Source organism: Schistocerca piceifrons, chromosome X (assembly GCF_021461385.2).
Source record: "Schistocerca piceifrons isolate TAMUIC-IGC-003096 chromosome X, iqSchPice1.1, whole genome shotgun sequence".
In the NCBI taxonomy this organism is placed as follows: domain Eukaryota; kingdom Metazoa; phylum Arthropoda; class Insecta; order Orthoptera; family Acrididae; genus Schistocerca; species Schistocerca piceifrons.
This window is the reverse complement of record NC_060149.1, coordinates 234,047,626-234,119,714: the sequence shown is the minus strand read 5'-3', so window position 1 is coordinate 234,119,714 and position 72,089 is coordinate 234,047,626.

The window sequence follows — 72,089 nt, the reverse complement described above, 5'->3', positions numbered from 1 at the left end:
GCTAAGGCAGAATATTCAAAATTTCTGCGTGTGTGCATTTATCGGAGATAGAACTGGAAGAAACACATTGATGATCTGCTGAAACGGTTAGATTCAGCTACTTATGCTATTACGGTTATTGCAAATTTTTGTGATAAACAAATCAGTAAATTAGCTTAATATGCCTATTTTTATTCACTGCTTTAATGTGGCATCATATTTTCTGATTTTTCATCATTAAGAGAAAAAGTATTCATTGCACAAAAGCATGTGATCAGAATAACAGTTGGAGTCCACACTAGATCATCTTCCAGACATTTATTTAGTAACTCTGGATATTCGCAGTACCTTCGCAATACATACATTCACTTACGAAATTTCTTATTAATAATCCATCCCAGTTAAAAAATAATAGCGAAGTGTATAGCTACAGCACTAGAAGAAAGTATGATCTTCACTATTCAGGGTTAAATTTGACTTCGGGAAAGAGAGGGTTAAATTATGCTGCCATAAAAATCTTTGGTTCTATGCCAAGTAGCGTTAAAAGTCTGGCAGACAGCCAAACAACTTTTAATAGCAAATTAAAAGAATTCCTGAATGACAATACCTTCTAGTCAATAGACGAATTTTTAGATATGAAGTAGTAACTGTAAATATATATATATATATATATATATATATATATATATATATATATATAAAACATTGTGTATCGGAAATTTATGTTACACTGACACATTCCACATCATTACGAAATGTCGTATTCGTGATCTATGGAACAAGTATTAATCTAATGTATGTAGACAAAGCGAATCTCTCCAAAATAACACGATACACGAAACGAATATTTTGTACTTCGTATTATTTTAGAACAGAACATCAGCAAGTTCAATAATGAAGTGTCCCTTAATTTCGTGTTACCTCATTAAGTAATTATTTTAAATCCTGAAAGTTTCAGCTTGAGAACCAGAAGCACTTATCTTATTAGTCCTCGCTCTGATTAACATTTCGTGTGTCTAAATCGATATTCTTTCCCACTGATCACTGTGACAGGCTTACAGATTTCAATGTGAGCGTCTTTGTGCTGTCAGTCACAGTTCTGACTTCTTGAAGTTGCTGCTGGAATTTCAAGATAGCGCTCCCATCATAGTTGTCACTTACATATTGGATATTTGCTGAAGACGTTGTGAACTAATGCTACCGTTGGGCCATTTAACTGGAATCCGGAAAGAGCGGACTTCAACTCTCGAAGCAGCAATCCAAATTTATAATCTTTGTGATTTATTCAAGTCATTGAGGTACATGCTGACATGGTTCCTCCAAGGTGTTTTTTTTCGGATTTTCTTTCCGATTCCTGCCCTACCAACTGGTATTCTCATTATATTGATGCAGATGAGACATTAAATTCTCTGCTTTATTGTTTTAAAGATCCATCTCAGTGAAATCACTGTTCGAAATTACGTAATCTCTGACGAATGCTCCATTCCAGCTACGTCTAGGAGAAGGCGACAATCATAATAATATCTATAAATTAAGGAATCTTTGAGACGGTCGGAACAATTACCGTCGCACTGAGAAAGATGTCTCAGCTATTCCTCTTTTTAGTAGCCCATACGTTTAGTAGTCTCTAATAACCGCATGAACAGATTGCATCAGTTACTTTCTTCATCGGTTATACAGTAATATCATTCAGGTAATTTATGCGAATGGTGATGGAGGCCGTGAGCTATTACAAATAACGTTCAGGAAAAGGCGGCACACTAGCAGCTTCGAATGAGAGGCAAAGGTAATGATAGAACACAGGTGTTTGTTAACCACCATCCCATCTTCAGAGCTTAAGCCTGAAGGTAACAGCACATATGCATCCGATAAATGAGTTTTCGAAAAATATTTGCCACCTGCCAATATGGATAGTAGTTCTCCCAATAATTGAGGGTGTAGGAGTCATACTTTATTCTACATTTACTTTAGGTTTAAAATCACCAAACACTCCGTGTGAGCTATTATATTTCTGTGCAGTCGAGTTGGAACTTAAAGGCTCGAGGACCCTCAAGGCCTCGAAAAGATCCATTCCTTCTTTCACAGCAGATTCCACAACAGTGAGCAAGAGTCGTCCTGCGAAACTTCAGTTTGACTGCTGACAGTTTAAGAAATAAATATGCTTCAAAGTACCAACACTGTGAAAAATTCTTGACATTCAAAGTACAAAATGTGAAATGAAATGTCTAAAGCGATTAAACTGACATAATATTGAACAGCGAAACCAAACGTGATGACGTTTGGCTTAGAAATATTTGCAACTGACTCTGATGTAATTACATGCATGTTGATTCTGAGAGAGACCTATTTGTACAGGGTATCCGTGGTAAAAATTATTTTAATCAAAACAGAATGTCTCTTGCATAAAACCAGTTACTGCTACGCAAGTGACGACTTCCGCTCTCCATACTGATAAGATTTATATGTTGAGTAGCACGACGTCCACCCCAAAAGAAACTGAATAGTAATTTGTGGTGAGTACTACGAACATTTTGCAATGTTTACTCTAGTCAGGATAACACTTGGTGTCTAGGGAGTTCGTATGTGTTGGGAATCAACTGGTTTCCGTGCGCATCAGTTAGGCGCCTCAATACAAAATTCACTATCGATACGGGTGTGCTTGTGTCAACGATTACACGACATAAAATTACTTAAATAAAAAATAAAATTTTAATACAACACGTTTTTAAATCGGACTAAAAAGTATATGGCTCAAAATGGTCCAAATGGCTCTGAGCACTATGGGACTCAACATCTGAGGTCATCAGTCCCCTAGAACTTAGAGCTACTTAAACCTAACTAACATCACACACATCCGTGCCCGAGGCAGGATTCGAACCTGCGACCGTAGCGGTCGAACGGTTCCGGACTGAAGCGCCTAGAACCGCTCGGTCACAAAGGCCGGCTAAAAAGTATAGAATAACTTCTCCTAGCCCCATACATATTCCTAACCCTATACAGATAACATATATGTGAATTGCTCGCAACTCACTATAGGAAACAAACGAATTAATAGCTACTAGGTTATGCTTGTATGAAACAGTAGGTAGATGGACATCGCGGCCTAATCCACAGAAGTAATTTCGTGTGGCAGAACTGCCACGAATCACTTGTAGATTTGCTGTTCTGTGGAATATTTGTCTAATATGCCACATACAGTAAAGTTTCTCACGAAGAATTAATGTTGACGGACCACTCAGTTCGCTCAAAACAACGGGCACTTGACATGAACCTCGGGCTTGACAGCTGTCAGTACCCTCGAAAGCATAAAGGCGGGGCTCACTTTCCTCCTACGTCGCAACGGCCGTCTAACATTTTTAAGTTTTCCTTGTGCGTCATGCAGACAGCGCAATAATATACCGCCTCAGCGTCCTTTCACAACACCATTGTCAGAATGGGCATAACGCAGTAAGTCAACATCGTGCACACTTCGGCTCGCTTATGAGCTCTGCTACATCCATGTACTAATTTTTATTTACATGACAAACCCTATTTTCAGGGCTATATTTTATTTTGGACTAATGGATCTATGCAAATATTTGTAAAAACGACTATGATACATCATTCCATATTAATGTAATACTACCGCCTTCTGAAGAAGACAGGTTTAAATCTGTCGAAACCTAGGTAAAGATTACTTTATCCATTGCAACTGGTCGGCTGTTTTTAGTCTTATTACGTTTTTATTAGGTTCCTTCTTATCTGACTCTCTGTTCGGTACAAATTTTGCAGTTGATTTTAAAATAACTTTCCGATGAGATGGAGACTCGAAATTTTAAACGTAGCGATGAACTCCATGAGAGTGCATCAGCGTTGGTGTAAGAAGCACCTACCTGCATTAGGGGAGGGCGAGGGGGTGAAAACGGTGTAACAAAATGGCTTAATACAGAGCACCGACTGTTCAGTCCGAGTTCCTGCACGGTGATTACGGTTAGCAGATTGCATCACAGCCGCTACAGGTGCAATGTACGTAAATTACCTGCTGCAGAAGGATTTTGTGGCAATTCATTCGATTTATAGGCATATCTCTGTCATCCCCCAAGAAATTTCCACCAAAGTGGGTACACGTATCACTTGTAACCTGCGAAAAAAAATATTGTGACAGTGAGACCCCAATAGCATCCCTGCAGCCGAGGGTAAAGATCAGAGCTCTTCTCTCCGCCTCAACGGGCCTCGGAATGCCCAAAGGTATCGACCGCTCGCAGTGTCACTGGATGCGGATATGGAGGGGCATGTGGTCAACACATCGCTCTGCCGGCCGTTGTCAGATTTCGTGACCGGAGCCGTTACTTCTCGATAAAGTAGCTCGTCAGTTGGCCCCACAAGGGCTGGGGCCAGGAGATAAAGAGGGATGATATGAAAGCATAACTTAAAGACCCCTGCAGCAGTTTCCACCAAATTAACTGGCTCGCTTGTCTCTTAGTTTGTCTGTTCGGTAAAAATCTTGCGCTTGATTTTAGGTTAAGTTCCACATAAGCTATAGACTAGAAGCTTTCAACATAGCTCAGAACTGGATGTCAATGCAATATGAACTCGCTTTCTTGTCTGGTTTGTGACGGGGGCACTTTGCGTACCACTGCCATTTTCCCCTTTTCCCGTTCCAGTCCTGAATGTTTAACGGGAAGGACGGTTGCTCGCCTGGTGATAAGGAAAGTTTTCGTAAGCATTGTGAAATCTCAGGCGCTGACCACCAAAAATGAAATGGTCACCTGGCTTCCCAGATCAGTAACACTGAGAGACATGTTGTGTTGCTGTAGGCGTACGAGTCCCAACCATCTTTGGTTGTTAATATGGGAGAGGGGACCCAACAGCAAGGTCATCGATCCCATCGGGTTAGAGAAGGATGGCGGAGGAAATCGGCCACGCCCTTTCAAGGGGACCGTCCCGGAATTTGCCTGTAGAGGATTAAGGAAATCACGGAAAACCTCTATCAGGATGGCCGGATGGGGGTTTGAACCGTCGTTCTCCCGAATTCAAGTCCAGTGCGCTAACCACTGCGCTACCTCACTCGCTCCATCCATCTTTATCTCACTGAATTATGGTGCGATGGTGCCAACAGTGGGGCTGTTGTAGAAACTGCAGGACTTCAGCATTAATTGCAGTTTTGCTTTTCCTCCCACACACATCCCGCGATTTGACTACGACGAGAAGGGCATATAAATTAATACAGAGTCTCATCGACAATCATCTTTCCCACGCGCCATTTGCGAATTGAACAGGAGAGGGGGAAAATATAGCCGTACCACAAGTATCCTTCGTCGCGCATTGTGAGGTGACTTAATAAGCGTAAATATCGATGTAGTTGTATGTTGATTATCTGCTTATATTCAGTTTAAATTTGGGGCAGAATAATATCTTTTTTTATCATATTTTGCCGGGGATAGTGAGTTGTTTAACATCCAGTGATGAAGAAATCTCTGAGACTGCGAAATATAACGGCACTGTGTCTTTACATACAGAATTAAAAGTGTGGCTCTGAGCACTATGCGACTCAACTGCTGAGGTCATCAGTCACCTAGAACTTAGAACTAATTAAACCTAACTAACCTAAGGACATAACACATCCATGCCCGAGGCAGGATTCGAACCTGCGACCGTAGCGGTCGCTCGGCTCCAGACTGTAGCGCCCAGAACCGCACGGCCACTCCGGCCGGCAATTAAAAGTGTAATTATGTGTCGGCTAGCACTGCAAAATTCTTATTTTAATGATGTATTATTGATGCGTGCAACCACTGCAGCAAATGCCCGTCCCTGGTCGCTGAGTAGTCAGCGCGACGGAATGTCATACCTAACGGCCCAGGTTCGATTCCCGGCTGGGTCGGACATTTTCTCCGCTCAGGGACTGAGTGTTGTGTTGTCCTTGTCATCATCATCCCCACCGACACGCAAGTCGCCGAAGTGGCATCAACTCGAAAGACTTGCACCAGGCGAACAGTCTACCCGACGGGAGGCCCTAGCCACACGGCATTTCCATTTTTACAGCAGCAAATGTGCTATGCGTCTGGGAAGTAACGTAATTCCTTATATTAAATTCAAAAAGATGAATTGTTAACAACTTTTGATTTTTAATTAATGATGTAATCACCCTCATCACCAACAACGTTTGCCATCTAGTATGAAAATTTGTAATGCCGGATCGGTAAATATAAATTGGTTTTTGAGCGAAATATCTGGAGATGACATTTTGGACATCAACCACACTATCGCATTTTTTGCCACCTAGAAAGTCTTTTAGTGATCAGAATAAATGGAAATCTGATGGTGCAATATCGAGCGAGTATGGTGGATGAGGCAATACCTCCCACCCCAATTCATAATATTTTTCAGCGTTCGTTTTGCGCGGTATGGTATTACATTATCGTGTTGCAGAATAACGCCTTTTCTGTTGACAATCACTGGACAATTTTCAATTAAAGATTGATTTACTCGATCTAATTGTCCAAAGTAAAGTTCTACCTTCACAGGTCTCAGCATTTAAGAATAAACGACCCCGCGAATACTCCACCAAATATATAATAACGCCTTTTGGGATGTAAACTTGGCTTAGCTTTACTTCGTGGGGGTTCATTCGGAGGCAGGCACTGCCTTTTGCGTTTTGGATTATCATAGAGGACGAATTTTTCATTTATAGTGATCAAGCGATCAAAAAACGCTTCTATAGTGTGCCGCAGAAGTAATAAGTTTCATGTGGTGAATCGTCTAGTTTTATTTGTCTTTACCAATCTGCTGCAAAAGTTCTTGGATGCTCGATTAAGGTTGGTTAACATTCTTTGACACTTCCTCGTTTTCCAGAATGAATTTTCACTCTGCAGCTCAGTTTGCGCTGATATGAAAGTTCCTGACAGATTAAAACTGTGTGCCGGACCGAGACTCGATCTCGGGACTTTTGCCTTTCGCGGGCACTTCTGTGAAGTTTGGAAGGTAGTAGGTGAGGTACTGGTGGAAGAACAAGTGTGAGGAGGGGTCGTGAGCCGTCCTTGGGTAGTTCAGACGGTAGAGATGCAGAGGTCCCGAGTTTGAGTCTGTGTCAGGCACACAGTATTAATCTGCCAGGATGTTTCAGTTCCTAGATTTTCTGACGCAGATTTGCTTCCACTTACGCCCTTAACATATCATTGTCTAAATCTGTTGGCCTTACTGATCGATACGAGCCGGAAAGATCAAAATTATTGGATTTGAGCTTTGGCATTTATGAACATCTAATCCACTTGGATAAACACTTTTTTGGGAGATACTGTTGCAGTGCTACGCTTGCGAAACTCAAAACGCTTATGATGACAGATGTGTACCTCTTCTTATAAATGACTGGCCATTTCACTACCATATCTCGCAAAAAATTGAGGTTTTATTAATTACAAGCAAACAAGTTACTCTAACCTTAAAATGTCTTTGGCATGATTTTAAAGTACATAATGGACTCATGACAAACGAATGCCGCATAAGCAGAAACGACATTACTTTCCAGCCTCCCTAAAATTTCAGATGCAGGAGGCTGTAGAGAACTGGCAGGGCTTTCACTGTTATTATTGTTCGTATGCATATTAAAATTGTTTGTTTTTGGAAGAAAGATGCTATCATAACAGGGGTTTGGTGCGCGGAGGTGAGACTAGGGAGTGTGCAGCAACACGGATGGTGACGTGCCATTGGGCCCAAAAATGTAGCGGTGCAGTGGTGCTGCACGTTGGGCGTCAAAATGCAGAGGGTCTGTGATGAAATGACCGCTACAAGGGAATAGAAGAGCTGTTTTCACGATTCTGGGGCTCTCCCACCCTAGGACGATGTGCGTGCCTTTGATGACTTGGAGACAGGGGTGGCGTGGAAAGCTACAGGCAAACAATAGAACATAAACAGCTCTTTATTAATCCATTAAACCTGAACAGTCACTCTCATCCGCCCTCTTCTCCAGTGCAGTTCTACATCTACTGTACATGACTACTCTGCAATTGACGTTTGTGCCTTGCAGAGGCTTTCTCTACGTTCCCACTGAAGAACAGACCGCGAGAAAAATGATCACTTAAATCTTCCCGTGTGAGCTCTCATTTCTCTTATTTTATTGCAATAATCATTTCTCCCCATGTAAGTAGGCGTTAGCAAAATATTTTCGCGTAAGGGGAGGACGTTGGAGATTGAAATAACGTGAAAAGACCTAGCTGCAACAAAAAACACCTTCCTTTTAATGACTGACATCAATGATTGACATCACAACCCGCGAATAATATCTGTGGCACTCTCTCCCCTATTTCGGGATTATACAACGTAAGTTGACCTTCTTCGAACTTTTTCGATGTCCTCCGTCAGTCCTATCTACTAAGGTTCCGATACTGATGGCAGTACTCTAGCAGAGAACGGACAAGCGTACAGTAGACAGTCTCTTTAGTACACCTCTTGGATCTTCTAAGTATTCTGCAAATAAAACGCTGTCGTTGGTTTCCCTTTCTGACAGGTTATCTATGTTGACCATTCCAGTTTAAGTTGTTCGTATGGCTCTGAGCACTATGGGACTTAACTTCTGAGGTCATCAGTCCCCTAGAACTTAGAAGTACTTAAACCTAACTAACCTAAGGACATCACACACATCCATGCCCAAGGCAGGATTCGAACCTGCGACTGTAACGGTCGCACGGTTCCAAACTGAAGCGCCTAGAACCGCTCGGCCACTCCGTCCGGCTAAGTTGTTCGTAATCGTAATTCTTAGGTATATAATTTATTTGACAGCCTTTAGATTTGTGTGATTTATCGTGTATCCGAAATTTATCAAATTCCTTTTAGTACTAATGTTGATGATCTCACACTTTTCATTATTTGGGGTCAATTGCCACTTTTCGCACCATGCGTATACTTGTCTAAACCATTTTGCAATTGTTCTGATCTTGTGATGACTTTACTGGACGGTAAATAACAGCATCATCTGCAAACAAACTAACAAGGGAACACGCCGGCCGGAGTGGCCGTGCGGTTCTAGGCGCTACAGTTTGGAACCGCGTGACCGCTACGGTCGCAGGTTCGAATCCTGCCTCGGGCATGGATGTGTGTGATGTCCTTAGTTTAGTTAGGTTTAAATAGTTCTAAGTTCTAGGGGACTGATGACCACAGCAGTTAAGTCCCATAGTGCTCAGAGCCATTTTAACAAGGGAACAATCCAATCCAACATGTCGAAACTTGCCCTGAAACTTTTTATACAGGAAGAATACACCGAAAGAAACACTACGTCAAAATTATAGTTGCTAAGACACACTGCAAGTATTTTTTTTTAATTTGAAAATTGCCTGATTTTTAGTTTGCCAGGTGTGGGAGAAAGTTACAACCTTACCAGAGCTGTAGCAGAGAGCACATGCACAACATAGCAGGTGCATACCCTTAGATGATGACGCATTGGTAAAGAGGTATGTGGAATCCGCTGAATGTTTTCAACATCTCAAAGATAAAATATGAAGAACTGTCATGCAATCGAACTCGCCTATTTCTCCTGAATATGTACTTACATGTTACTTGCTAGTTAATTTCTTTGACATTCATTCGAGTGATGTCGGCATTTCATTAGAAATTTGGAAACATTAGAAGAAACAGGAAATAACTCTGATGATTCTGAGACTTATAGTTCGAAGGATGATTATAGTACTAATCAAAGTACAGAACAAAAATACAATACATTCCTAGCCCAAAGAAAACATACCAGTAATATCTTTCATTGACAAAGGAAAGCAGTACGGCTCCCGATGGCGGGAGAAACGCTTAAAAATAAGTAGTGTACAAAGTTAGTTTCCTTTCGTGAAATCTGAAAGTGAATTGTATAAATGGAAGAAAGATTTACACGATCTATGAAATATGCGCCAAAATGAGAAACTGTTACTCGTGGAGATCTAAGAGACTCTGTCACCTGAATTGGAAGTGAGTAGTTAAACAGATTCAGGAAATTATACGAAAAAGGAAGTCTTAACTTTCGAAGCTTATTTCAAGTAAACGTGTAGAGAAGATGTAATTAATAGGTAATACTACATCGAAATTCGTAACTAACGGGAAGACGAGGTTTCTTGCTATTCCATAAAGTACTGTGTATAAAGCCAGTAAGTCAGGTTTCGTGCAAGAACTGCGTGCAAACCGCACTTTATTATTTTGAGTGAAAAAAAGACATAGTCGTTTTTCTGCCAATGAATGCCGTGACACATTCGTATCTACATCTACATCTGCATCTACATAGACACTCAGCAAGCCACCATAAGGTGCGTGGCGGAGTTTACCCTGTACCACTACTAGTTATTTCCTTTCCTGTTCCACTAACAAATAGAGCGAGGAAAAAACGACTGCCTGTATGCTTCCGTATGAGCCCTAATTACTCCTATCTTATGATCGTGGTCTATACGCGTCATGTATGTGAGCGACAGTAGAATCGTTCCGCACTCAGTTTCAAACGTTGATTCTCTAAATTTTCTCAATAGAATTTCTCGAAAAGAACGTCGCCTTGCCTCCAAGGATTCCCATTTGAGTTCCCGAAGCATTTCCGTAACAATTACGCGTTGTTCGAACCTACCGGTAACAAATCTAGCAGCGCACCTTTGAACTACTTCGATTTCTTCCTTTAATCCCACATAATACGGATCCCAAACACTCAAGCAGCACTCAAGAATAGGTCGCACCAGCGTCCTATATGCGGTCTCTTTTACAGGTCAACCATTCTTTCCTAAAATTCTCCCAAGAAACCGAAATCGACCATTCGACTTTCCTATGACAGTTCCCACATGCTCGTGCTATTTCATATCGCTTTGAAACGTTGCACCCAGATATTTAAACGAGTTGACTGTGTCAAGCAGATATTTATATATATCAGAATGTAATGTTCGGATACAGTAGTAACACTGTATCCGAACATTACAGGTTTGTTCTTCTTACTCATCCGCATTAACTTACATTTTTCCACATTTAGGGCTAGCTGCCATTCATCGTACCAACTGAAAATTTTGTCTAAGTCGTCTTGTATCTTCCTACAGTCGCACAATTTCGACACCTTACCGTACACCACGGCATCATCAACAAACAACCGCGAATTGCTGCCCACCCAGTCCGCCAAATCATGTATGTACATACAGAACAACAGCGGGCCTATCGCACTTTCCTGGGGCACTCCTGACGACTTCCTTGTCTCTGATGAACACTCGCCGTCGAGGACAACATGCTGGGTTCTATTGTTTAAGAAGTCATCAAGCCACTCACATAACTGCGACCTTATTCGATATGCTCGTACCTTTGTTGAGAGCCCGCAATGGGGCACCGTATCAAATGTTGTCAGGAAATCTAGAAATATGGAATCTGCCTGCTGCCCTTCATTCATAGTTCGCGGTATATCATGTGAGAAAAGCGCAAGCTGAGTTTCACACGAGCGATGCTTTCTAAAACCAAGCTGATTCGCGATTCGTGGACATAAGCTTCTCAGTCTCAAGAAAATTTATTATATTCTGAGTATATGTTCAACGATTCTGCAGCAGACAGAAGATAGAGACTTTGGTAATTTTGCCGGTCCATTCTGTTACCCTTCGTGCACACTAGCGTTACCCGCAACTTTTTTCAGTCACATGGGACTTTATGCTGGGTAAGAGATTCACGATAAATGCGAGCTAGGTAAGGGACCAGTGCCGTAGAATACTCTTTGTAAAATCGAACTGGAATTCCATCTGGACCTGATGATTTTTTTTCTATCAAATTTTTCAGTTGTTTCTCTACGCACGGGGTGCTTATTATTATGTCGTCCATACCAGTGCCAGTGATAAGTATGAGTGGATTAATGTTGGTTCAGCTCTACATATGTCTTCTGGAATCTCAAGGCAAATTGGTACTAAAAATTAAAAAAGGACTGTTTAGTGGCAAAGATTTTGTAATCGACATAGGAAAAATGTGGAAAAGTGGGAGAGAATAAGGTTCTATATCACATCCGAAACGTCTTCTTACCAGTTGCACAAAATAATTCATTGCATTTTTTGAACTTTCAGTGTACCGTAAACCCTTAAATTTTGCTGTGTATTTCTTTTGGTGTGCTCTTCCTGCGTGAAAAATTTCAGGGTAGGTTTCGATATGTCGGACTGGAACAATTCCTTGTAATACGGCTTCTCTGATTGTCTGGTAATCGTTTATCTAGATTAAAAATATTAGAGGGCCTATAATACGTCAGTGGGGAACGTCAGATACCACCCCCCCCCCCTTCCTCCCAGTTTAAAAAATCTACTTTACCCTATCCGAGACAACAATGTTTTTGACCATACGCCTCGCATTTGCCACACACAATGTAGATTCCTCCCTTTTATAATATTATTTTCGAAGACAGAAGAAATCAGAACATACACACGTTTTCACATTGTTAAAGTATCGTTACTTGTTGTGAACATCCTGTAACAGTATGGCCTAGGCTACATTTTCTTAAAGTATTTTCTCATCAGGTAGAAAAATGTCTTTTCCTATCTGTTGTGTTATGCATCACAGGCTTGGAGTATAGATTTCGCGTTTGGCTCATAAGAGAGTGCTAAGATTAACCTGTGTCACTGGACGCCATCTCACTTTCGAACTCCTCTGGAAGTAACCAAATGCCTCATCGCATACGAAGGGTAGCAGCACAAGCAAGGGTGACAGCACAGAGAAGTTGTAAATATCAGATTTATACTATATATGACTTCATAAATTCGGTAATACATCTGATTTTATTACAATGGGCGTTTCTCCCTGTGTAGGTGGGAGATTGAAATTTCATTAAAAGATATCGCCCCAACAGAAAAAAGCATGATTAGCTCTCCAATTAAGGAATAATATCCTCTGTACTCTAGCCATCGCTTCCATCTACCAGGCAGCACATCATTGATATCAAATTGAGGGGCTAATTAATTAAATTAATCATGAGAGTCGTTTTGCATGGCGAGAAATTTTTCTTTTTCAGCACTCAGGTTACATCCACCAGGTAGTACAAACGGAAATCCCCGGAGGAAAGGCGATGTTCTTTTCAAGGAACACTATTGAGAGCCGACATTTGAAGCTGACCGCAGAAGGATTCTACCATCAGCAACATGCGTTTCACTAAGGACCGTGCTATTCAAAACCGATCACAATGACTACGTTACAGTCACCCCGGATAAAGAGCAGTCTTGGTTTTAGAGGCACACGCAAGAGTCACGGATAGTGTTGTGCTTTCTGGTAAAAATACTGTCTGCAATTTGGAGTCAAGTCAATCCATTCAACCACATACTTGCGTTGGATCATACGGAGATGTCTTTTAATGATTATAGCCACTGGTGAATCGTATTCATGCCACTCCCATATCTCGAAACGAGCCATCTTTTTCGAACTTATCTGCTAAGATTCCCATACAGCAAAACTTCAGCATGATTTTTAGACAGACCTTCTTCATCTTGTAAGTGTTCCTTAGTCTCTGGCCCGTCCTACCTCCAGCTTTGTCGATGTGATTGCTCCAGTTTAAGTCAGAACTAAATGGAAGACAGAGAATGCTTTATCTAAGACCTTCTGCATGCCATGGAGAAACAGAAAGAGCTGAGTTAATGCGACAGGACCATGTTTTGACCGCTTGGTGGAAATGGGAACGTTTTGTCATAGCTCCACGAACTGTGTATGATGTGTAAGGCCAGCGCCAAACGAATCTTTCTCCTGCAAGACGAGGTAGTGGAAAAGACAGTATGAGCAGTTATGGGAAGTGGAAGAAGGATGAGGATTTTGCTACTGCATTGCGGTACGTCTCCAAACTACAGACACTACTACAATCTTAAGGAGATCTACATTCCTCAGGGTGCATTCATGTCTGACACCCAATCATTCTCTCTGTCATCGTTATTTTGTACCATCGAACAGAGAAAAACTATGAACTATAAAAACTCCGCTAACATCATCTAATAGAGAACTTGATAAGATATTAGCACATCCCTGTCTTCCAATATATCAAGAAACAAATAACATCGACACACTGACATTGACCATATGTGGTGATCCCATTAAATATACATGAGTAGGTGCCCAGTGATCGAAGTCCCTTCCACAGACCACCTGTACTGTAGGAGGATCAAATCCCACAGACTATCAATCACAATAGAGGGTATCTGTGTTGCTCTTTCATTAGCAGTTTGATGATTTGTTTTATTTTTTCTGCTGTAAAATATACAAGCAGTGCATGACTACAACTTTGTAAACTGCCATACATTTTGTTTTTCCACCACGATTTGGAGGTCTGTGTCAGGTGCTAAATTAACATTAACATATCTTGATCCATTGGCTCTCACAGAAAGCTGGACATCACATGGTGTAAACTATGCTGCTGCTCCGACAATACACAGGATGATTAAAATAAAAGACAGAGATGGTGTTTCATATTGACAAAAATGCAGAAGACATTGTGATATATGGAAACTAGAAGAGTTTGCAGCATTGTGGGAAGTTTCCAAACAGCTACCCAAAGATGATTGATGACATCTGCAATTAAACTCATCATTCACAGCGATGGTAGCAGATGTCTTGGTGTCCCATTTCAACTGATTCCTCATACTGTAGTCGTGTATGCGATCACTGTTTCATGTAGGCCATCGCCAGAAAGTGTTGTTCCCACCAAGACTCTATCACCATCTCAAACAAGCGGCATCAGTCAGCCAGTATGTGGTAATCAACAGCGTACGAGTGGTTTGATGGGATGTAAAAGACACCATCAATATTGGACAATGCACCGTAATAAACACCAAAGTTGATAGTGCAAACAATTTTACGGGTTTTTCTGTAGTTTCAACACCGACCAATGACATACACCCCTCCACTATTTTGCGAATACAATATAGTAGATTGTGAATGTAGATAGATGACTGTGAAGTACGTCTATTCATGGTCAACTCTCGAACATATATACCAAAGTATACCAGACAACGTCCTATAACGATCTACACTTTTCTAACACTTCGATCTTAGTGCGTAATTTACGATAACGATTTCCCATCTATGTGCATATGGAAGTCACAGAGCATGCTCGCATTTTTAGGATAAAGTTGGAGATTGAAAGATCTCCCTGCATTGTCTTTGACCAACACCCCTTGCAGCACTGTCACCGATTTAATATGCAGCTGATCAGAAGTAGGAGGGTCCTATACAAGCTACATTACACGTCTCGTGAAGTAACAGAATGAACCGAGTCCGTAACTGCTGTTCAGCCAAGACTATTCCATACCAATCTTACTCACGGCGCTCCAAACGGACCGTGTTTGAAACATTTTACGTAAATTAACTGTGCTATAAATTCTAAAGTATTGTTCTGGTGTTTGGTGTTAATACCAAGAAGCTATCGGAAAGAGAGAAATGGGCGTGGAAAATAAACATACATTCCAAAGGCTAAACGGTTCTGCACTTAAATACGCTATACTGCTAGAGCAGTGCGGAATCCGACCTGTTAAGCTGGGTTTACACTAGCAAGTCGCTTGCAGAAATTATTGCTGCAAGTTACTGTGATCCACTTGTAGCTGTGTTTACACTACAACGCAAGAATTAAGCAAGATTCTTCCGCAAGTTATTTGGCAAGAAACTTGCGTCAACAAGTTGCTGATACTGTTTACATATGCTTTCAGTACCACTACGAGTGTCTGCCGAAGTATAAAATGACAAGTAGGCGTGTGAGATATGCTGCAGCTCTTGTAATTGTAATGAAAAACGTGAAAAAGAAAAAGAGAAGTATTTGGGTTAGAGAGTGGATAATGAGAAGATAGCAATATGGTGCCTATATAACCTTTTGCAGGAACTTAGTATCGAGAGCATGGATACTTTTGAAAACTTTTGCAGAATGTCCTCAAATGATCTGGAGTGTTTGTTGACGTTAATAACACCCGTCATATCAAAACGAGACACAAAGTTCCGTACTGCTGTTTCAGCAAAGGAGCGTTTGCTTGTCACTCTACGATTTATAGCTACAGGTGAGCTACGATTAAAATAGGCCTTTTCATTTATTTGTGTGAAACATACAACCAAAAAAAGTTTAAATTTTGAAATCTTTTCTTTGTAGGAGACTCATTCAAGTCCCTGATGTACTTGTTTCGTATTCCGGTCAGCACGATTTCTCTGATCGTACCGGACGTATGTAGAGCCATTTTTGACGTATTGAAAAGGGAAAATTACTTGAAGGTATGTGAAAACACAACAATGAAATTAAATTTTTATTGAAATAAAGTGCATTTTACAGAATAATATACTTATAATTTTTTTTCTAATGCTCATAAAATGGAAAGTGACTAGCTAATTAAATAGAACATGTAATAATTACACATCATCTGTTTCTAGACTCCTAAAACAACAAGCGAGTGGATGCAGGTGGCAAAGGGGTTTGAAGAGAACTGGAACTTTCCACACTGCATTGGGGCATTGGATGGGAAGCATATTGTGATGCAAGCTCCAAAAGTAAGTTGTTATACATGGATGCAGGCTGCAATGGAAGCGTTTCGGATGGTGGTGTATTCAGTACCTGTTTCTTATCTTCAGCCTTGGACCAAGGACATCTTGACATTCCTCTGCCCAAACCACTCCCTGGCAGAGAAAAGGACACCACCTATGTAATCATTGCAGACGATGCATTTCCAATGAGGTCATATTTAATGAAGCCCTATCCATTCCATAACCAACCTGGTCCGAACAGAGTGTTTAATTACAGGTTATCGAGGGCCAGAAGAGTTGTGGAAAATTTTTTTGGACACATTGCACAACGGTTTAGGATATTGAGGCGTCCATTGTTACTAGATCCTGTAAAAACTGTAACAATAGTTTCAGCTATATGTGCCCTACACAATTTCTTAATGGACAGGAAAGATGGCAATTATGCAAACTGAAGTAATTTTGATGTAGAGGATGTACAGAATGGTGAGGTAATAGGAACCTCATGGAGGAATGAAGAGCAAGAAACACAAAATTTAATCCCCATTCAAACAGGACAATGTAACAGAAATTCTAATGATACTAGAGTAATTCATGAAGAATTCGTGAATTACTTTGTATCGCCATTAAGTGAAGTAGCTTGACAGTACAAATACATTTAAAATGTAAACTGTACACTTGGAAAATATATTTGCTGCTTGCGACTTATCATTTACAGCCTTACCATTAAGTTCAATAGTGATGTTCTCCTTTTCTATGGCTGGCTGTCCCAGCACTCATTTCACTACATTCCATGTGGCCCTAAGCATGTTTTCGAAATTACTGATTTCTGACATTACATACATGTTCCTGGACTTTATAGCAAAGTTTCTCAGTAATTTTGCGTATTTTTTTGTAAATCCAATTTACTGCAGGACCAGTTGAGCACTTATTTACTTAATGTTAAATTGCAAAGATTGGCTGCATTTAAAAGAAGTATAAAGCCTATCAATATCTGCCAAGAAGCCTCTTAGTAAGTAGTGAAATTCAGTTTAAGATCAGAAGAATTGGAGCTTGCGCTACTTGACAAAAGTTGTGCATAATTTTGTTCCACATGGCCATAATGTAGGGGAACTCAATGTACTTACAGCTTCACAGAAGACAGAACACCATGTGTATGGTATGCTGTGGTGCAGTAGGATATTCTATGAAATCAACTATTAATGAATAATATATTTACAATTTAACAAACAATTATGATGAACAAACAAGGAATCAGTCTATATTTTGGTTTCTTTACAGAACTTATCTTACCTTTGTGTAATACCTTTAAACTGTGAACTGTGTGTCTTATATGCTTATTCCATTCCAACCCTTAACACATTTTTAGAAACAGGAAAATATTCATTCATATTCCATTTACATTATGGCACTCTTGTCTTGTATAAAATCTCACATTTGGGGAACTGTATACTATTTTATTCATAGAAATTGTAGATGTAGTCAGTGACAGTACAAAGTAACATAATGGCACTGGCCCAACTGCATTTAAGTTATTTGAGGAATCAATATGTAAACAGGTTCCTCCAACATTACTACAAATTGGATCTTCCCGGCCTTTTAGTAAAGAAATTCAGCTGGGTAATGTCAGCAGGATTGGTATTCATAATACTTGGCAATTTATGTTCACTATTTTGTTCTGGATGGTAGCAATATGTAGGCAATCTTTTTTATTGGAGGGTAACATGGGAAATGGCAGCAAATATGTCCGATAGACTGTATTTGACATGCAACCAAACATTTCAATTTTGAAATAAACTATAGTCTGCACAATACAATTTACACAAGGAGCTGTGGAGGCGAAGAAAGGATCACAACCTACCTTTGAGTTTCTTTACAAAAATTCTTTCCTTAATTGCAGTTTTGAAAATAACTATTCTGCATATAACTTTCACTAGGAGATCCAGGTCAAGTTAGGAATTGAAACCCACTTTGTTTCTTTACAAAAATCCTTCCTTCGTTGCAATTTTGAAATATTTTGCACAGTACAGTTTCCACAAAGAGTTGTGTAGGCCAAGAAACTAAGCACAACCTATCATTCAATTTCTTTATGAATTGTCTTTCGTTTGTTATTAATATAACCTTACATTTGTGGCTAATTATTTTGGCACAGAATTGGAATACAACAACTTCTCATACAATCAGTGTTAGTGTACCATATTTAAGTTTCTAGCTGAGAATCATACAGATTTAATAAGCATTTACTGTTCCTATATGTCAAACATTTAAAAAATCAATTTCTGAAGATTTTATTTGTAAGACCTTAACAAAAGCCCACAATGTACACATTCCAGTGAGCCTAAATTCACCAATCATTACAGGTTTACTGAGCCATTTTTTTAAGGTTGGAAAGATTATTGAACAAACACTACATTCTGAAAATAAAATAACGTTTTATTTCGGTATCATACAGATATTCTATTATCATTAATCTATGTTTATAAAATCTGTAACATTAAGTATGCATTGACTGGCAGCACTTGTCTCTCTCACTGGCGAAACTGGAGCGGAATGTATTTCTGCACTGTCAATCTCACTTATTTCAATGATGTTTTTCAGAATCATTATTTTCAGTTTGTTTACTTTTTTTCATTCTTTAGTGACCGCAGCTCACTAGCTACGTAATCTCCAAAGGTTTGGAAAGCATCAGTTTCCTGGCCCAGAATTTTTTCTGCCTTTTCAATGAGCCCATTACCACTTCCTTTACTCTCCTTTCTTTTGCGTTACTTCCCCTCATTAACAACAGGCACATCATCTCCTGTAACTATTTCTTCTTCCTGCAAAAAGTAACAAGATTGAATTTAACAGCAGATCAAGGAATACAAGAGGCAAGCAAATGGAACATAACTAAGTTTCCATACAGTGTTGCTAGACTTCATTGGAAGCATATTGCTCACACTACAACCAAAAGACAGTTAAGGTTATTAGAATTTAAGTTCACAATGTAAAATGTGACTAATACATATTAATTATACTATTTTGTACTATCTGTGTTAATGTTATGCGAGAACAACTAACGTGTATTAAGTAAAACAGTCAGCAATCAAAAGATTGTTTTGAACACCACAGGGCTTTACAAGCCCTGGTTCTGTTGGTGGTGGTATTATGAAAATAATTTGTTTACATTCCCGAAAATTGGATCTACTCAATACTATGCCTAATGATCTTACTGCAAATGTATAATTCCACATGGCAATCATATTTGCAGAGACTGACATAGTTAGTTAGTTTCATGTTATGTGGATCATTTAGCATGATAAATTGTAATGATGTGGAAGGAGTCATTTTACATAGCAAATTAATTTATGAACATGTCTACATGCTGAACATTTATAACGTGTATATATTTTTTTATATCCATAAAAGTCTATAGCGTACAAACTAGTTAGTACCCACCACCTACTGCACATCACAGTAAAAGAAATTCTTCTACGGAAAAGGAGTTGTCAAAGAGAAACTTTTTCAGTTTGCTCTAAATTTTTTACTTTGCTATCTGCCAGACACTTCATATCACTGTGTAAGTAGTCAAAACTTTTAGTTGCAGCATGGTGCACTCCTTTTTGCGCTTAAGACAACTTTAGAGCAATGAACGTAATTTCATTAAGGCATAAATATACTGTGAAGCAGTAGTCAGAATGCCCAATACCTTAAACAGGTGTCTACAGGATGATTGTGGGTGAGCATCACATATTATTCTTATAGCACACTTTTGGACAATGAAGGCTTTCTTACTATGAGTTGCCCCCAGAACACTGTTCCATATAACACTCTATGAAAATATGTAAACTTACTGATTTGTCTCTCCCCAATGATTCTAAGTTCAAATGTCGATGAACTGAGTTGTTCTAGGAATCCAAAATGTGCTTTTATCAGTTTAAATTTTCATCAATATGGACACCTAAGAATTTTGAAGTTTCCAACCAATTCATTATTTCCTCACCATCTATTAACTTATCACTAGTGTAGTACACATCTGGATGTGCAGGACTGATGTTTTTTTCTTTTTAAATTGAGGGTGGGACCATTTGCAGAAAATCAGGCAATGATACTTTTAAGAACACTGTTTAGCAATTCTTTTGTTGAAGAATGCTTGGATTGATCACAGTACTAGTGTCATCAACAAAAAGAGCTAATTCTGCTTCTTGGATATTAGCTGGAAGGTCATTCACCTATATGAGGAACAATAATGCTGGAAGGAGATAAGTGTTGTGCTGAAGGAATCAGTAGAGAAATACTACACAGATACTTAATTATTGGGCTCTGAACAGTGATATTATGATAGACAACCATTATTGTTACAGGAAGCCTTTAAAAACTAAGAACCCACCCATATCATCATTTCCACAAATATTGAGGCAACAGACTGTGGTGTAAAAACAAGGTTCTGAAACATCTCAAGGGGGATAAATAAATTATGAGAGTACACTGTCACAGTATTTAGCAGTTAATTCTTTAACATAATACAGATAGGTGATAAAAGTCATAAAATTGAAATCTCACAATGAAGAGTAGCCTACCCCACTATTACTTCCCAACAAGGAGCTACAGTAAACAAACAAGGAATCCCAGCTTAACTTCACAGCTACTTACCTTTGTTGATAGCGAAGATATTCTGTTAGAGGTTGTGGCAACACTACTATCTAGAAATTTCATTGCAGAAAAATACGGCCACCGAGAATCCGAAACTATGCCAGGAGAGCCGCTTTTTATTTTCTGCAGTTTCCTAACTTCTTGAGAAAATTGGTTCTTCAAGTTCTGCCACTTTTTTTGTACCTCTTTCACTGATGTGTTGAATATTGGCGAGATTTCATTCAATGAGCACATCTTTTTCACTCTATCCTTAAAGTCCCGGTTATGTACGTCCCAAATTTTGGGGTAGCTCTCCACGGCTTCAATAAAATTTTCTGTGTCCTGCTTCGTCCATTCTCGTTTCTCCTCCTTTTTTGAAATTTGTTGCCATATAATACGTGAGATGGCTGCATAAAATTAAGTCACCACATTAAGTAAACTGTTAAATATGAGTGTTATGCAGACGACATACTTCCTACTTGCAGGAAATACAAATAAATCCTAAAAGCTGCAAGCTACTTGCGTATACCTCCTGCGTGGTGTTCACACTGGAAGCGGAGAATGTGCAGCAAGTCACTTCCGCAATAAATTGCTACGGTCGCAAGTCGACTTGGCGATAAGTTTACACTCGCAACTCGCTCGGCAAGTTCCTCCGCGCAAGTAAATTGCTGCAATATGTTGCTAGTGTAAACCCAACATTAGTTATGTGAAATGCAACGCTGTCAATATTGCAATGTAAGAAATATAGTTCCAGCACATGACATACATTCCCCTGCAAGTTTCTCTGCGATCAACTACAGTAAGAAACCGTAAAACTACTACCTTGTACACCAAAGAAAACATCGATTCTTTGTAACACAAACATTACATGGATTTCCAGAGGTGTATGTCGCCTGATGTTTCGGAATTTCAAGGCTGATTACGGTTCCGGAATTATGTTATGTTCACAACAGTCCCATAAAATGATCGTCGGCAGCCGAAAGTTCATACGAAGGAACAGAGACGTCTTACAAGGATATGAACACCACAGTCAGTAGCCAGAGGAGATGCAACAGTCGTATCACAGTTTTACCACAGCCACTGCTAACCTTCCTCTTGTACATAGAAGTCATGGTCCGATGTTAGGTTGTATTGCTTATGTGCAGTATAAAATTGTCATTTCACCTTGACGCCACGTCCCTAGAACGCCTCTTCTTTCAACTATTAAGGCGTGTATATGTAAAATCTGTGTACCCTCCTGCTCCAGAGCACGCAATTTTATTGAGTTTGCTCAGTACTCATTTAATGGTATTTTTCTCTAATTTAATCTATTCTCATTCAGTTTCCGTGATTTTATAGGTTTTCGCAGTCTTACATACTTCATCTTATTTCCCTCAGCTGTTACGTATATCACATCATTTTTTCGTGATTATACCAGGTTTTCTGCGGATTTTACCGATTTTATGTCATTTTTCATATTTTTTTCCGCAGTTTTCCATGTGTATATGGTCATATTGCTGACATACCCAGGTGCTGCTTGATTTTCTACGAGAATATTTGCGCATCTTATACACCAACTTACTACAAAATCATAAGACTTACGCTCTTCCCGATGATTCATATGCATGTATTTTGGGTAAGACGAACATGAAAAGTATAATAACAACCGCTTCGTACCTATATGAATCTAAAGATTAGATTTATGTCCAGAATGTGACGGAGGAATGGAGTACTTTGCATACATCTTCGTCTAGAGGAGGTTGTTGAAACAGGTTTTCCATCGATGGACAAGATTCATCACACATGCGTTGCAAGCCCTCTGCTTACAGTGGTATGGAGACGTTTGCTGTTAACGACTACAGGGAAAATAGTGACCTAAATCACACACAGAACATGCAATTATATACAAGTCGATCGCAAGTTACACCACACAACTGATACATCCCGAGAGAACGACGGAAGAAAATGATTAAATGCGTGATAAGTGACGTACAGAAACATCTCCCTGTCTCTAGAACGCATCATCAATCTACCATTGAATCATGCCTCGTTACAACTCCTCTAAACCGATCACTTCATCTACTTTCTATCATCATTTAACGTAGATCCATGTCAGTTTAGAGGCAGACGATTCTCTTCTCCCGTAAAGCATCAAAGGCAGCAGTCAAGCCGCGCGGGGTAGCCTCGCGGGGTAGCCGCACGGTCCGGGCGGCTCCCCCCGTCGGAGGTTCGACTCTTCTCTCGGCATGGGTGTGTGTGTTGTTCTTAGCGTAAGTTAGTTTAAGTTGGGTTAAGTAGTGCGTAAGCTTAGGGACCGATGACCTCAGCAGTTTGGTCCCATAAGACCTTACGACAAATTTCCAAAAATTTCCAACAGCAGTCAACTTGCACGTATCACTATTACCTCAATAGAAATACAGTAGAATGTTGTTAAAAAACTATACAGTAACTGTTCTGTAAGGTGTTTATTAGCTTACACTGCATGGTTGTGATTGGTAGAGTGTACAGGGAAGCACGTTGTAATTGATGAATGTTAGGGTTTAGAACGCCTAAACAGTTTTGCACACGGTCAAACACGCGACCCATTCTGTAGTTGCATATTGCAACTGGTAATACAACGCTCTTTAGCTGAGGACGCTATAAACATTTTTAAGGTGGTGCCCATAACTTTGTGATAAAAAAAAAATGGTTCAAATGGTTCTGAGCACTATGGGACTTAATATCTGTGGTCATCAGTCCCCTAGAACTTAGAACTACTTAAACCTAACTAACCTAAGGACATCACACACATCCATGCCCGAGGCAGGATTCGAACCTGCGACCGTAGCAGTCGCGCGGCTCCGGACTGAGCGCCTAGAACCGCTAGACCACCGCGGCCGGCCTTTGTGATCCAACATATAGAAATTTATTACTCTGTATTTGGTGAAATCCACATTAAACACCCTTTTCCAGCCGTCTTATCACTGATGAGCGTAAACCAACTGCTGAAAAAGAAAAATTACTCGTCACGCAAAGTGACTCATGACCAATTTAATTAATTAGCCTGTCAATTCGAAATCAATGACGTACTGCCTGGCAGGTGGAAACGATGGGTAGAATAATGAGGATATTTTTGTGTGAGAAATGCGAGGTGTATGATCAATAACATCGTTGTCTCGGATAGGGTAAAGTGAATTTTTTAAACTGGGTGTGGGGGAGTTAACGTCGGGGTGGAGCTTGTTAGAATTACTGTATACATCCAGGCTGCAGCTGTTTCTTTCGCAGTGCAGTGCGGCTGCTGGCTGCGGCTGGTGGCAGAGCTGGTTACGAGGAGTCGGCATCCGCAAGTACTAGGCGCTCAGTCCGGAACCGCGCGACTGCTACGGTCGCAGGTTCGAATCCTGCCTCGGGCTTGGATGTGTGTGATGTCCTTAGGTTAGTTAGGTTTAAGTAGTTCTAAGTTCTAGGGGACTGATGACCACAGCAGTTAAGTCCCATAGTGCTCAGAGCCATTTGAACCATTTGAACCAGCCATCCGCAAGTAACGGATTAGCTCAACCTGTGACGGGCAGTTATGTACAAAAAATGCGCCCATCTGTCTGATCTAGCCTGTGGCAGCAGAGGCTAGCGAGGTAACCAGTGTGTTGGGTCAGCAGGAATAGAAGCGGACGTGTGTGTTGTGTGAGAGAAGATTCAAAGTGATGGGTATTTGTGCTGGACGTGTTGATAACATCCGAATTCCTACCACTCCAGTCATCCCCGGATGCCCTCCATGGCCTGGGATGGTGCACTCTGTCATACACGTGCGTCACGACTTCGGCTGCGGCCGTGTCGGTAGTTGTCACTGACCTCTAAGCGTTGGCGCTGGTGGTGTATGAGGGGATTAGAGCGTTGCATTTGAACATCGGAACATGAGCACGCGGGATGTGCAAGTCTTTCAGCGATCTCTGACATCTACCGATGACAACTACTGCTATGGACTGGTTCGTGGTTTAAGTGTGTCGTGTTTAGTGCTTCTCAATGTATTGCAGCGGTATTTGTTGTTGTTGTTACTATCTTATCGCACGACACATCCTTTCCTCCTTCTTCCTTCGTCCTGGTGTAACTGAGAAAACCAGTCAACTTAGGAATTCTATAGAACTTTTAAAAAAGAAAGATCTGAAGTGGTCAGCAGCTCTATAACCGTGATGATCTAAATTCACGTCCAAATTTGACATTCCAACTATCATTTTATACACAGCACTTCAAATCGTGACATCTGATAATAACAGGTTTGGATTATTTAATAAAATTTCTCGTCAAAAACATAACACTACTGTTTATGCATGCAAACGACTGTGCAGTATCGACCTTTTTATTTCGAGTAGTTTTAAACTGTGCGTGTGTGTGTGTGTGTGTGTGTGTGTGTGTGTGTGTGTGTTTGAAGCAAATTGCTTAAGCACCTATATTAACGATTTAACTAATATTTCCTGTGGCACAGTTTGTAAGCAACATTTGTGACATCTTCAAGATATGATATGCTGCAGTAGATTTAATAACCTCCTGAAGCAGTTCGTGAAATGTACTACAAGAAAGTGCGCTAGGAAGGCTGGGGCGGTTTAGAGTCCATGGTGGAATGAAGAAATATAATTTTTTAAATATCCCATGCTAGTACCTATGTCATCTGCAAAGCATAGTCCGCAGATCGTGGTCGTGCGGTAGTGTTCTCGCTTCCCACGGCCGGGTTCCCGGGTTCGATTCCCGGCGGGGTCAGGGATTTTCTCTGCCTCGTGATGACTGGGTGTTGTGTGCTGTCCTTAGGTTAGTTAGGTTTAAGTAGTTCTAAGTTCTAGGGGACTGATGACCATAGATGTTACGTCCCATAGTGCTCAGAGCCATTTGCACAGCATACTTTCTCTCTCTCTCTCTCTTTGTATACAACATTTAGTTCCGATCTCTTTTAAAGTGTATTTTGAGTCAGCCTGCTACTAGTTATGTGACACCGTCAATGTGTGTGTGTGAGAGAGAAATAGTTACTGCTTCTGCCTTATATACCCTACATCAAGATCATGTTCTCAGAAACTAATTATCTACACTCCTGGAAATTGAAATAAGAACACCGTGAATTCATTGTCCCAGGAAGGGGAAACTTTATTGACATATTCCTGGAGTCAGATACATCACATGATCACACTGACAGAACCACAGGCACATAGACACAGGCAACAGAGCATGCACAATGTCGGCACTAGTACAGTGTATATCCACCTTTCGCAGCAATGCAGGCTGCTGTTCTCCCATGGAGACGATCGTAGAGATGCTGGATGTAGTCCTGTGGAACGGCTTGCCATGCCATTTCCACCTGGCGCCTCAGTTGGACCAGCGTTCGTGTTGGACGTGCAGACCGCGTGAGACGACGCTTCATCCAGTCCCAAACATGCTCAATGGGGGACAGATCCGGAGATCTTGCTGGCCAGGGTAGTTGACTTACACCTTCTAGAGCACGTTGGGTGGCACGGGATACATGCGGACGTGCATTGTCCTGTTGGAACAGCAAGTTCCCTTGCCGGTCTAGGAATGGTAGAACGATGGGTTCGATGACGGTTTGGATGTACCGTGCACTATTCAGTGCCCCTCGACGATCACCAGTGGTGTACGGCCAGTGTAGGAGATCGCTCCCCACACCATGATGCCGGGTGTTGGCCCTGTATGCCTCGGTCGTATGCAATCCTGATTGTGGCGCTCACCTGCACGGCGCCAAACACGCATACGACCATCATTGGCACCAAGGCAGAAGCGACTCTCATCGTTGAAGACGACACGTCTCCATTCGTCCCTCCATTCACGCCTGTCGCGACACCACTGGAGGCGGGCTGCACGATGTTGGGGCGTGAGCGGAAGACGGCCTAACGGTGTGCAGGACCGTAGCCCAGCTTCATGGAGACGGTTGCGAATGGTCCTCGCCGATACCCCAGGAGCAACAGTGTCCCTAATTTGCTGGGAAGTGGCGGTGCGGTCCCCTACGGCACTGTGTAGGATCCTACGGTCTTTGCGTGCATCCGTGCGTCGCTGCGGTCCGGTCCCAGGTCGACGGGCACGTGCACCTTCCGCCGACCACTGGCGACAACATCGATGTACTGTGGAGACCTCACGCCCCACGTGTTGAGCAATTCGGCGGTACGTCCACCCGGCCTCCCGCATGCCCACTATACGCCCTCGCTCAAAGTCCGTCAACTGCACATACGGTTCACGTCCACGCTGTCGCGGCATGCTACCAGTGTTAAAGACTGCGATGGAGCTCCGTATGCCACGGCAAACTGGCTGACACTGACGGCGGCGGTGCACAAATGCTGCGCAGCTAGCGCCATTCGACGGCCAACACCGCGGTTCCTGGTGTGTCCGCTGTGCCGTGCGTGTGATCATTGCTTGTACAGCCCTCTCGCAGTGTCCGGAGCAAGTATGGTGGGTCTGACACACCGGTGTCAATGTGTTCTTTTTTCCATTTCCAGGAGTGTATATTGTCACAGGCTTTGCCAATCAAACTGTTGATCTCTGCCAAAGATAAAATAATCCCACTTTAGTGACTACACGTACCTATGAACCTAGTATCCAGTCGTAGGGTTGCAAAATCCTTCCCCAAAGTAGTCAAACTTGCACTACATAAAATTTCCTCGCAAGACTGAAACGAAAAGACATACAACTGTATGGTATATGTAACTGTTGTAAATTACTTCTCCTGTAGTGAGATGCGTCGAGGCAAAACACTAAATCGCACACGCCTGAGATATAAACACGTCCCTATATAAAAGAATCTTGGTGAACAGATGAGTGAATAATGTGAAACTAAAACAATGTTACAAACACGTTCTCTTTTCATTATGAACTAATGTAATAATGATGAGTGTTATGGCTATGATAATACTCTCTAAGACACAAAAACGATGATGCATCACGAAGGAATCATCCGAATGGAAAAATGGCAATTTCAGGCAAACTGAATTAGTTATTCAAGACAAAGAACAACAGAAATTGAGCAAGTTAATATTGCGTTTGTCTACCTCTGACCCTTGTGCAAGTAGTTATTCAGTTTGGCATTGGTTGATAGTATTGTTAGATGTCCTCCTGAGCCTAATTCAGTCCAATTGGTGCGTTAGATCGTCAAATACCAGAGCTGGTTGGAGGACCCTGCCCACAATGCTCGAAACGTTCTCAACTGGGGAGAGATCGGGCGACCTTGCTCGCCATGTAGGATTAGGCAAGCATAAAGACAAGCAATAGAAACTCTCGCCGTGTGCGAAAGGGACTTATCTTGCTGAAATGTAAACCAAGGATAACTTGCCATGAAGGGCAACAAAACGGCACGTAGAATATCGTCGAAGTACCGTTGTGCTCTAAGGGTGCCGCGGATCACAGCCGAAGGGATCCTGCTGTGGAATGAAATGGCACCCCAGACCATCATCGGTCTTGGTTCTTGGGCCGTACCGGCCGGCGTGGCCGAACGGTTCTAGGTGCTTCAGTCTGGAATCGAGGGGCCGCTACGGTCGCAGGTTTGAATCCTGCCTCGGGCATGGATGTGTGTGATGTCCTTAGGTTAGTTAGGTTTAAGTAGTTCTAAGTTCTAGGGGACTGATGACCTCAGATGTTAAGTCCCATAGTGCCCTTAGTTAGGTTTAAGTAGTTCTAAGTTCTAGGGGACTGATGTCTTCAGATGTTAAGTGCTATAGTGTCCAGAGCCATTTGAACCATTTTGTTGGGCCGTACAACGGGTGACAGCCAGGTCGGTATCCCACCGCTGTCCAGGCGTCTCCAGACATCTTCGCTGGTCTTTAGGGCTCAGTTTGAAGCGGGAATAATCACTGAAGACAATTCTACTACAGTCAGTGTAATGCCAGGACGAATGTGTCCGACACCACAGCAGGCGTTGTTTTTATTGTAGAGAGGTCTACGGTAGTTGGCGCAAAGTGTGCTGTGAGCTCAGACCCCTTTCTATGAGCCGCCTATTAATGGTCCTTATGGTCACTGAAGCACCAGTTGCACGTCGGATCGATGATATTGATGAATCTGGGGCTCTGAGTGCCTCTTTGACGATTGCTCGATCCTCACGTTCTGTCGGCTCTAGGTCGACCACTTCCTTCTTGACGCTGTATTCGGCCACGGTTCACCCATTCTGGTGGCATCACACATGCATCATCGGTAGTCAAAGTTTACAGTTTTGCATTTTCCGTCGATCCCCGATGAATATCAGTTTTGTCCAAATTGCGTAGGTGAATCGTCGTGAGCCGTTACTTTCTTTTTTTCTTTTTTTTCCTTTAGAGAATATTTTGTTTCAGATGTCGTAGGAATAACTATCCAGAGCGATCTTATGTGGAATGACCACATAAAACAAATAGTGGCAAAAGCAAATACCAGGCTGAGATTCATAGGAAAAATCTTAATGAAATGTAAGCCCTTCATGAGAAAAATGGCTTACAAGGTACTTCTTCGACCGATTGTAGAGTATTGTTCGACAATCTGGGACCATTACCAGCCTGGAATAATAGAAGGGGTAGAGGAAACCCAACAAAGACCGGTGAGTTTCGTCATGGGATCGTTTGGTCGGCGAGAGAGCGTTACAGAGATGATCAGCAAACTTCAGTGGCAGACACAACGATAGAAGCGTTGCGCATCATGGAGAGGTTTACTACTTAAATTTCAGAGATTATTTTCTGGAAAGAGTTTGACCAGACATTACTTCCTTCCACATACATCTCGCGACGCGACCACGACTAGAAAATTTGTGAAATTACAGCTAATACAGAGGCTTACCGATAATCATTCTTCCCATACGCCATTCGTGAGTGGAACAGGGAAGGGGGGATCAGTAAGTGGTACCAGAAATACGCCCTGCCACATACCGACAGGTGGCTTGCGGAGTACTGATGTGGATGTAGACGTTATGACTATTATGCCATATTTGTGAAAAAATCGCAAGTCATATTCAGAATCAGAAACAGGCTAGGTTTCAGAGCTTGTTTCCCAGATACAGTTTATAGCAGACCCTAATATGCTTTTACTCAGCTGACTGCCAGAAAGCATAATTTAATCATCGCTAGCACTTGGTTTAGGAAACATGAACGAAAGTTATACACACGGAAGAGACCTGGACAGACGGAAAGTTTCAGAATTGATTATATGATGGTAAGACAGATACTTAGGAACAAGATTTTAAACTGCAATACGTTTCCGGGGGCAGATGTGTACTTTGACCACAATTTACTGGTTATCAACTGTAGATGAAACTAAGGAAATTTCGAAACAGTAAGAAATTAAGAAGATGGGATCTGGATAAGTTGAAAGCAGAGGTTGTTGAGAGTTTGAGAGGTAGCATTAGGAAATGATTGACAAGAATAAGGGAAAGGAATATGAATGTAGTGGAAGATGAATGGGTAGCTTTGAAAGATGAAATAGTGAATGCAGCTGATGATAGCAAAGAACTTGGAAGAGGAGTTGAACGGAATGGATAGTGTCTTGAAAGGTGGAAAGAAGATGAACAACAACAAAAGCAAAACAAGGATTAGTTCTGTTGTTTGGGCAGCAAAATAATAATAGTCGAAGTAGAGAGGACATAAAATGTATACTACCATTGGCAAGAAAAGCGTTTCTGAAGACGAGATATTTGTTAGCCTCGATTATAAATTTAAGCGTCAGAAAGTCTTTTCTGAAGCCATTTGTCGGGAGTGTACCTTTGTACGGAAGTGAAATGTGGACGATAAACGTGTCAGACAAGAACCTTGCGAAATATTGTGCTACAGAAGAATGTTAAAGATTAGATGGGTAGACCATGTAACTAATTAGGAGGTATTAAATAGAACTGAACAGAAAAGGAATTTGTAGCACAACTTGACTAGAAGCAGAGATCGGTTGATACGACACATTCTGATACATCAACTTAGTATTGGGGGTGAAGTGTGGGATGAAAAATCGTAAAGGGAGACCAAGAGGTGAATACGGTAAGCAGATTCAGAAGGATGTAAGTTGCAGTAGTTATTCGGAGATGAAGTGGCTTGTACATGATAGAACAGTATGGAGAGCTGCATTAAACCAGTCTTCAGACTGAAGACCACAACAACAGCTGATTATTCAGTTTCCCCATAATACATCATATTTATCCCACACAAAATGTGCCACACACTATGAAATGTAATCCACATAAAACATATTTAAACGTGAATTAAAAAGTACAAAAGTACAATTTGTCTCACAAACTGATGTAAACAATGCTTAGCTCCATTTTTGTCTTCTGTATCATGTACTGATGTGGGATTTAGACAGGGCCAATTGCCTACATCCAGGCACTCGCTGACACTGCAAGTCCAGCACTTCCAATGAGCATTGTCTCAGGAACATCGGGCAGGACGCTGGGACAATAAAGAGCAGTTACCACTAGAGACGGCCACATGGAAAAATTAGTGGCAGCAGCAGCTTTTGGGAACGCCCTTAACGGCACATCGTGGCAGCATCCCCGTGGAAACGCTGCCGCTGCAATACACTGTGCTGCAGGTCTGCACCACCTAGCACAGAATGCACTGAGCGTGATGGTAAGTGTGGTCCTCCAAGCAATTCTCAGCGAAGTACTAGTGCTGAATTGCTAGCTACTACTGTACATATAGTGTCGCAGCTGGCTGTAGTTGCGTTCATCAGTCCGAAGTCTGGATCCGGTTTGATGCAGCCCTTCTCACTAGTCTATCCTATGCAGGCCCCTTCATCTCAGCATAACTAGTATAACACACATCCGTTTGAACCTGCTTACTGCAATCAATATTCCGTCTCCCTCCACAATTTTTATCCCGCATACTTCCCTCCATTAACTGCTACTTGACGCTTCAGGTTGTTTCCTATGTGCCGATCTCTTCTTTTAGTCAAGTTGTGTCATACATTTCTTTTTCCCTATTTCGATTCAGTATCTCGTGATTAGATACCTGATTTGCCCGTTTGACACTCAGTATTCTCCTGTAGAACTATGTTTCAGACGTTTCTATTCCCTGCTTGCCTCAACTGTTCATCGTCTACGTTTCACATCTGCACAAGGCTACATTCTAGAAACATAGATTAGAAAAGACTTCTTAACACTTAAATTTGTATTAGATGTTATCAAATTTCTCCTTTCAGAAATGGTTTTCTTACTATTGCCAGTCTGCATTTTATATGCTCTTTACTTCGCTCATCTCTCATTATTTTGCTGGTTAAATACCAAAATAAACGACAGCTTTTAGTTTCTAATTACCTGTTCTAATTCCTTCAGCATAGACTGATTTAATTCTAATACACACAACAACCTCGTTTTACTTCTGTTGATGTCCATTTTATTACAGCCTAGAAAGCACTAAGCATTTCATTCAAATGTTCTTGCAAGTACTTTGACGTCTCTAACTGCATCACAGTGTCATCAGTAAACCCTAGTTTTATTTCTTCTCCCCGCACTTCAAACCTATTTCCTAATTTCTCAAAGATTCCTTGGTTTCTATCACAGCTTATGCTTCATGTACAGGCTGAATGACATCAGGGACAGGTTACAGTCCTATCTCAATCCTGTCTCAGCTACTGGCCCCATTCATACGTGTAGATTCTTATAACTGCACTCTGGTTTCTGCACAAGTTGTAGATAACCTTTCTCTCTCTGTATATTGCCCTTACTACCCTCAGAATTTCAAAAAGTGTATTTCATCCAACATTGGTAAAAGCTTTTTCTAAATATATAAACGATATATTCGTAGGATTGACTTTCGTCATTCTATCTTGTAAGCGAAGTTGTAGGAAAAGTATTCTGTTGTGTGCATCTGTATTTATCTAAAACCCAAACTGACCTTCTCTGAAGTCGGCTACTACCAAATTTTTCAATTCTCTTGAGAATAATTCGTTTCAGTATCTTGCGATCAAGACTTATGAAACTAAACGTTTGGTAATGTTCACACCTGTCTTCTTTCGAATTGGAATTATTATAGTCTTCTTAAAGTCTGAGAATATTTCTCCTGCCTGGTATATCTCACATATAAAGTAGAACAGTTTTGTCATACTCTGTGCGGCCAACAAACACAATAATAGGACTGATAACCTTAGCAGTTAAGTCCCATAAGATTTCACACACACACCCAATAATAATGAGGAGATATCGTTTGCTCAAGGGGCCTTCGTTCGACTTAGGTCTTTCAGTGTTCTGTCAAATTCATACTGCTATATCATATCTCCCATATCATTTTAACCTATGTCTACTTCCGGTTTCTTAATATTGTCATAAAGTTTGTTTTATTTCTGTAGAGCCTCTATATATTCCTTCCATCTCCCAGCCTTCCCTTATTTGCTTAATACTCACTAGACATAGGCGATCTCCTACTGAACTTGTTCAAAGAGCCATATCATTCTACAAAGCGAGTGATCAGTGACTCATAAAAAAGGAGTGGTAGTGTTCAAGATACAAAATGTCCCTCCAGTGACGTTAGTGAGCAAGACAAAAGATTCTAGGGCAGGCTGCTCCAATAGTTTATCATGCAACATGCTGGACTAGTCATTAAGGCATAAACCATGCTGCAGAAGTTGCTGTTGTTAGCAACTTTTGTTAGCAATGAAAAGAATAGAAAGCAAAGAAAGGTCAGTTCTTTAGAACATTCCCTGAATACAGAAAACGTTTTGCTATCTTTAATCTCTGTTTTTGGTTTTGAATAGACAGTGGGCAAGGATCTGTCATGTGAGCCCATTCGACACTTTCACGCGAGAGATGGTGCTCTGTGGAGCGAAAGCACGCGGCAGTTCACTTGGGATTGAGCGAGCTGCTAGGAACTGACTCATCATTCCCAACTGTAAATGGTATAAGGCCATCGATTGAACGGAGATATGTTGAAAAATAGAGTTGTGTAGAGAAAAGAGTGGGGAATAATATGGTGTAGTAGAATCCTAAATAAAACCAACCTGTTTTCAGAAAAAAGTGTTACATTACTTATTGAATGTCCCTCGTATAATCGGGACAGGGAGTGTGTGAGAGGATTCTGTAAGGAAAGATCAAGAAGTCATAGTACACTGATCACTCTATTGAGGAACTGAAAACAATAGAAGTGCTAAAGCTGAATGTACCAACGCAGCATGAGACTGAGGATTGCTGGTAACGTATATAGAGGCTTAATAGAATTCTATGAAAGTACTGAAGAAACTGATTTCTTAAATAGGACATATAGGGAGAGTAAGGTGTTTTATGAAGGGGGACACATGGGAGACCGTGGAAACTATGATTGGAATACTGTAACTGTATCAGGCCAAGGTCAAAGATTTAGAGGAAGGGGCAATATTAATTATAGGGATAACGGACACTTTAGAGGAAAACAGTTGGTTGAGAACAGTTATTATAATGATAATATACAATATGTGTAATGGGCAAAGGAAACAAATTTTGAAGGTAATTACGATCGTAGTAGAAGAGAATCAAGAAACAATGGGAGAAGTGGCGTGTATGAGTCAAAAGGGAACTAGAGACCACATCAACAGTGGTCTTGCAGTAGATCAACCAGAACCAAAGAAAGAATTTATCTACCAAACTAATTATGGTTGGCAAGGTCAGAAAAGGAATGGGATAGGTCAAGTGCTGTTAAAAAATACTGGATATGAGTGGAGAAGAAATAAACCTCTTATATAGGTAGAAGCATGACATGGAGACAAAGTGGCGTTACGGACTTAGAGCTATAGTATCAAGATGAGGTGAACGAGAACAGGAGCTCAAGGTTTGCATCATCCAGAAGCTAAAACAGATACATGTATTCCAAGAGTTTGAATGAAGTGGAAGATTCTGTGAAATCTGTGGTAATGAATGGGAAAAAACCAGGCCAGCAGATGAAAATGGCAGATTTTGTGTATACTACAGTTTAATGTTTAAACAGGGAGGAAAAGTTTCGGTAAATGAGGTAGCTGTTGTTTGACAAAGATAATGGATTAAAGGAGGAAACTAATACTGGGTATAATGGGTCTTATAGGAAACTAAAGTGTGGGTATCAATCTAAGTGTATTGGGGAGTTCTCAGCTCCCATAAAGGGAGACGTTATTGAAGAAAAAATGAAATTGCACACGGAAGGCGAGGACTTAAGAAATAAGAACTGAGGTGAGAATGTTCTTTATAGAAAACTGGATAAATAACATTGAGTGGAAGTCAAAACGGGAGATGCAGCAGCTTAAAGACAAGGAAAGTGAAAACAGTAGGATTACTAAAATGTAAACTTTCACGGCCGGAAATATCATGTCCCTTATAATTATCCGGGCTGTTATGCCGTGGTCGGTTGATGAATTCTGAGGTGATTCCCAACGTTTCGTCTCCGACTGCGGGAGACATCTTCAAGGGGGTCCGTAGCTTGATGGAAGGTCCAACACACACACTGGCTCGCTACTGACTGCCGCTAAATTCCGTCTCCGCGCGCCCCCGCGCCGCGGCGTGACGTCACGTGTTTTGAAAACGTCAGTGCAATTGGCTCCTGTCCGTCGCCGTCGATCGCCGTTGCCATCACCCAGTAGTGGACGAGTGGTACGCATCTTCTTTAACACCGGCATCCATATACCGTTTAATTTGACGCCCTCCTCCTTTCGGTTGAAATTATTTGGGTGTTTAGCGATTTCGATTGCCTCCCTGTAGAGCCTTTCGTAGTATCCGCTCGTGGCCGCTAGTACTTGCGTCTCCTCGAAACGAATATTGTGGTTCCCTGGCTGGAAAGCATGCTCCGCAACAGCTGATCGTTCCGTTTCTCCTCTTCTACAATTTCCCTTGTGCTCTTCCAAACGTTTAGAAACAGTTCTTTTGGTGGTACCCACATAAACGTCACCACAGCTGCATGGGATCCTATACACTCCAGATTTTTCCAATGGTTTGCGAGCGTCCTTGGCAGGCCTAAGGTATTCCTGTATCTTTCTGGTGGGCTTGTAAATTACGGTAATATTCCGCTTCGTCAAGATCCTCCCTATTCTTTCCGTTACATTTTTAACAAACGGCAGGAAAACCTTAGATTTTGCAGTAGCCTGTACGTCAGTATGATTTCTGCGTGGCTGCCTCAACGCACGTTTTATTTCGGCGGACGAATATCCGTTCTTCGTTAGTGCATTGTGGAGATGTTCCATCTCAGCGTCGAGTAACTCACGTTCACAAATATTTCTAGCTCTGTCCGCTAACGTCTTGATAACACCCGCCGGCCGAAGTGGCCGTGCGGTTAAAGGCGCTGCAGTCTGGAACCGCAAGATCGCTACGGTCGCAGGTTCGAATCCTGCCTCGGGCATGGATGTTTGTGATGTCCTTAGGTTAGTTAGGTTTAACTAGTTCTAAGTTCTAGGGGACTAATGACCTCAGCAGTTGAGTCCCATAGTGCTCAGAGCCATTTGAACCATTTTGATAACACCCCGCTTCTGTTGTGGGTGGTGGTTCGAATCCCGGTGCAAATAACGGTCCGTGTGCGTGGGTTTGCAGTACACTGAGTGGCCCAAACTACCATATTCGTTTCTAAACACAAGCACATCGAGGAAATGTAGTTTGCCGTCTACCTCCTCCTACATAGTAAACTGAATTCTTGAGTTTATACTGTTCAGATGTTCGTGGAACCGGCTTAGTTCCTCCCTACCATGTCTCCACAACACAAACGTGTCATCCACGTATCGGAACCATACATTTGGTTTCTTGCTGGCAGTACCTAAGGCCTGTTCTTCGAATTTCTCCATAAAGAAGTTTGCAATTACGGGACTTAGGGGGCTTCCCATAGCCACGCCATCCGTTTGCTCATAAAACTGTTCATTCCACTTGAAGTATGTGGTCGTCAAACAACACTTAAACAGCTCTAAAATATCGGCAGGAAAAATTCGATCCAGCTGTTCCAATACATCATTAAGTGGAACCATGGTAAACAGCGATACCACATCGAAGCTGACCAATATGTCCTCCGGCTGGACCACTATGCCATTCAATCTGCTGATGAAATGTGTCGAATTCTTTATATACGAGTCCGAACGGCCCACATGTGGTTTTAACAGCGTAGTCAAAAACTTGGCTAACGAGTAGGTGGGCGAACCAATGGCACTTAGGGCTTCCCATAGCCACGCCATCCGTTTGCTCATAAAACTGTTCATTCCACTTGAAGTATGTGGTCGTCAAACAACAATGTATGGTTCCGATACGTGGATGACACGTTTGTGTTGTATAGGATCCCATGCAGCTGTGGTGATGTTTATGTGGGTACCACCAAAAGAACTGTTTCTAAACGTTTGGAAGAGCACAAGGGAAATTGTAGAAGAGGAGAAACGGAACGATCAGCTGTTGCGGAGCATGCTTTCCAGCCAGGGAACCACAATATTTGTTTCGAGGAGACGCAAGTACTAGCGGCCACGAGCGGATACTACGAAAGGCTCTACAGGGAGGCAATCGAAATCGCTAAACACCCAAATAATTTCAACCGAAAGGAGGAGGGCGTCAAATTAAACGGTATATGGATGCCGGTGTTAAAGAAGATGCGTACCACTCGTCCACTACTGGGTGATGGCAACGGCGATCGACGGCGACGGACAGCGGCCAATTGCACTGACGTTTTCAAAACACGTGACGTCACGCCGCGGCGCGGGGGCGCGCGGAGACGGAATTTAGCGGCAGTCAGTAGCGAGCCAGTGTGTGTGTTGGACCTTCCATCAAGCTACGGACCTCCTTGAAGATGTCTCCCACAGTCGGAGACGAAACGTTGGGAATCACCTCAGAATTCATCAACCGACCACGGCATAACAGCCCGGATAATTATAATGGACATAACAGTAGGATTATATCAGCAAAGGAAATTAGTCAGCAGGATATGTGTGTAGGTAGGGCATTGGATGGATATGCAGAGGAACGTTTGTTGTTGAAGGAGGAGGAGGAGGGAGAGGAGGAAGTTTCAAAGAGAATCCAGCTGTTAATAGTCATTGAGATTTCTGTGGTGAGGGATAAAGCCATTGTGGATGACGAAAGTGAGATAAGCGTGATATAAGAAATCTTATTTGGGTTTATTGGCGGGATGTAAGGAACAGTGGAAATGTGAGTGAGCTTAAAATTTTTGGATCTGCAGAAATGATTAGTAAATCAGTTACGAGGCAGGTACATTTGAATTTTATCATGAGTGGTAAGGAGTTTAGGCCAGGTGCTCTTAGTAGTGCGAGGGTGTAAATGTAATTTTGGGAATGGAGTGGATTAATTAATACAGTGATTATTGAATTCAAAATTATTTGTAAGAACAAGGGTGCTAAATTTTCTGTGTTATTTGGAGAGGTGATAGTGTAACAAAACAACCCTGTGGAATATCAATTTCTTCCTTTCAGTTTTGCTCTTCCGACAGGATTCTTTCTGTGAAATAAAGCTTATAAATAATGGTACTAATATTTTTCTAATGAAATGTTATACTGTTTTTCTGTTTAAAATGGAATGAATATTAAATGTGAGCTAGTTGTATGAAGACATGTTGGAGTAACCAGGGTTATACATTGTTGTCAAAGAGTATAGTGAAGTTGCAATCGCATTATCGCTTGGTGTGCAAGTGCTGCGGCAGTACAGTGTAGAACGATGCTGAGATGGGAACATTGAAATCGAGTCGAGTCGTGTACAAACAACACTGGAGATAGTAGCGATGAGACGTTTTGTGTCGAGACATGGTCGTAAGGCAACGGTACTAAAATATGTAATGGCTCGACACAAGTTTGCTGTGGTCAGGCACAGCATAAGCCATTAAGCGGACACTGTAAAATCACTGCAAGAGTACACCAGTTAACATGAAGAGCATTGTGGGTCCAATTTTATTTATTGTGGAACTGCAAGAAGAAGAGCCTCTACCACACGTTCTCAACGAACAATGCCTTACATGCACAGACGACGAATTAACATGAACCAAGTTCAGACCTATTATTTGATTAGACTTGTATAGACTAGCCAGCGTTGTAGTTAATTATGAGACTGAATAATAGCAAGATACTTCAATGTGTTAATTATCAATTGTGCCTCAGGCAGTTTAGTAAAGCAGGTTCCAGTTATTGCTAACGTGAGAAAATCCTAACGAATTAGCAGCAATTGCAATGTTTTTCTGTAAAAGAATGAAATCAAATGAAATTATCAAGCAGTAAGTAACTTTTTGTTTTGCTGAAAGAAATAACAGTATTTATTAAAGTTTCATCTTTTTGTAAGACAGCAATTATTAAAGGGTTTACATCTAGTAATCTGAATAGTTATTCCTGAAGCACTGCTTAATAAAGTAAAATTCAGTAAAAGATATAGCCGATACTGTTGTTCAGAACGGAGGCAGCTGAAAATTAATTGCAAAGGACGACGAAGTGGGGTGTTAGAGAGAAGTAGCAGTGAGTGCAATAATCCTATGATAGTAGCAGAAAAGTAGGATGAGAGTGTGAGGATAGTTTTGGGTGGATGAACAAGTTGCTTCAAAGGTTTAGTGGGTCCTGTTTACATACTGCTTGTATTTTACTATCAGTTACTGGCAGCTGATCCTTGCCAGAGAATCTTGAAGGTACACAGCATTTCTGTATGGAGGTAAATACTTCCAGTAAAAAGTTGTACCTTTTGGGGCGAGCATTTCTGTATCGGAATTCATGAGAGCTCTGGATCGTCGGTTGTTAGAGTGTCATGAATAATTAATTTGGAGGCATGATTGTTAAATAAAAGACATCTGCCGGCCGCTGTGGCCGAGCGGTTCTAGGCGCTTCAGTGCGGAACCGCGCTGCTGCTACAGTGGCAGGTTCGAATTCTGCCTCGGGCATGGATGTGTGTGATGTCCTTAGGTTAGTTAGGTTTAAGTAGTTCTAAATCTAGGGGACTGATGACCTCAGATGTTAAGTCCCATAGTGCTTAGAGCCATTTGAACCATTTTTTTTAAGAAATCTGATTGTGTAAAGAATAAGTGTAATTTCTTGCGATATCTTGCGTCTAAACATGGGATTCCACCAGACACTTACACGATTATAGTAATAGAGAAAGTCTCTCCACCTAAAGATAATTTACAGTTTAAATCTTTTCTGAGTAGTGTGTAATTTTTAGAAAGTTCGTACCCAAGCCAGTGATCACTAACAAAAGCCTGTCAGAACTTTTATACAAGAATGTATTCTGTTTGTGGACTGATAAATCTAATAAAGGCATTGGAAGACAATAAATAGAATTGAAAAATGGCCCACTCTTGAGCCACTGACGGCTGGAGTTTCCATTCTGCATGGTAGCTGATAGCTGTGATTGTGGGGTCAGGGTAGAATTATTTTATTTCGATGAAGATAAGGAAAATAATCGTCAAAGTGTAGCTTTTGAAGGCAGTGTCTTGTCAAAGCTTGAAACACACTATAGGATATCTGAAAAGGATGCACTTGCCATTGTTTTGGCTTTCAGAATATTTAAATTTTATCTGTGGGAACATAAGGTTGTAGCATACACAGGCCAAAAGCCCTAAAATTCTTAAAACAATATAAGTTCTAACCCAGTGGAGAGAGGTGTGTTGGAACTGGAGCAACTACGAGGGTCGGAACTTAAATAGTGGCAACTATTTATTCGCAACCGATACAAAAGCGTTACATGTTTGCACCTGTTACTGTCCTTCAAAGTAGTCACCAGCGTTGCGTAGAACCCTTGCCTACGATGTGGAAGTAGTATACCGTTAGCAGAGCCTGTTCTGTTGATGGTGCGAATGGAGAGGTCTAAAGTTATGGTGCTTCTCGTGTACATCTACATCTACATCTACATCCATACTCCGCAAGCCACCTGACAGTATGTGGCGGAGGGCACTTTGAGTACCTCTATCGGTTCTCCCTTCTATTCCAGTCTCGTATTGTTCGTGGAAAGAAAGGTTGTCGGTATGCCTCTGTGTGGGCTCTAATCTCTCTGATTTTATCCTCATGGTCTCTTCGCGAGATATACGTAGGAGGGAGCAATATACTGCTTGACTCCTACTCCTCGGTGAAGGCATGTTCTTGAAACTTCAACAAAAGACCGTACCGAGCTACTAAGCGTCTCTCCTGCGGAGTCTTCCATTGGAGTTTATCTACGTAATCGTATCATCTCTGAAACGCTTTCGCGATTACTAAATGATCCTATGATGGTGTTATCCTAACGCATTACGTTCCTCCACGGCAGACCGTCAATGTACAGTATTACTGTTCGTTTTTGGAGCATCACCTGCGACCAGCTTTGCGAAAGAAGCGGGGACACTTTCTGCGCGCGACAGTGCGCGGGCGCACACAGCGCAAGCTGTGGCTGCTCTGTTCGATCGATGGGACTGGGAAGTACTGTACCATCCACCATACTCCCCGGACATAACTCCTTCTGTTTCAGAGATTCGATAGGCAGTAGACTGCTCCATTCGCACCATCAACAGAACAGGCTGTGCTAACAGTATACTACGCCATCCACATCGCTGGTTACGGGTTGTCCCAACCCTCATATTTGCGTCCTGTTGTCGTTGGAAGCATTCTGTATGGGGAGAGTGTATTTATGAGTTTCAAGATAAATTATATACTGTAGTGCATGATAGTATGGGATTCACGCCTTTTGAGATATTGAAAGAACAACGGTACCTTGCCAGTTAAAAAAGTTCATAAAATTTCCAGATGTGGGTGCATTGTTTAAGGGTAGCCTGGTAGAAAATGTTTAACAAAATTTAGAACAGAAGGCAAATAAGCGCAAAAGGTGCCATGTCATATACCTGAAACGAATAAATTTCGAAGGTGGTGACCTTACAATGGTCAAAGTTTATGGAAGAGCCCATGCAATCAATGCATAGGTCTCTAATATATATATATATATATATATATATATATATATATATATATATATATATATATATATATATCACTTAGGTTCCGAGATTTCCGGAACCTGTACAGAAAATTGGAATAGAGATTAACATAAACATCATTTCCGCCCTTTTTATTACTCATGAAAACCACACATTGCATGTTGTACCACCATACAGCGAGACCTTCAGAGGTGGTGGTCCAGATTGCTGTACACACCGGTACCTCTAATACCCAGTAGCACGTCCTCTTGCATTGATGCGTACCTTTATTCGTCGTGGCATACTATCCACAAGTTCATCAAGGCACTGTTGGTCCAGATTGTCCCACTCCTAAACGGCGATTCGCGATTCAGCGTAGATCGATCAGAGTGGTTGGTGGGTCACGTCGTCCATAAACAGCCCTTGTCAATCTATCCCAGGCATTTTCGATATGGTTCATGTCTGGAGAACATGATGGCCACTCTAGTCGAGCGATGTCGTTATCCTGAAGGAAGCCATTCACAATATGTGTCACGATGGGGCGAAAATTGTCGTCCATGAAGACGAATGCCTCGCTAATATGCTGCCCATATGGTTGCACTAATATGCTGCCGACATGGTTGCACTATCGGTCGGAGGATGGCATTCACGTATCGTACAGCCGTTACAGCGCCTTCCATGACCACCAGCGACGTACGTCGGCCCCACGTAATGCCACCCCAAAACAGCACGGAACCTCCACCTTGCTGCACTCGCTGAAAGGTGTGTCTAAGGCGTTCAGCCTGACTGAGTTGCCTCCAAACACGCCTGCGACGATTGTCTGGTTGAAGGCATATGCGACACTCATCGGTGAAGAGAACGTGATGCCAATCCTGAGCGGTCCATTCGGCATGTTGTTGGGTCCATCTGTACCACGCTGCGTGGTGTCGTGGTTGCAAAGATGGTCCTCACCATGAATATCGGGAGTGAAGTTGCACGTCATGCAGCCTATCGCGCACAGTTTGAGTCGTAACAAGACGTCCTGTGGCTGCACGAAAAGCATTATTCAACTTGGTGGCGTTGCTGTCAGGGTTCCTCCGAGCCGTAATCCGTAGGTAGCGGTCATCCACTGCAGTAGTAGCCCTTGGGCGGCCTGAGTGATGCATGTCATCGATAGTTCCTGTCTCTCTGTATCTCCTCCATGTCCGAACAACATCGCTTTGGTTCACTCGGAGACGCCTGGACACTTCCCTTGTTGAGAACCCTTTCTGGCACAAAGTAACATTGCGAACACAATCGAACCGCGGTATTGACCGTCTAGGTATGGTTGAACTGTAGACAACACGAGCCGTGTATCCCTTTCCTGGTGGAATGACTGGAACTGATCGGCTGCCGGACCCCCTCCGTCTAACAGGCGCTGCTCATGCATAGTTGTTTATATCTTTGGGGGGGGGGGGGGGGGTTTAGTGACATCTCTGAATAGTCAGAGGGACTGTGTCTGTGATACAATATCCACAGTCAACGTCTATCTTCAGGAGTTCTGGGAACCGAGGTGATGCAAAACTTTTTATATATAAGCAATCTTATAAATTAAAAGACAGACCTAATTCTAATGTGTATGTGTTAGCGTAACCACAGCCATTAATACCATTAGGAGTGAGAAATGTTGTTGACCTAAAACACTACAAATAGAAACATGACAGACTATAAACAGAAATAGTTTGTGTAGGGCTGAAAACCACTACTTATATCTAATTTCTGGAAGGTGTCTCAACTGAGTTGCAATGAAAATGTCAGTAACAGTAACTGTTAATAAAAAATAATGTGTTAATTAATCTTCCGAAGTCTGGTGCTTGTAAAAAGAAAAAAATATGGTGAGATTGTCCAATAAACTGTTTTTTTCTGTACATATGGCAGTGTTTTATGTAGTAAAGGAATTTTTTTCCATGTTCACAATTAGTAATCAAAGACTAAGAGAAGTTTAAAAAACAACCACATTATATAATGCATCATAAGAACAGCACGAACCAAGACCAAAATAAGTGGATAATACACACAGATAACATGATGTGATGGTGCTAAACTGAGGGGGATCGACTATGATTGATTTATGATAAACTATAAGGATGATGAACAGCATCAGTTCCTCATGTCTGAACAAGAAGTATAGGTACCCCACCCTTACTTGTGGAGGTGCTTGAGGAGCCTGACAGTCGAAAACGTGGACCCAGTGTCGACATAGTTCATAACAATTTGAACAATGTGTTTTCTCCGATATGATCTGTATCTGTACTGAACAGTCTGAATGCACAGGTTTTGTAAGTGGAAGTGGCGAATCAGAAGGCTAAGTTTTAATATAAGATTTTCACTTATTGTAACCTTAAAAATTATTAATTATTATTTGTTTATGTGAACATAAGAAGTTAGGACATATTTATTGCACAGATTTAAGTGTTTGATTTGTCGATATTTCCCAAAAACAAGCTCAACAAAAATTCCTCTTGTGAGTCAGTTGGTAGACCACTATCAGTAGTCGAGAATACACTCTAAGAAAAAAAAAAACGATGTACCATGAAGGAACTATCCAAATGGGACGGAAATCTGTAGATGTGATGTACATGCACAGAGAAACAAATGAGTACGATTTCAGAACAACTGTGCTATTTAGTCAAGAGAAAGAGTTTCACAAACTGAGCAGATCAGTAATACATTGGTCCACTTCTGGCCCTTCAGCAAGCAGTTATTCGGCTTTGTATTGATTGATAGAGATGTTGAATATCCTGAGGAATATCATGTGATTCTGTCCAGTTGGCCAGTAAGATCGTCAGAATCCCAGCTAGCTGGAGAACCTTTCCCATAATGCTGCAAACTTTCTCAATTGGGGAGATCTGGTGACCACGCTGGCCAAGGTGTTGTTTGGCAAGCACGAAAACAAGCAACAGAAACTCTCGTCGTGTGCCAGCAGGCATTGTCTAGCTGAAATGTAAGTCCAGGATGGCTTGCCATGATGATCAACAAAACGCGGCGCAGAATATCAGAATATTGTCGACGTACCGTTGTCCTGTAAGGATGCTGCAGGTGGAGGCCAAAGGGGTCCTGCTGTGAAAAGAAATTGCAATCCAGATCATCACTCCTGGTTGTTGGACCATATGGCGGGCAACAATCAGCTTGGTATCCTACTACGCATGACGACGTCGTTATTAGGAGAAAGAAAACCGGCGTTCTACGAATCGGAATGTGGAATGTCAGATCCCTTAATCGGGCAGGTAGGTTATAAAATTTAAAAAGGTAAATGGATAGGTTAAAGTTGGATATAGTGGTAATTAGTGAAGTTCGGTGGCAGGAGGAACAAGACTTTTGGTCAGATGAATACAAGGTTATAAATACAAAATCAAATAGGGGTATTGCAGGAGTATGTTTAATAATGAATAAAACAATAGGAATGCAAGTAAGCTACTACAAACAGCACAGCGAACGCATTGTTGTGACCAAGATAGACACGAAGTCCACGCCTGCGACAGTAGTACAAGTCTATATGCCAACTAGCTCTGCAGATGACGAAGAAATTGAATAAATGTATGATGAGATAAAAGATATTATTCAGATAGTGAAGGGAGACGAAAATTTAATAGTCATGGGTGACTGGAATTCGACAGTAGTAAAAGGAAGAGAAGGAGACGTAGGAGGTGAATATGGATTGGGGGTAATAAATGAAAGAGGAATTCGCCTGGTGGAATTTTGCACAGAGCACAACTTAATCATAGCTAACACTTGGTTCAAGAATCATAAAAGAAGGTTGTATACGTGGAAGAAGCCTTGAGATACTGACAGGTTTCAGATAGATTATATAGTGGTAAGACAGAGATTTAGGAACCAGGTTTTAAATTGTAAGACATTTCCAGGGGCAGATGTGGAATCTGACCACAATCTATTGGTTATGAACTGTAGATTAAAACTGAAGAAACTGCAAAAAGGTGGGAATTTAAGGAGATGGGACCTGGATAAACTGACTAAACCAGAGGTTGTACAGAGTTTCAGGGAGCGCATAAGGGAACAATTGACAACAATGGGGGAAAGAAATACAGTAGAAGAAGAATGGGTACCTTTGAAGGATGAAGTAGTGAAGGCAGCAGAGGATCAAGTAGGTAAACAGACGAGGGCTAGTAGAAATCCTTGGGTGACAGAAGAAATATTGAATTTAATTGACGAAAGGAGAAAATATAAAAATGCAGTAAATGAAGCAGGCAAAAAGGAATACAAACGTATCAAAAATGAGATCGACAGGAAGTGATAAATGGCTAAGCAGGCATGGCTAGATGACAAATGTAAGGATGTAGAGGCTTATCTCAGTAGGGGTAAGATAGATACTGCCTACAGAAAAGTTCAACAGACCTTTGGAGAGAAGAGAACCATTTGTATGAATATCAAGAACTCAGATGGAAACCCAGTTCTAAGCAAAGAAGGGAAAGCAGAAAGGTGGAAGGAGCATATAGATGGTCTATACAAGGGCGATGTACTTGAGGGCAATGTTATAGAAATGGAAGAGGATGTAGATGAAGATGAAATGGGAGATATGATACTGCGTGAAGAGTTTGATAAAGCACTGAAAGACCTAAGTCGAAACAACGCCCCGAGAGTAGACAACATTCCATTAGAACTACTGACAGCCTTGGGAGAGCCAGTCCTGACAAAACTCTACCATCTGGTGAGCAAAATGTATGAGACGGGCGAAATACCCTCAGACTTCAAGAAGAATAGGATATTTCCAATCCCAAAGAAAGCAGGCGTTGACAGATGTGAAAAGTACCGAACTCTCAGTTTAATAAGTCACGGCTGCAAAATAATAACGTGAATTCTTTACAGACGAATGGAAAAACTGGTAGAAGCCGACCTCGGGGAAGATCAGTTTGGATTCCGTAGAAATATGGGAACACGTGAGGCAATTCTGGCCCTACGACTTATTTCAGAATCTAGATTAAGAAAAGTCAAACCTACGTTTCTAGCATTTGTAAACATAGAAAAAGCTTTTGACAATGCTGAGTGGAATACTCTCTTTCAAATTCTGAAGGTGGCAGGGGTAAAATACAGGGAGCGAAAGGCTATTTACAATTTGTACAAAAACCAGATGGCACTTATAAGAGTCGAGGGACACGAAAGGGAAGCAGTGGTTGGGAAAGGAGCGAGACGGGTTTGTAGCCTCTCCCCGATGTTGTTCAATCTGTATATTGAGCAAGCAGTAAAGGAAACAAAAGAAAAATTCGGAGTAGGTATTAAAACCCATGGAGAAGAAATAAAAACTTTAAGGTTCGCCGATGACATTGTAATTCTGTCAGAGACAGCAAAGGACTTGGAAGAGCAGTTGAACGGAATGGACAGTGTCTTGAAAGGAGGATATAAGATGAACATCAACAAAAGCAAAACGAGGGTAATGGAATGTAGTCGAATTAAGTCGGGTGATTCTGCGGGAATTAGATTAGGAAATGGGATACTTAAAGTAGTAAAGGAGTTTTGTTACTTGGGGAGCAAAATAACTGATGATGGTCGAAGTAGAGAGGATATAAAATGTAGACTGGCAATGGCAAGGAAATCGTTTCTGAAGAAGAGAAATTTGTTAACATCGAGTATAGATTTAAGTGTCAAGAAGTCGTTTCTGAAAGTATTTGCATGGAGTGTAGCCATGTATGGAAGTGAAACATGGCCAATAAATAGTTTGGACAAGAAGAGAATAGAAGCTTTCGAAATGTGGTGCTACAGAAGAATGCTGAAGATTAGATGGGTAGATCACATAACTAATGAGGGTGTACTGAATAGGATTGGGGAGAAGAGTAGTTTGTGGCACAACTTGACTAGAATAAGGGATCGGTTGGTAGGACATGTTCTGAGGCATCAAGGGATCACAAATTTAGCATTGGAGGGCAGTGTGGAGGGTAAAAATCGTAGAGGGAGACCAAGAGATGAATACACTAAGTAGATTCAGAAGGATGTAGGCTGCAGTACGTACTGGGAGATGAAGAAGCTTGCACAGGATAGAGTAGCATGGAGAGCTGAATCAAACCAGTCTCAGGACTGAAGACCACAACAGCAACATCCTGCTACTGTCCAAGGCGGCTGCAAACACATCTTTACTGGTCATTGGGACTCAGTTCGCGAAACAGGACTCATCACTGGAGACAATTCCACTCCAGTCAATGAGATTCCAGGCCAAAGACGTGTCCGGTGATGACCCATATAGCGCTGGGATACCATACAGCCCAACAACCAGGAGTGGTGGTCTGGGGTGCCATTTCTTTTCATAGCCGAACCCCTTTGGTTGTTATCCACGGCACCCTTACAGCACAGCGGTACGTCGGTGATACTCTACAACATCTCGAGTGGGCGTTGAAAATAACACAGCAAGACTTTGAGAGCGCTAGTATGCCACAGTCAAAGTTCGAGTAAGCTGACAAAGACGGATAAACTAGCAATAATGATGCTGGAGAAGATGGAAAAGGTGACAAGTCGCCACATATTACACGATCATGGAGCAGACCACACTACCCATTTACATTTGGGCGGCTGCGCACAGTTTCCATGATAAAGTGGAGGTTCTCAGAGTCCCAGATCATCACATTGCGATGGTTTATCTTCCTGGACACATGAATGCAAACTTTGCCCATAAATATCACTTTTTTCAGATACTAGGGTCATCGTCGATGTGATTCAGAATGCTTTGCACTTTGGCCCGTCATCAGGTTGAAGAATATGCGCCAGTTGCACTTTGTCGGCATGAAGCTTAAGTCTCCTGTGCACCATGATTGGTGGGATCTGTAACTGTGGAGACGCTTGATGGTTTAATTTGGTTGAGCTCCAGATAAATGTCTGTTGCACCGACCTCACACCTGCAACGCTCGTCCTGTTCATGACACCTGCGAATCACTTGAACCTCGTGTACCACTATCGAATGGTCGGACGTTATGGTGGTGTGCTTCTGAAAGTTGTCTGGAAGTTCTGCAGAACCTAGGTGGCAGATTGAGCTCTATCGGCGATTCCACACACTGCTAAGGGTTGCCATTTTCACCAGTAACTAACTGGCAAAAACAGAGAGAAAAACCTTTAGGTGTGTGTGATCATTTAGAAAGACCATGGTGTTTTTCACATGTGGCATGTGTATATCACGTTGCCTAATGTTGTCTCCAGAATGGAATTATCGCGCCTATGAATGATTAAGACGGCCCTACCGCTGACAGCTTACACCTAGGGATTTTGTTAAAACGTAGTATCGTGTTGCAGTTTTTATTTACTTCAATTTAGTACATCAAACCAATGATTCCTTTCGGAATGCTACTAGCATGAATCAAAATGTAGATACTGTAAATTATTTAGTCTCAAAAAAGCATGCAGATTGCAAAAATTGTATAAGTACGAAGTACACAGTATCGTATTCTACCCTACATGTAATTTCAAGATGGCAGAACATATGTCTGACTTTCTTTAGACTGCATTCTCCGTTATCAGATAGACACAGAGTTGGCTGATACTCTTTAGCGGTGAGAAACAGAAGACCTTCGCCGTGACTGTCATCTTCAAAGAACGTCCAATGGACAAACAAATGGAACTCAACACATTTACTGCGAGTGTTTTCCTATCTGCCAAATCAGAGTGAGCATATCACCTGTTGAACTACGGGCAGTAGTTGCACTGCAGCGATGGTCTGCTCACTGGCACTACGGCCACTGTACTGGCGGTGTACGTGGTGCACCTGCAATTCTCTGCCTACACCAGGGCCGGCCAGAAATTCTGCACGCGTGCGGTGCTCCTGCACATGTGCAACTTCCGGGTCACAGCGTGCACGCCGCAGCCGTCAGCGTTCATGTAGTGATGTTTCTATCCACAGATGTCGCTTTATCCACTTGCTGGGATACTCTGTACCGGCGCATTCTAGTGCTCTTTCCACAGCTTGCAAGCCAACCATGGGAAGGTATTTCGCGTATTAAACATTTAAAATACTGTCACAGTCTACTCATTGAGACGTCTACTTTTATGTTGACAGTTTAATCCAGTAAGACAAGTAATACAGTTAACAACCGCGGGTTTTTATTAAGGCAGCTTGACTGACGGCACGTAAACACGCGTAATGTTTTTGATCTATTATTTAAGAAAGAGAGCACTTAGCGACTTCCAGCGAACCTTATTCAAGATTTCAAATAACATTAACCTAATGCAAGGTTTCCTATAACTAATTTTCGGTGCCCTCAGTTACACCAACATAATTTCTGCCTCACTGACCTCTGAACAGAATGATAACCGCAGACCTCTCGATGATCACCTGTTATTTCAATACCATTACTGCTGTATCTTTCATCAGTTCCGTCTGAAATCTACATAATAACCGACAATTAGATGAATGTTACATTTTATCGACTTCAGCTTAGCGTAGTCCTTCACACATTTTTTTAAAAAAAAAGAAAGAAAAAAGAAAAAACCTAAATCAATCAGACACCCTTTCACAAACTCCCCTTCGGAAAAGGGTTTCCCCAGATTGTGCAATTCTTAATGCGATTTTAAAACTTGCTCGCAATGAAGATTTAGCGCGGTTGTCATTCTGGAAAACTGAAAATAGTACATTGTACAGCGTACAGTAAAATAGACATAAATGTAACACAAGAAACTAAGAGTTCAAGAAGTATCAGTTACTTTGACGTACAGTAAAATCGAGTTGATGTGTCTCATTCATTTTCTTAAGGACATTTACTTTTGCTTGACGTTCTTCACTGTTGAGTACACTACACTCGTTTTTGTGATATGTATTGTAGTGTCTTTCAATTGAAAACTTACGCTGGCCGCCTATTATTCGGCGGCACAACAAACACTGAGTTTCACCAATGGCTACAAAAAAAATTTGCAGTTCCCAGTCATTTTTAAACGACTGAGGACATAGATCTCCCGTCCTTTGCATTTTCACAGTACCTGCCATTTCTCAGTACTTCTCTGTTAAGGTTACGGCCATCAGAGGTAAACGAGACTGGTATGTTGCGCTCTTGCTTGTACCACATAAACAGGGAAGTGGAGCCGCCGCCATTCATTTAGGACACATGTCTAATAACAGATGTCGCTGTTGCTTGCTGTCGCACACGTGCGCACATGTGCAGCACTTCCGCACATCTGCACACTGTGCACTGTGTGCAGCGTTTAGCCGGCCCTGGCCTACACAGTGGCACAATAAGCCGTCTACAAACTTCTAGGGCTGAAATTACCCCAGTAAAAGAGATAACACGAGTCAATATTTCTGTTTGTTCACTAGCCAGGAACAGAAATTCGACTCAAATACACTCCAGTAAAGAAGCACTTCAGTTATGAAACGTCTCCTTAGAACAATTATACATGACTGTGCTTAAACTGACACACAATATTTTTTTTTAGCGCAACGCAATCTGACTTTCAGTAATTCCTACAAGAGGATGGCCCTGACTAACATTAACCTATACGTTTCACGAATCACTTACCTCACAAAAATCTTCGTTACGCGAACTCCTGCAATACAGCGAGCGCCACTACTGCCAGCTAAATAAAAGATTCAAACTACGGAAGGCACTAACTACTGATAGGCACAGTTAGCAAAAGAAAGATTTTGATAGAGAACAAACAACGTATTTACCTTAACATTGTTCAAAAGTCTTATTATATATATCAGTTCGTGACAACCAGTCTTACAAATGTACTGTCTCTGATGGACACACGTCCAGATCATCCGCTCTAAAAAATCTGCCATCTCACTTCCCCACATCCACCACTGCTGGCGGCTCACCTCCAACCGCGCAACGCTACTCGCTGTTAACAGCCAAGTGCCCAACACTACAATGGCAGATTCCAACAATGCCACCCAGCCACAGACTGCACACAGCACAGCCAGTGATTTTCATACAGAGCGCTACGTGACGTTACCAATAAGAAAACCTAAATAGCCTACTTACGCAGTGTGTGTCACAGACAGCTTAAGAATCATCACTCAAGTCAACAGAATAAAAACTCTGTCATGGAGAAAAGACTTAACACGCTCCCTGTGTTGAAAGGAACACTTATCAAAGTCCAACCTTCTGATTCTGCACTGTGGCTGTCGCCAGTCAAGTCCCTAGCTCGATCCCTACAGGGAACTGTTTTCGATCGCTCCTGCCATTACTCTGCTCCCTCCTGAACACGCGGCATTTACGTTTGCGCTCAGGCGACGAATGGGTCATGAATATGCTAGCTAATCACCCGAAGCTCTTACTCTTTTCATAAGACTTTCTTGAAGGTTCCTTTTCCCATCCTACATCCTTAGCACTCCGCCAACCAGAAACACATCTCCGCTCTTTGGCAGGGTACATGGCCCAGTGCCTCCTGTGAGAAGATTCCTTGGAGGTCAGCTCGCGACTATCGTTTATGACCCCGTGCATTCCTTCACAATAAAGGGATGTCCTTTCACCTTCTCGCAACGGCCTTGCCGCAGTAGATACACCGGTTCCCGTCAGATCACCGGAGTTAAGCGCTGTCGGATGTGGCCGGCACTTGGATGGGTGACTATCCGGGCCGCCATGCGCTGTTGCCGTTTTTCGGGGTGCACTCAGCCTCGTGATGCCAATTGAGGAACTACTCGACCGAATAGTAGCGGCTCCGATCACAGAAAACTGTCTTAACGTCCCTCCTATCCGCATCCTCAGCTAAGGATGACACGGCGGTCGGATGGTCCCGATGGGCCACTTGTGGCCTGAAGACGAAGTGCTTGCTTTTTCACCTTCTCCCGCCCTTGATGCTCTTTCTCCATATACGGGAATCCGAAATTTTTTTCGTTGCACCAGAGAGCAACCTCCCACCCGCATTATGGGGTAATGCTGTCTCTAGCATTGTAAACCGCTACTGCCATACTCTGCTCTCTTTCAGGGCAATGCATGTTTGCCTCTTGAGAGTACGACAAGTCTCTTCCCAGAACTTCTTTAGCTTATAGTGTCGTCTGAGGAGCCGGCCGCGGTGGCCGAGCGGTTCTAGGCGCTTCAGTCCGGAACCGCGTTGCTGCTATGGTCGCAGGTTCGAATCCTGCCTCGGGCATGGATGTGTGTGATGTCCGTAAGTTAGTTCGGTTTAAGTAGTTTCTAAGTCTAGGGGACTGATGACCTCAGATGTTGAGTCCCATAGTGCTTTTGAAGCAATTCTTCTGAGGAACATGAGGCCGATTTCGCTTTTTTTGTCAGTACTCAACCCTAATTAACTCCCAGACATGCAGTACTGTAGGAATTGTTAGTATGTGGTGCTAGACAGTATCAGTCAATGAAATGATTAATAATCCAACTGTACATCACAAACAGTGATCTAACATAAATCGAAAAGAATATTAAATTATAATGACAAAATCTTGCTGCCTTATATATTACGCCACGAACTACACTTTCTGCCTACCCCCATTTCTGAATTATACGTGATCAAAGTTGTAAAGGTAAATTTGGAACACACTGTACTTTGAGAGCGCATAATTAGTGAAAAACTATAAGTTATTGAACAAGTTGAGACTAGCTTTGATATGCAGTCGATTCAGTGGGATGTAAAGTGATGCTGATAGTTTCAGAGAGACTAATAAGAGAGCATCACAGCGCTGTTGTTCCTTGGGAAGTGCTGAAGTAGCGCAAACTGACAAAACTGTAATACGGTGTCAGTCGTAAATTTCCTTGTTAAAAAGAATATCCTGGCTCTCACATGAAGTCATAGGGGCAATTTACAGAAATTGTGCATTAGGACGGCTGGATTAGCATCGTCATAAGCAGTGAGCCACGACGTTAAGTCTCCATGTGGTATCAACGTTCGATACCACACTTGTTAGGGGTTGCAGTTTATCGACCGCTGTCCGTACTAGTAACTCTGGACCCGCGAGTCGAGACTAGCGCCGCTAGCGCCGCTCCGCGGCTTGCAACAAGTCTCCAGCGTGCGCTCGGCCACTCTTGCTCGGGACGTGAAGTAGGAAAGTAGTATTACTTTCAGCTGATAAGATGCAGCTTCTAACAAGGCGCTTCGTTGAAGTATGGCTTATGTGATGCCTCTATAGCTCTCTGTTTGTAATTATATTCCTCCTGACTATGAAGACTCATGTACCACCAGTTAAGTACAATATATTATTTTTTACCAACGACTTCTAATTATTTTAGTCGTTGTAGAGCCAGATCACGCAGCTAGCTCCTTATCGACTTCTCTGACAAACCTGCTGTATATGCAAAGAAGATGTTTGTATGTTTCTGTCTAGCATTGGTCACCAGTCATTCACATTGGCGACGATGCTTTCGTCGTCATAACACTCCAACTTTCCAAAACCAGTTCAAAGTCCATCAGTTGTTCCTGTAGTATGCGCCGTCAACGACTGCGCAATTTATAATATTAAAAAATTCCAATAAATTTTTCACAGAACTTAGCCCCTGAATTCGTTCATACTTCATTCGCTGGATCGTTTTTAATGACTATTTTTGCTTCTTGTAAATGTGAAATATGCCAAGTGGCACTGTGGTTCAGAGAGCGTGTTAAACTGCAGCTCTGTCTGTAATTAGCTGGATACGTCAGTTTAACTTTACAGGAAGGCAAGGGCGTAGAATCTCCAATAGGAAAATGCATAGGAAAGCACTGAGGTTGTTCAAACCAACCTCCGAGCCGAGGACAGCTTCACTTAGTTACGACTCATTTAGAAATTGACGCTGTAAGTGTAGTCGTCTGAACACACTAATTTTTCACACGTATGCCACAATAATCAACTTCACTTTCCAACTCCATCCAAACAACACAATCTTTCATAGGATTATTCGATATTACATTTCACCCATTTGCATGTTGTGCAAGAAAACAACCGCTATGTCTCTGGCAGGAACCTGATTTCCCGAGAATTTTTTTATCTCGAAGAAGATTGCAGACTTGACACTTCCCAAGGTTTCCCGCCCCTCCCATTCCCCAGACCCCATCCGTCACGTAATGAATGACGACATATGGAACGCGCCGATTGCAGTCAGCTTTTCAAAGATGATTATCAGTTCCGTTTTTTGCGGCTGCATTGCAACAGCGCGTGACTAACAGACATCACTGTGGACGTTATCTTAAGTGACAGTTAATTTAATTACACGTCAACTCGTAAATTTTTCATTGTAATTCCAGGAAAGTTTCAGCTTAAGAATCGCAAACATGTGTTGTGTAGGCTGTGAGTTCAAAGAACGACATTGCTCTATGGCCTAGTGTCTCTTGATAGTCGTTCATTTTTACTCTGTATGCCACGCAGAGGCGATTTTGTAGATTTGTAAGTGAAAGCCTTCGTGCTCTCACTGTACGAATTAAGAGTTAATATCCTACCGCTACTAAAAAATACGCCGCCGGAAGCTATTTAGTGTCTTTAAAGACAGAATATTTCTCATTTCTTAACTGTAACAAAACATATAGCCGTACAGATATCTATGACTATTGTCACAAATTGTTGTTTCATGTTATCATAATGGAATTTCAAGCTTTATTCCCACGCTTGCAGAAAAAAATGATGAGTGAAAGAAGGTTCACCTTCTTGCAAGAACACTTTTTTTTTGTTTAATTCCAAAACATGTTTCACCATAGTTGTGGCAGCCTCAGTGGGCTTTTTTCGTTGTTACCGAAATATATATGAATATGTTGGCAATTATATGAATATGTTGGCATCAGATTTTGTTGTTTAGAGTAAATATGTACTTTACATTTTGTACTCTGTGTCTGCACTGTGGCTGCCAACAGAAATCAGCCAGACGTTTAAATTAATACAGCATGTCATCTACAACAAATGCATGTTACGGCAACGTCTGGATTGAATTTTTGTTTAGAATATAACTTTGGATATGTATTCCGGTAAAATAGTGACATATGCCCCATTTTAATGCTTGCTACTGCAACAGTTGACCTGTTCTGAGCCGTGTCTGATTTTTATATGGATACTAAATACATATTATTTGTTGTTTTTATCTTTAAAACGACCTGTGAGGTTTTCGTTTGGAGAACTGTTACGTGTAATTTGTTATTGAGCATTTTCGTACGTTTTCGTCTATTTACCGTTAAATTCTGGGTCTTACTATGTTGCAATATTGGGAAAACTGTTTGGTGTGGTTTGTTATTTATCGACCGTGTTGTGTATTTTTGACAGCATTAACTTACGTTTCCTCTTGCTCATTGGTAAATCTGAATGTTGCTATGTTGCAATTAAATAAAGAGCACGAGAAAAGGTAAGTGAACACTGTTAAGAAAACACAATCTATAAATAACAAACCACGCGTAATAATTTTCCAAACGAAAATCTCGCGAAATTTTATCGATGTCCGCGGGTCGTTTTAAACATAAAAACAACAACAAAAACACATTTATCAGGTACATAAAAACAAAGTACACCTCAGGACAGGTCAGCTACAACAATAGCAGGAGCCGTAATGGAGCATACGCCACTATTTTACCGGAATATGTAGTCTAAAGCTTATATTCGAAACATAAGATCAATGCAGACGTTGCCGTAACATGCCTTTCTTGTAGATGGCGTTGTGTATTTAGACTTGAGGGTGATTTCTGTCGGCACACGACACACAAAGCGCAAAAAAACGGTGATGGGACACATGTTATCTATACAACAACAAAATGTGATATCAACATATTTGTAAGCTACTTAAAATTTGTACGTACATTTTTCAGAATCAATAAAAGAAGCACCCACTCAGGATACCACTACTGTGGTCAAACATGTTTGGGGATTAAACAAAACAAAAGCTGCGGTTTTGCAAGAAGGAGGATCCTCTTTAATCCGTTACTGTGATTTCTTGTACTTTCGTCTTCTCCTTCTTTGGTGTTGTTGCCGGTATTGGCCGTTTATTTTCTCAGCAGGCTGTTCTTCGCCACTGAATGTGCACTAAAACCAGGTAGGAATGGGAAGAAAGCTTAGTAAATAAAGTAAAAATCTTACGTTACACTTTTGGCCAACCATCGGAAGTTGCCAAATGTGTAATTCCCCGTAAATCCTTATTTTCATAAAATGTGGGCATTTGCAAGAAAGATTATTTAACCTGCAAGATACGCCTCCAAGACATAAATGTTAAAAGTGACGCCTTCAGATATATTTGCAACCTCAAGTAGTTCTCGAAGGATCGATCTGGATTGTTTTGTCTCATTTCCGCACCAATTGGTTCTGACATTATTTTAGTAGCTTGACGAAGTGTAGTCGCCGTCTTTGTTTCACGTACCAATAAGAACAACCCATCAGTCCTCAGAGGTCACCTGAAGATGGCAGAAACTGTCGTTGCGAACAGTTCATGTAGAGCCAACGAATTTTAATTACAAATTCCCTAAGGAAATCTCAGTTCTGCACTATGAACGCTCTCTGCTTTTTATCATCATTTGGAATTTCAAAGGGTCTAAAATAAAGTAACATTTGTTTTCACGTTAAACAACCTCGTGTAATTTTCAAGATGTAAGTAGCAGTTGTTAAATACTGCTACAAAACTAAGATCTAGTTCATTAGAGGGTTGGGTTGTTTGGGGAAGAGAGCAAACTGCGAGGTCATCGGTCATCGGTCTCGTCGGATTAGGGAAGGACGGGGAAGGAAGTCGACCGTGCCCTTTCAAAGGAACCATCCCGGCATTAGCCTGGAGCGATTTAAGGAAATCACGGAAAACCTAAATCAGGATGGCCGGATGCGTGATTGAACCGTCGTCCTCCCGAATGCGAGTCCAGTGTGCTACATCATTAGATCTCAGCTCATACTTACCATAATGATATGGTAAGTGTTTCTGGGTGGTTCCACTTGTCAGTGCGACAACACGGACACCGTGAAAAGTGACCACATTCCGCATTTAAAAGAAGAGCATAAAGGTATGATCTACTATCCTCAGCAAGAGCGTTTCCGATGGTCGTGAAGAATGTTTCTGGAATATAAAAGAGAAACATAAACTAAGGAATCCTGCCTCGGACATGGATGTGTGTGATGTCCTTAGGTTACTTAGGTTGAAGGAGTTTTAAGTTCTAGGGTACTGATGACCTCAGATGTTAAGTCCCATAGTGTTCAGAGCCATTTGAACCATTTGTAACAGAGCACAACTCGACTAAGGAGAGATGGGGAACGAATTGGGCTGTGCACTTTCGAACAAACCATCCCAGCATTTTCCTTAGGAGACTTACGCAAGAAGTGAGAAACCTAAATCAGGATGACGGGACGGTGATCTGAACCTTCGTCCCGCCGAATGTGAGTCCAGTGTGCTAACCACAGCGCTACATCGATCGGTAAGACAAAAAGTGAACTAAAGACACAAATTAACCTATGATATCGCAGAATAAGTTTATACTGTATACCACTTACGAAAATATTCCGAAACACGGTCCTTCAAAAAATATGTGTAAATATACTTCTTAAATGACACCTACTACAATAAATGGGTTAAGACCAACCAAATGTTAATAACTCACATTAATGAATAGTGAGAAATGTAAGTAAATGATGAAATGCATCTTTCTTCCTGAATATAGTAAGACACCACAATAAATATGGCTGCAAAATCTAGTGAAGATCTTAATACCTCATCATTTTTCAGGAAACAACAAAATAAATATAATTTTATGATCTCTTCCGACAGTATGAATCTGCGCAAGTATAGTGTGCAGCATGTGTACAATGTTGTGTATTATGCATTTGTTTGTATTGCTCTATATAAAGTGATGGAAATGCATCACTCTAGGTGTGCTACTCCCGCAAGGTATACGGGAGATCTTCTATGGAAATTGGAGAGAGACATTCTGGTGGAAGCAAAGCTGTGAGAGCTGGCTAGCTCAATCGTTAGAGCATTTACTCGTGAAACGAAAAAGTTCTGGGTGCGAGTCCTGCTACGGCACATAGTTCAATTCTGCAATTAAGTTTCAGATAAGCGTACACTCCTCTGCAGAGTGGACATTCATTTATTTGGACGTTAATTTGTTAAGGAAAAAGGTAAGCCTACATCTTAATATATAAGAATCGATCAAAACGTTTCCGCGCGGTGGTCGCACAGTCCAGAATCTGTATGCCAATCACGCACAATCGCCGTGAGCATTGAGGCAATCATCCCGTCGACGCACCACGTTTAAGATACCCGTTTGGCAAAATACTGTATCATGTGCGTGAAGAAGTCCGTAGTTGCCTGCTGCACATTCTTGTCCGCTAGGAATCGTTAGCCCTTCAAGGCCTTTTTTAAGGGACCGAAGACTGGATAATCGCGTGTGGAGAAATACAGGCTACAGGACGGGTGCTCGAATACCTCTCACTTGACTTGGCGTAACTTCTGCTTTACGACATTACATGCTCGGAACTTGGCACACCATTACACGACGGCGGTTTTTGACAGATATTCTGCCCCACACACATGCTTCATTCGCCGACGGATGACTACCAATGTTTCTCCTTCGGCAGCCAAGAAAAGAATAACAGCGCGTTGGTCCTGTGTGGATGCATTTGGTAATAAAGTCGCCGTAGTTCACGCTATCGCATTTACCTCAAGCACGTCGGAAAGACACAAATGCCACACTAATCTCTTGCCTACTTGTCGGTACTTACATACCCGCATCGAAGTGGCGCTACGTTGCATATGCGTTGCAGCAACGCCCTCAAACGGAAACTTTTTATCGCCCCTTATACACTACTGGCCATAAAAATTGCAACACCAAGAAGAAATGCAGATGATAAACGGCCATTCATTGGACAAATATATTATACTAGAACTGACATGTGATTACATTTTCACGCAATTTGGGTACATAGATCCTGAGAAATCAGTACCCATAACAACCACCTCTGGCCATAATAACGGCCTTGATACGCCTGGGCATTGAGTCAAACAGAGCTTGGATGGCGTGTAGGTTCCCGGGTTCGATTCCCGGCGGGGTCAGAGATTTTCTCTGCCTCGTGATGGCTGGGTGTTGTGTGCTGTCCTTAGGTTATTTAGGTTTAAGTAGTTCTAAGTTCTAGGGGACTGATGACCATAGATGTTAAGTCCCATAGTGCTCAGAGCCATTTGAACCATTTGATGGCGTGTACAGGTACAGCTGCCCATGCAGCTTCAACACGATACCATAGTTCATCAAGAGTAGTGACTGGTGTATTGTGACGAGCCAGTTGCTCTGCCACCATTGACCAGACGTTTTCAGTTGGTGATAGATCTGGAGAATGTGCTGGCCAGGACAGCAGTCGAACATTTTCTGTATCTAGAAAGGCCCGTACAGGACCTGCAACGTGCGGTCGTGCATTATGCGGCTAAAATGTAGGGTTTCGCAGGAGTCGAATGAAGGGTAGAGCCACGGGTCGTAACACATCTGAAATGTAACGTCCTCTGTTCAAAGTGCCGTCAACGCGAACAAGAGGTGACCGAGACGTGTAATCAATGGCACCCCATACCATCACGCCACGTAATACACCAGTATGGCGATGACGAATACACGCTTCCAATGTGCGTTCACCACGATGTCGCCAAAGACGGAAGCGATCATCATGATGCTGTAAACAGAACCTGGATTCATCCGAAAAAATGACATTTTGCCATTCGTGCACCCATGTTCGTCGTTGGGTACACCATCGCACGCGCTGCTGCCTGTGATGCAGCCTCAAGGGTAACCGCAGGATGGTCTCCGAGCTGATAGTCCGTGCTGCTGCAAACGTCGTCGAACTGTTCGTGCAGATGGTCGTTGTCTAGCAAACGTCCCCATCTGTTGACTCAGGGATCGAGACGTGGCTCCACGATCCCTTACAGCCATACGGATAAGATGCCTGCCATCTCAACTGCCAGTGATACGAGGCCGTTAGGATCCAGCACGGCGTTCCGTATTACCCTCCTGAACCCACCGATCCATATTCTGCTAACATTCATTGGATCTCGACCAACGCGAGCAGCAATGTCGCGATACGATAAACCGCAATCGCGATAGGCTACAATCCGACCTTTATCAAAGTCGGAAACGTGATGGTACGCATTTCTCCTCCTTACACGAGGCATCACAACAACGTTTCACCAGGCAACGCCGGTCAACTGCTGTTTGTGCATGAGAAACAGGTTGGAAACTCTCCTCATGTCAGCACGTTGTAGGTGTCGCCACCGGCGCCAACCTTATGTGAATGCTCTGAAAAGCTAATCATTTGCATAACACAGCATCTTGTTCCTGTCGGTTAAATTTCGCGTCTGTAGCACGTCATATTCGTGGTGTAGCAATTTTAATGGCCAGTAGTGTATTCTGCCCCATACACATGCTTCATTCGCCTACGGTTGACTACCAGTGTTTCTCCTTCGGCAGCCAAGAAAAGAGTAACAGCACGTTGGTCCTGTTTGGACGCATCTGGTAAGAAAATCGCCGTAGTTCACATTTTCGCATTTACCTCAAACATGTCGGAAAGACACGAATGCCTCACTAATCTCTTGCCTAATTGTCGGTACTTACATACCCGCATCGGAGTCGCGCTAAGTTGCATATGTGTTGCAGCAACGCCCTGAAACGAAAACTTTTTATCGCCCCTTATACTATTTTACCTACAGAATAGAATTTTAAACTTTCTTCCTCGTCTTGTTTGTTCTCTTTCATATGACACTATTGGCTGTCTATTAAATTTATTAGTTTTGATTTTATTCTTTTGGGATCTGTGAAAAAAACCATAACTAGCTCATGTTCCCACCATTTAGGCCCCTCACACCATTCACCTCCTCCAAATAGCCACTCGTCATAGTATACCAAATGCAATAACCCTTCAGTATACCTGTCCCCTTTCTGACAGCCACAGTTACATCGTGGAAGGTACACCTCACAAATATCAGTGCTGTAACTGCCATCTGCTCAAATCTGACAGCCGTCACCCGAATACATTTTTTTTATAATCATTTGTATCCATAGTATGTCAACTGTCTTAGTAGCTGCAGAATATTTGTTATTATGTAGTCACTTCACTGTAAACAACTGTATGAGGAAATCTGAAATGCCGCGCGGGATTAGCGTAGCGGTCAGGGGCGCTGCAGTCATGGACTGTGCGGCTGGTCCCGGCGGAGGTTCGAGTCCTCCCTCGGCCATGGGTGTGTGTGTTTGTCCTTAGGATAATTTAGGTTAAGTAGTGTGTAAGCTTAGGGACTGATGACAGTAGCAGTTAAGTCCCATAAGATTTCACACACATTTGAACATTTTTGAAATCTGAAATGGTGGTGTCGTGCCTGTCCTTGTGCTCTGTGTGCCATAAATGTTACACCCTCGGTCCAAAAGTCAATCTGCTTTTATTCCTGTCGTATAGACGAGTAACTATGATGTGCACTTTGAACTAACAACAGTAAACAACGGATGTACGTTCAACCAGTTGTGTGCAGGCAGCAGTAAGTAGTGGACGCGCAGCCGTAGTGTATCAAAATGGTCACAAATCGCAATGGAGCAACATCTCTAAACCAAGTGTTCAAGTCATTCCTAAGAATATTTTGCAGAACAGGAAAGTGTCTACAAAGTTGTCCCGCACAACTTTACTCTCGAATGAAAATAATCACGCATGGACGCCTGCCACGACGTAAGTGAAATGCAAAATGCGGAAAATTCTTTTCTGGAAAAGGCATCACGGGTGGCGAGACTTGTTGCTATCAATACGAACCTACCACAAAAGACAAAGAACAGAAGTTCACATGAAGAGTCGACACTTTGACTAAATAATCCACATTAAAATCAATGTGACGCGCGAGTTGAACAACATCCAAAATAAGGACTTTTCTGACAGTTTCACTTGGTTTTATGAACGTTCTGTTCTTTGTACTCAAGTTGGGGGAAAACTAGGTAAAATACCCCTCTCGCATTAAAAGCTCTATTTTTTTATTAGTCCATTCTCGAAACTTTTTAGACTGACGGTGTACATTCGTGCTGCATGTAAGTAGAATTGTTTTTGAGATTATTTAAAACATTCCACACAAAAGGGTGCTCAGTAACAATAATTAAACTTCTTTGACAGAGGCAACATAACGTCATTGGAACACCCAGCAAACAATCTTTCACATTTCTGAGAAATGCGTAAGATAACAACTGGTGTATAAATAAGTTACAATTATATCTACATCTATAATCTACAAGCGACTTTACGATTTATGGCGGGTGGTACTTTCTGTAACTTCTTAATTTTCCTGTTCCAGTCGCGAATGTTTCGCGGAAAGAGCGATTGCTGAAAAGCCTCTATTTGAGCTCGAATCTGTTTAATTTTACCTTCATGATCTTTTGGTGAGATATACACAGAAAGAAGCAATAAATTCGCTGACTCTTCTAGTAACACTCACTCTTGGAATTTTGACAGGAAACCTCATCGTGATACAGAACGTCTTTCTTTCAGCCTCTGCCACTGGAGATGACCGAACACCTCTGTCACACTTTCGCGCTTACTAAGTGAAACTAACGAAATGTGCTGCTCTTCTTTGGATTTTCTCCATTTCCTCTCTCAATCCTATCTAGTACGGATCCCAGACTGACGATCAAGCTTCAAGTAGTGGTCGAACCAGTGTTTTGTAAGCTATTTATTTTGTAAATGGACTACGTGTCCTGAGGATTCTTCCAGTGAATCTGACTTACTCGCGATTAATTTTACGTCGTCGTTCAACTTCAGATCGCTCCGTACTCATACTACTAGCTGTTTCATGGAAGTAACTGCTTCCAGTGACTGTTCTGCAATCGTGTAATCATACATTGAAGTGTCTTTGTGTCTATGTACTCGCAATTTTTTAATGTTGAGGATCAGTTGTCACTTCCTGCATTTCGCTACAGTTTTCTGATGTTGCGACTTCTCTGTATTCAACAGCATCGCATGCGAAAAGCCTGATGGACGTTCGAGCGCTCATACACTTAAGAAAAAAATCGAAACTCGAAAAAATAATTAATGCAGAGTAATGAAATTTCGGAAATACATTTTTCTAGGTAACATATTTAAGTGATTAATGTTGCAAGATCACAGATTAGTGAATGTACGAGATAAGCCATTGCAAATGTGAAGTGCTGGTACATTATAACCGGTGTAAGCGCCAGAAAGTTGAATGCAAGCATGCAAAGGTGCACACATTCTGTTGTACAGGTAACGGATGTCAGTTTGTGGTATTGAGTCCCATACCTGTTGCACTTCGCCGGTCAATACAGGGACAGTTAATGCAGATTGTGGACAACACTGGAGTTGTCGTCCAATGATGTTCCATACGTGCTCAATTGGAGGCAGATCTGGCGACCAAGCAGACCAAGGCAGCCTATCGACACTCTGTAGAACATGTTGGATTGCAACAGTGATATGTGGGCGAGCGTTACCCTGTCGGAAAGCATCGCCTGGAATGCTGTTCATGAATGGCAGCACAACAGGTCGAATCATCAGATTGACGTACAAATTTGCAGTCAGAATGTGCGGTATAGCCCCGAGAGTGCTCCTGATACCATACGAAATATTACACCTCAGACCATAACTCCAGGTGTAGGTCTAGAGTGGCTAGCACACAGACAGGTTGGTTGCAGGCCCTCAATTTTCCTCCTTCTAACCAACGCACGGCCATCACTGGCATTGAGGCAGAACCAGCTTTCATCAAAAAACTCAACAGACCTCCACCCTGTCTCCGATGAGCTCTCACTTGACACCAGTGAAGTCGCAAATAGCGGTGATATGAAGTCAGTACAATGTAAGCTGCAAGGCGTCTGTCTCGGAGCTGTCCTTGAAGTACTCGATTTGTAAGAGTTCGTTGTGTAATTGTGGTGACAACTGCTGCTCAAATTGCTGCCACAGATGCATTAAGGATGCGCCAGAGCCATACACCGAATAATGCGGTCTTTCCTTTTGGTAGTGCCACGTGGCCTTCCGGAGCCCGCTCTTCTTGTGACCATACGTTCTCGTGACCACAAGTACCAGATATCATATACAGTGGTTACATTACAGCGAAATCTTTCTGAAATATCGCAGAAGGAACAGCCACTTTCTAGTAGCGCTATTACACGTCCTCGTTCAAACTCAGTGAGGTGCTGATAACAGGGGTTTTGTCGCCTTAACGGCATTCTTAACTAACTTTAACTCACCACAACCAGTCTCAAAGGTAACTTATGCTCACGACCGAGTATTAAAAAAAGATAAAAAATAAAAAACCTAATTTACATCCTCATAGTGTCGCTATTAGTGCCACTCTTGTGCGACTAGCGCGAAATTTGAATAGACATCATCTATCAGGTGTAGAAACTTGCCTACCAACATTTATTTATGTCGCACAACTCCTCCTTGATGTTGCGATTTTTTCCCGTCAGTCTATATTGCGATAAGTAAGTTAAGCAACTGATGGTGGCAGAATCGTGTCGAAACGTGCCTTGAGAAAAAATACTGAAGTAAGATCGTGACTGAAGTTGGTAAAGTGTTGCTTTATTAGTTTCGTAATACAGTCGCCGAAACAACCAATTCCTTACAATATGGACAAATTTAAGAAAAGCGATAATGTCGCAAGAAGTTTTAGATAACTTACAGTGTGTCGGAAACTCCTGGTAATACGAAAATGCAGAGGACTAAAAAAAATAAATAAATTTAATCTGAAACAAGATGCGCTTTTGGGTTTTTGCGATACTGTGCTACGAACTATGAATCGAAGAACTGTAAATTAATAAGTTAAATACGTAACCTAGAACTGCGAACCAAAATCGAAACTTAAGGAAGGGGTAGTTGTAAATAAAGATCTTATTCAGAGAAATACAGCTACAGCATAATCATAAAATGACCGAAAACTAACACACTTCTGTTATCTATCAGGGATTGTTATTTTTGGAAGCTTCTCGTACATCCTTCACATGAAAATTTAACGTAACCGAGTCCGTTTACAAGACGAGGTTGAAGAAAGCTCTAAACAATGTCAGTCAATATGTAGGATGACTTTCGACAGAACATTTGAACAACATTACATTGAAATATCACAGGTTTCCGACCAGAGATGAAAACATGTACACTGAAGCGGCAAAGAAACTGGTATAGGCATGCGTATTCAAATACAGAGATATGTAAACAGGTAGAAATCGACGCTGCGGCTGGCAACGCCTACATAAGAAAACAAGTGTCTAGCGCCGTTGTTAGATCGGTTACTGTTGCTACAATGGCAGGTTATCAAGAATGAAGTGAGTTCAAACGTGCTGTTCGCACGAGCGATGGGACACAACATCTCCGAAGTAGCTTTGAAATGGAGATTTTCCCGCATGACCATTTCAAAAGTGTACCGTGAGTATCAGGAATTCGGTTAAACATCAAATCTCCGACATTTCTCCGGCCGGAAAAAGATTCTGCAAGAACAGGACCAACGAAGACACAAGAGAACCCTTCAACATGACAGAAGTGCAACCCTTCCACAAATTGCTGTAGATTTCAGTGCTGGGCCATCAACAAGTGTCAGCGGGCGAACCATTCAACGAAACATCATCGATATGGACTTTCGGAGTCGAAGGCTCACTCGTATACGCTTGATGAGTGCACGACACAAAGCTTTACGCCTCGCCTACGCCCGTCAACACCAACACTGGACTGCTGATTACTGGAAACATGTTGCCTGGTCGGACGAGTCTCGTTTCAAATTCTATCGAGCGGATGAACGTGTACGGGTACGGAGACAATCTCATGAATCCATGGACCCTGCATCTCAGCAGGGGGCTGTTCAAGATGCTGGAGGCTCTGTAATGGCATGGGGCGTGTGTGGTTGGAGTGATATGGGACTCCTGATACGTCTAGATACAACTCTGACAGGTGAAACGTACGTAAGCGTTTTATCTGATCACCTGCATCCATTCATGTCCATTGTGCATTCCGACGGACTTTGGCAATTCCAGCAGGACAATGCGACACCCCACAACGTCCATAATTGCTACAAAGTTGCTCCAGGAACAGTCTTCTGAGTTTAAACACTTCCGTTGGCCACCAAACTCCCCAGACATGATCATCATTGAGCGTATCTGGGATGCCTTGCAGCGTGCTGTTCAGAAGAGATCTCCACCCCCTCTTACTCTTACGGATTTATCGACAAACCTGTAGGATTCATGGTGTCAGTTCCCTCCAGCATCACTTCAGACATTAGTCGAGTCCATGCCACATCGTGTTGCGGCACTTCTGCGTGCTCGAAGCGGCCCTACATGATATTAGGCAGGTGTACCAGCTTCTTTGGCTGTTCAGTGTATAAAATCAGCAGAAGAGTGGAGACAGTACATTACGTCAACAGTATCTGGAGTGCCGGAGATAAGGGAAGACTCCAGTCCAATCCGATGGATGATACCGTATGCGCCAATAAGATGATCAGTGTGAGCATCTGTCAGTACGAAGAAGGCCACTTTCTCGTAATGCGACGCAGTGCAGCTACCACAATGACTGCGTAGAGAATTAAAAAGAATGTATAACAATGGACTGCGACTAGTGGATTGTCGTTCGTCAAGTGCAGGTAAAACAGCAACAGAATATAAAGAATTCCTAGCTCGTGCATTATCCGACAAAGTTCCGTCCTTACCGGTAATCCCTCTAGATTATTTTTAGCGTTTGAGCCAGATAGTAACTTGCTTTCCCTAAGCTCATTCTCTCCTTCCTCCTGTCTTTGTTTCTAATCCACATTAGTTCCTTTTCGTTAACTCTTTTTCTTCTTTTTAAGTAGTTAAATAGAACAAAGGAGTGTTGGTTTTTGGAGGTGTTTTAAGTAGTTAAATAGAACAATGGAGTGTTGGTTTTTAGAGGTGTACAGATAACTATTTGTAAAAGAAGGAACCAATTTATTAGTATTGTTTTCTTGTAAATATATTGAAAATAACTGTGAAACACCATCTGAAATTCCTTCTAGAGACCAAGTCATACGTAAAACGGTAAATAATAAATAAATAAAATGAATGATAAAAATAAAATGCTATATCGACTGAGGAAAAAATTATAACGTGAATCACATTTTCCTTGGTTTGGTAATACTGCAGTTAAAATTATGATAAATCTTAATTATGTTGTTCGAATGTTACCTTCTCTACGTAAAATAGAATGGCTCTGAGCACTATGCGACTTAACTGCTGGGGTCATCAGTCGCCTAGAACTTAGAACTAATTAAACCTAACTAATCTAAGGACATCAGACCCATCCATGCCCGAGGCAGGATTCGAACCTGCGACCGTAGCGGTCACGCGGTTCCAAACTGAAGCACTAGAACCGCAAGGCCACACCGGCCGGCTAAAATAGAATATTATACGTTACTTTTGTGCAGCTGTTACTTAAATTATTCGTTTTCTCTTTTCGTGACGCTGTGTCGCCCCGTTTTACAAGGTGTGCAGTTGATCAACAGCTGCTCAGATTTGATCTGCCACATGTCCGAAAAATTAACAGTTTGCATGCTGTTTTTGAGGCAGAGATGAGGAACGAGCCCGTATCCGCCCAAATACACTACCCGATCAAAAACATCCTGACAACCTAATGTAATGCGGAATTGATTACTAGATGTCACGAGAGGCGGACCTGCCAGTATAAATGGAGACGAGGTGCCCTAGTATGTCAGTAGAGAAGCAGGAAGAGCAAAGTCGGTAGCTCTGGAGAGCTCAGTGATTTCAAACATTGACTAGGTACTGAAGCTCACCTAAGTAATAAATCCATCAGCGACATTTCAACCCTTCCAAACATGCCCAAATTGACTGTTAGTGATGTGATTGTGAAGCGCAAATTCGAAGGAACAACCACAGCTAAACTAATGTCAGGCCTACCTCGTGTGTGAGGCGTGTGCAGTTGGATTGATATGGGACCCCTGATATGTCTAGATACGACTCTGACAGGTGACACATCTTGTCTGATCACCTGCATCCATTCATGTCCATTGTGCATTCCGTCGGACTTGGACAGACGGGGACCCTCGACCATTTGGGAAGGTGGTTGTAAAAATGGCATGAAATCACAGCAAGGAATCACTCGTGAGTTGCAAAGTTCTACCAGCAGTGCAGCTAGCACAATGACTACATAGAGAGTTAAAAAGAATCTATAACAATGGTCACACACTTCTGTAGCCAATGCTAAGCGACGCTTGAGGTGGTCTAAAGAGCGAAGTCACTGGACAAATGGATGACTGAAAACGAGTGATGTGGAGCGATGAGGCACGCTAGACTCTGCGGCAATCAGGTGGAAGGATCTGAGTCTGGCGAACTGTTGGAGAATGTTACCTGCCACCATGTCAAGTGCCAACAGTGAGGTGCTGATGAGGTGGTGTTACGGTAATGTGGCGTTATTTTTTTTTTGTGTGTTATGGTGTGGTTCCCTTACTGCGCTTTAATAAAACGCTACGGGAACTTTACGAGGAAAATGATTGTTTATATCACCACGACAATGAACCTGTCGTAAAGCAGAATCTGTGGGGCAGTGGTTTGTAGACAATAACGTTTCTCAAATGGACTGATCTGCCCAGCGTTCCCAAAGGAACATCTTTGGAACGAGTTAGAACGTCCACCAAACTCCAGACCTCAGCGTCCAACATCCCTATATTCTCTGGATTCGACTCTTGGGGAAGAATGGGCTGCCATTCCTCCGCAGACATTCAGCCACCTCGTTGAACGTGTCACCAAAAAAAATGGTTCAAATGGCTCTGAGCACTATGCGACTTAACTTCTGAGGTCATCAGTCGCCTAGAACTTAGAACTAATTAAACCTAACTAAACTAAGGACATCACACACATCCATGCCCGAGGCAGGATTCGAACCTGCGACCGTAGCAGTCGCTCGGTTCCAGACTGAACCGCACGGCCACACCGGCCGGCGAACGTGTCACCAACAGAGTTCAAGCCGTCATAAAGGTGAATGGCGGACACATCACAGATCAATGCCAACTACCGTAGTAGGTGTCCGAATAAACTTTAAATGCGAACATTTTAGGTTAGGCTTTACCGTGACTGTTATTAACATTAAATGAAAGAACAAGTTTATTGTTACCAGTCACCGTTTTATTTATCTCCACGACGCGTTTCAAAGGTTTAGACCTCCATCATTGGGTGGATTTACATTAGTTAGTATGACATTTGTGTGTGTGTTGTGTTACGATTTTTTGGAGGAACTTGTGGCACTGTCTAGTGGAGAAACAAGACACTATTTCAGAACATGATTTTAGGTTTCTTCTGACAAAAAATAAAACCGATATCTAACGGTAAACATAAAATAAGTAAAATAGTGACCACAATTTCGGACCAACAGTTGGTAACAGGTAGGTTTTTTAAATTAAAATACAGAAGTAGGTACGTTTAAACATTTTATTTCGATTGTTGCAATGTTATACATATACCTTTGTGAACTTATCATTTCTGAGAACTCATGCTGTTACAGCGTGATTACCTGTAAATACCACATTAATGCAATAAATGCTCAAAATGATGTCCGCCAACCACAATGCATTTGGCAATACGTGTAACGACATTCCTCTCAACAGGGAGTAGTTTGCCTTCCGTAACGTTCGCACATGCACTGACAATGCGATGACGCATGTTGTCAGGCGTTGTCGGTGCATCACGACAGCAAATATCCTCCAACTTTCCCCACAGAACGAAATAAAGGGACGTCAGATCCGGTGAACGTGCGGGCCATGCTTCGACGACCAATCCACCTGTCATGAAATATGCTATTCAATACCGCTTCAACCGCACGCGAGCTAGGTGCCGGACATCCATCATGTTGGAAGTACATCACCATTCTGTCATGCAGTGAAACATCTTGAAGTAACATCGGTAGAACATTCCGTAGGAAATCAGCATACATTGCACCTTTACATTGCCATCGATAAAATGGGGGCCGATTATCCTTCCTCCCATAATGCCGCACCATACATTAACTCGCCAAGGTCGCTGATGTACCACTTGTCGCAGCCATCGTCGATTTTCCGTTTCCCAGTAGCACATATTATGCCGGTTCACGTTACCGCTGTTGGTGAATAAAGCTTCGTCGCTAAATAGAACGCGTGCAAAAAATCTGTCATCGTCCCATAATTTCTCTTGTGCCCAGTGGCAGAACTGTGCACGACGTTCAAAGTCGTCGCCATGCAATTTCTGGTGCACAGAAATATGGTACGGGTGCAATCGATGTTGATGTAGCAATCTCAACACCGACGTTTTTAAGATTCCCGATTCTCGCGCAGTTTGTCTGCTACTGATGTGCGGATTACCCGCGACAGCAGCTAAAACACCTACTTGGGCATCATCATTTGTTGCAGGTTGTGGTTGACGTTTCACATGTGGCTGAACACTTCCTGTTTCCTTAAATAACGTAACTACCCGGAGAAACGGTCCGGACACTTGGATGATGTCGTTCAGGATACCGAGCAGCATACATAGCACACGCCCGTTGGGCATTTTGATCACACTAGCCATATGTCAACACGATATCGACCTTTTCCGCAATTGGTATAAACGTTCCATTTTAACACGGGTAATGTATCACGAAGCAAATACCGTCCGCACTGGCGGAATGTTACGTGATACAACGTACTTATACGTTTGCGACTATTACAACGCCATCTATCACAAAGCGAAGAAAGTGATCCGACTAAAACATTCATATTTCTGTACGTACTACACGAATATGTAATTAAAAATGGGGGTTCCTATTTAAAAAATCGCAGTTGATATCCGTTTGACCTATGGCAGCGCCATCTAGCGGGCCAACCATAGCGCCATCTGGTTTCCCCCTTCAAGCTAGACGAGTTTCGTTCTTTGTAGTTTTTTCGTTTGTTGCTTATTTCCTGAGCTATTTGGCCCAGTCACTATCAATGGACCACCCTGTATATTCAGTGTAAAAGGTAGCAGGTTCATGTACCGCTTGGCGTGAAAAAAAAAAAAAAAATTCTCTTCGTGTTTGTAACACATTCTGAAACACAGAGACTTCGTTATTCGTGAAAGGTAAGTGTTTTTCTGAAATATTTGTCGTTATCTACATGCAAGAGCGCGCTTTCTCAGTAATCAGTACCTTCAATTTCGTAACTTCGAGATGTTGAAGATATGAAAGATGAAATTGCTGTGCGCGAAACAAATGACAGTGACATTTATATTTTCTCTTGTCACAAATAATTCACCATTTTGTTTGGAATAACTAGCGATATCCGAGTGTGTGGTCAGACGGGAATCTAAGAGCACAATTTAAATTACTGCGAATGAAACTAGCAGGAATCATCTTTATACTCACGCTTGTCACAAGTATTTACCTGTTATCGGCTCTTTAACAACAGAAGACAGAGATGAAAGATTCCGGCCATAATATTTTTAGACTATACCATCATATAAGAAATATTTTCATTCATCAGATGCATGTTATAAACTACGACGAACTTCAATAGCTGCACTCGCCATACGCTCTCGAAAAGGCGTTTTTCAATTTTTTAAGACGTAAATCGTTTATGTATCATACAGGGAAGTAGACTATTT